General features: G+C 38.2%; 1 protein-coding gene across 3 annotated transcripts; it reads left to right on the forward strand.

Annotated features, from left to right (window-relative positions):
* Nucleotides 1–20,551: 20,551 nt before the first annotated feature.
* Nucleotides 20,552–34,202, forward strand: LOC141600371 (uncharacterized). Of its 3 annotated transcripts, none has more exons than XR_012524297.1 (7): nt 20,552–20,975; nt 21,454–21,601; nt 24,233–24,424; nt 25,338–25,466; nt 27,237–27,457; nt 32,324–32,454; nt 33,863–34,202. XR_012524297.1 is itself a non-coding variant. In XM_074420596.1 (7 exons), the coding sequence occupies exons 1-7, from the start codon at nt 20,741–20,743 to the stop codon at nt 33,944–33,946; spliced, it is 1,089 nt and encodes a 362-aa protein (XP_074276697.1). In that variant the 5' UTR covers nt 20,552–20,740; the 3' UTR covers nt 33,947–34,202. The 3 variants fall into 3 exon arrangements, 2 of the variants coding, with proteins under 2 accessions (XP_074276697.1, XP_074276698.1); XM_074420596.1 differs by having other exon boundaries at nt 27,237–27,406; XM_074420597.1 differs by lacking the exon at nt 32,324–32,454 and having other exon boundaries at nt 27,237–27,406.
* Nucleotides 34,203–72,089: the final 37,887 nt, after the last annotated feature.

The following is a 72,089-nucleotide window of genomic DNA, read 5'->3' on the forward strand; positions in this document are numbered from 1 at the left end:
GACCACTCTTCCCTGAACCCGACTTCTTGAACTTCGCCTTACCCTCTGTTAGGTTTGCCGGAGCTTTGCCCTTACCTTTCCCTTTGTTTGACACAACGAGGACATCTGTTTGAACTCCCACCGCACTTCATGTCCTTCTCGGTGCACGTACGAGGAGGAGTGCGATTCATGGGGAGTTTTCTTCAAATCATTCATATAGTAATTCGCTCTGAATTGCGAATAACCATCGTGGAGTGAATGAAGAATACGGTCGATAACAATATTCTCGCTGATGTTTCGATTAAAGGTCTCAGTTTCTCGACATTCTCAATCATGCTGAGAATGTGTGGGCTAACCGGTTGGCCCTTTCGGAGTCTCGCATCAAAGAAGCGAGTGGTATGCTCATAGGTCACGATTCTCGGTGCTTTCGAGAATTCCTTAGTGAGCGTGGTGAAAATCTTGTTTGCACCTTGGGCTATGAAGCGTTTCGGCAAATTGGGTTCCATTGCAAAAATGAGTACGTTTTAATCGCACCCGCTTCCATGACGAAATCGTTATAAGTAGCGATCTCGTTAGCTCGGCCCGTGGGAACGGGTGTGGCGGCATGGGCTCAAGTAGATATTTGAGCTTTTTCGTCAGCGGCGGCGGCATTCCGTAATCCGCCTCCCGATCCGCGAAGTTGGATCCATCATTCTTGATCGAGTAGACCGATTCATCTCGATTCATGAAGATCCTAAGCCAGGACTCACGGTCCAATGTGGCACTTGGCATTGGGTTATCACTTGAACCAGCCATTTGATGTTTAGCGATTTAAAACGTGATCTACATCGAAAAAGAAAGAAAAACAAAACGAAATAAGCAACTCATCGAGGTGATTTAAGTCTATTTTAAAATTCATTTTAAACATGTAGACTCTTGCACTTGCATAATTGATCTCCCTCAAGAATGATACAAGTGATCCCAAGACTCAATTTCAAAGATAAATTGATAAGCCAACTGTTTAGCTAATTCTTAGGAAGAACTCTTGGTCGATAGATTTCCGTAAATCCTATCTATAGTCCACTATGATCACAGGATCGTACGAGTGACCATAGTGTTGAGATAAAATAGGTCAATCGGTTCCAACTTACCCGACGTAGAAGGGGTCATAGTATGCCTACCGACGAAGAAGGGACTCATTGGAGTTTGACCTATAAAGACCGTTCTCAATTTTGTTTATACGAGGAAGATCCCATCAACTAAATTATAATTCATTTTTAAGTGAACGAATAACTAGCGTCTGTCGTGAATGAATTTATTTGGATGATGGCTTTAAATACGTGTGACATGAGAATGTCAATGAAAACTAACTCGTGACCTCTATATGTGTCAGTTTTCATGCAATAAATTAGGTGGTTTGGTTTTTAGGCGGAATATGATGCATATTATCGTTGCGAAAAATAAATAAATAAATGAATGCAAAAACGTAAATAAAAATGTCCTAGTGTGGCCTATCCTAGTAAAAGAACATAATACAACTTTGGAATCCACCGTTGGACCCGAAAAGCTTGTCTTGATGTTCCATCTTGATCCAAGTAGCGGGAGTGAGCATCCGGTCTCCGTCTTTGGTCTTCTCAAAAATTACAATTAAAATTACAAATATAAACCTATTTACATTCTAATTAAAACTGTAATTACAAGTGAAAAATCCAAAACGGAGATACAAGATCTCAAAATACAACCAAGACCGTGTTCCATCATTACGGTAACACGTTCTACTAAGGCCACACTAAGTTACAATCGCTTGTAAAATTAAATACGTAATTAAAAGGCATTCACGGCATTCAACAAAACGATAAATAAAAAAACATCAACTAAAACAAATTCATTCGTGACATAATTCTGTAATTATGTTAAATTTATCCAAACCACCTTTTAATGATTAAAATTCGTGTGATAAAACCGCTTCTATCATTTAATTTTAATCTCTTATAATCCGTCATTTTAAAGACACTTTAAAACAACTATATGGTACGTGAGTGAACCGATTCACTATTAAGCGAGTGTACTATATCCGGATAAAGTACATATTAAAGCCAAAGGAAAATTTAAATCAAAAGAAACAAATTTTCAAAGTCGTTAAAGATTTAAATCCCTCGATCCAGGGACATAAGTGCTCGATCGAGGGAGGGGGAGCTCGATCGACTCGAATCGCAAGTTGATCGAGAGGAATGCTAATCAGAGGTGCTCGATCGACTAAAGCGGTGGTCGATCGAGTACCTATATCAACAACACTACTCGATCGAGTACGAGGACAACTCGATCGAGCAAACAGGTTAAGAAAGGGGTCGATCGAGTACAACAGGGACTCGATCGAGAAAAGGTTTTTGACACGGGGTCGATCGAGTACAACAGGGACTCGATCGAGCAAAAACAAGCAGAAAAAACACTCGATCGATTGAAACTTTATTCGATCAAGTACAAAAATTTCTGAAAAATCCCAAACCCTCGTGAAAATCGATTTTCGAGATAAAATCAATTAAAATTTTGATCAAAACGCATCAAAACAAATTTGATAATTGATAAAACATGACATATTGTTATAATCTCTGTATAAAACAACAACATGCATAAAACCAAATCGAGAAAGATGATAAAACCGTGTAATACATGACACGGTTTCAACAAAACAAAACGAAAAAGATGAAATTGCCGTGTAATACATGACACGGTTTCAAACAAATTCTGCCGTGTATACAGGGCACGGGTTTTCAAGCACAAAAACATCGTTTCAAAAATCGTTTTATGAAAAACACATGAAAAATTCACGTGGCCTCGCTCTGATACCACTTGTGGGTTAATATCCGTATACTACCCCTTAAATTGCAGGACTATAACGCAAAATTTACATGCAATTTATAGTCATAAAACGATAAAACAAAAGAAACGATAAGTGTATAGAGATCAACCTCGGGTCCTTTTAATTGCGGCGTAAAGATCAGAAATCTAAGCAGATTCCCTCCTAATCGTTGCACCCAAGACTTGGTCCGAGATATGCCCTTGTGCTAGAACAGTGTTCTCCGATTGCCTTGCAATATAGGGAGAACTGTTGTGAGTTTTGTCGAGATGAGAGATCTCAGTTTCAGAGAGAAAAATTTATCTCTGAAACCCTAATTCTTTCACTAATGATCATTAGGTTTTTACAGAAGGAGGAGGCTCTCCTTTTTGTTCTCCTAATTCGGCCAAGCCGAGTCCATGGGGAGGAAATGGGCTTTTCCATTTCCTCTTCTCTTTGACTCGTAGTCCGAACCCAAATGGCTAAATGTATATGACGCGGTTTGATCATAAACTGTTATCGGTTATCGGAAATTAAGGCATCAGCTAATAATGCGGGTTAGCTGAATTATTAATACGTGTCCGACAAAACAGTATTTTATAATTTATTTTAATATACATTTAATTAAATATAAATCACGTATATTTAATTTTACGAATTAACTGGTTAATTCGCCTTAGCCCATGATATTTAATCCGTATTAAATATAATATCTCAACATCACATATTTGACTAATTACTTAGTCAAATAACTCGGACTAACTGGTTAGTCAATATTTGGCATCTACATGACAGTATTTTCATACCGTCACATCTCTCGAACGTATCCTATAGGTGTGACTTTTAGGGACCAGTTGATCACCGCCATCTGTATGACAATAACGTCAAACTTATCTAGCAAGCCAACCGTTATTGATAAACGTGGATCAACTGATAATAATACCAAAGTATGCCCTTTGATCCTTTTAGAGGTTTACAAGTCCTTGCACTAACTGTTAAGGACACCAACCCCAACAGATACAAGTGATCCCAAGACTCAATTTCTGTAAATTGATAAGCCAACTGTTTAGCCAATTCTTCCGGAAGAACTCTTGGTCGATAGATTTCCGTAAATCCTATCTATAGTCCACCATAGTCACAGGATCGTACGAGTGACCATAGTGTTGAGATAAAATAGGTCAATCGGTTCCAACTTACCCGACGTAGAAGGGGTCATAGTATGCCTACCGACGAAGAAGGGACTCATTGGAGTTTGACCTATAAAGACCGTTCTCAATTTTAGTTTATACGAGGAAGATCCCATCAACTAAATTATAATTCATTTTAAGTGAACGAATAACTAGCGTTTGTCGTGAATGAATTTATTTGGATGATGGCTTTAAAACGTGTGACATGAGAATGTCAATGAAAACTAACTCGTGACCTCTATATGTGTCAGTTTTCATGCAATTATTAGGTGGCTTGGTTTTTAGGCGGAATATGATGCATATTATCGTTACGAAAAATAAATAAAGGAATGCAATACGTAAATAAAAAAGTCCTAGTGTGGCCTATCCTAGTATAAGAACATAATACAACTTTGGAATCCACCGTTGGACCCGAAAAGCTTGTCTTGATGTTCCATCTTGATCCAAGTAGCGGGAGTGAGCATCCGGTCTCCATCTTTGGTCTTCTCAAAAATTACAATTTAAAATTACAAAAATAAACCTATTTACATTCTAATTAAAAACTGTAATTACAAGTGAAAAATCCAAAACGGAGATACGAGATCTCAAAATACAACCAAGACCGTGTTCCATCATTACAGTAACACGTTCTACTAAGGCCACACTAAGTTACAACTGATTGTAAAAATTAAATACGTAATAAAAAGGCATACACGGCATTCAAGATAAACGATAAATAAAAATGCATCAACTAAAAACTAATTCATTCGTGACATAATTCCGTAATTATGTTAAATTTATCCAAACCACCTTTTAATAATTAAAATGCATGTGATAAAACCGCTTCTATCATTTAATTTTAATCCATTACAATCCGTTACTTTAAATACGCTTTAAAATAACTTAATGGTACGTGTGTGAACTGTTTCACAATCATAGCGAGTGTACTATATCCGTATAAAGTACATATTAAAGCCAAAAGAAAATTTAAAGCAAAAAGAATAAATTTTCAAAGCTGTCAAAACGGAAATCCCTCGATCCAGGGACACAAGTGCTCGATTGAGGAACTAAAGGGCTCGATCGACTGAACTGCAAGTCGATCGAGGGGTATGCTAATCAGGGGGTACTCGATCGACTAAACTGGAGGTCGATCGAGGACTTATATCAGCAAATCTACTCGATCGAGTACGAGGACAACTCGATCGAGCAGTAGGGTTTAGAAAGGGGTCGATCGAGTACAACAGGGACTCGATCGATCAAAAATAAGACAGAAACAGCACTCGATCGAGTAGAAATACGCTCGATCGAATGCAAACATGGCTGAAACTTCAAAACCCTCGTGAAAACAGTTTGTCGAGACAAAATCAATTGCAATTTTGATAAAAAACGCATCAAAACAAATTTAACAATTGACAAAAACATGACATGTTGCTATAATCTCCGTATAAAATAACAACATGTAAAAACAATATGAAAATTGAAACAAAACAGCCGTGTAAATCATGAAAACGGTTTTGAGACAAAAAACAACAACAAGAGCAACCGTGTAAACAGGACACGGTTCCCAATGCAACAAAAAAAAACGCAGCAACAAAAAATTTCTGCCGTGTAAAAAAAAATTGAGCCGTGACATTTTTTTTTAACCAAAATTCATCGTTTCAACAATCGTTTGATGAAAAACACATATAAAAATTTACGTGGCCTCGCTCTGATACCACTTGTGGGTTAATATCCGTATACTACCCTTTAAATTTAGGACTATAACGTAAATTTAAACATGTGATTATTGTCATAAAACATAAATACAATAGAAACGATAAGGAACAAGAAATAACCTCGGGTCCTTTGATGCACGGCGTAAAAAGAGTAAATCAAACGAGATTCCCTCCTAATTGTTGCACCCAAGACTTGTCCGAGATATGCCCTTGTGCTAGATGGTGTTCTCCGATTGCCTTGCAATATTGGGAGAACTGATGTGAGTTTTTCGAGATGAGAGATCTCGGGTTTTGAGAGGAGAATGCTCTTCAAAACCCTAGTTACATTTCAAATGAATCGATTCGGTTAGACAAGAGGAGAAACTCTCCTTTTGTCTATGAGAGGCTCGGCCAAACCGAGTCCATGGGGAGGAAATGGGCTTATCCATTTCCTCTTCATTTTAACTCGTAGTCCGTGCCCAAATGACTAAATGTATATGATGCGGTCTGATTATAAACTGTTATCGGTTATCGGAAATTAAGGCATCAGCTAATAATACGGGTTAGCTGAATTATTAATACGTGTCCGACAAAACAGTATTGTATAATTATATTCAATATACATTTAATTAAATATAAATCGCTTATATTTAATTTTACGAATTAACTGGTTAATTCGCCTTAGCCCATGATATTTAATCCGTATTAAATATAATCTCTCAACATCACATATTTGACTAATTACTAGTCAAATAACTCGGACAAACTGGTTAGTCAATTTTGGCATCTACATGACAGTATTTTCATACCGTCACATCTCTCGAACGTATCCTATAGGTGTGACTTTTAGGGACCAGTTGATCACCGCCATCTGTATGACAATAACGTCAAACTTATCTAGCAAGCCAACCGTTATTGATAAACGTGGATCAACTGATTTTAATACCAAAGTATGCCCTTTGATCCTTTTAGAGGTTTATAAGTCCTTGCACTAACTGTTAAGGACACCAACCCCAACAGGAACCTCCATAGGTTCGCATGCAAAGGGTTCATTGGGTTGAAATCAGCATTAGGATGTGGCTGATGATAGTTTTGATGATGGTAAATATTTTGATGAACATCAGCCCCCACACCCTGCCCTTCATCTTCAAAACGACCAAATTGAGCCTCAAACTCCATTGGGACAGATGAAGAGTTATTATTTGTGAATTGATGATGATTAATTTTGTTAGAATGAGAAGATGGAAAAACGGATTTGAATTTTGATGGAGCAAACTTCCCCATCCTTAACTGCTTAAATAGGGACTCCCAAACCCTAATGCATGCAATCTAATTGAAAGACGATTCAGTTTCCTCAATCACATCAGGAACTGCAAAGAGTTGATTGGAATAACTTCTTAAAGTAGTTCAAGAAACCGCATGCACCAATAAATGTAATACTGCAGATAATGATTGCAAATAAAAAACTTATTTAAAAATTGATAATCTTATTGAAAAAGACAGGACATGTCTTCAACACCCAATAACTGCAAAGGAAGATTTAGGGTTTTCTTTATTTTAATTGGCCTAAAACGAAAAGACCAATTAATGACTCCGGAAAGGAATGATTAAAGACAGATTAGGGATATATTTTTTGATTAAAAAATCCCCTGATAGAGATAGCCTGTCAGAGAAATCTAGGGTTCTTCAAAGACCCAATCAGAAAAAACGAAGATGTAGAGATTGTTGTTAAACAATTGATAAATGAGTTTTAAACCTTGATATTGAGGTTTTAAATTTTGTTTTTGTGAAGAAAACTCAGCAAGCTCTCAAAAAAAAAGAGAGAAAAAAGCTCTCTCTAGAGAAGAGAGAGAAAGTGCATTTAAGCTCACCTAATAAGTCAATACTTTTGTTCATCTCTTAAGTTGGTATTATTTCCTAAATCTCTACTTAATATTTTGTTAATCCTTTGTTAATTACCATGCTTTGATCATCATGTTTTCCTTTGTTATAATGTATGACACCATTATTGATGACAAGGATAAAGTCGTGTCCCCTAAATCAAAGTAATCCTATAATATTACTAACAAATAGTTAGTGGTAAGTAGGGTATCGTATCCACAGGGAGGCGGTGATAATCTAGTTTGTTAATATCTAAGTTCGTCTTAAGGTAACAATTTCTTGAAAGTTTGATTGATTGATTTCTAAACTAATTGCAATAAGGTAAAAGACAAATTCAATAATATTAAAAGGTCTAGAGATCAAGTTTACTAGGTATGTTATCCGATGATAGAATTTAACTAATTAACAGAGCAACTATGTTGTTTAAGGTTATATGTCCGGTCAGTACTATATACTCTTTAGATCTAAACTTAACATGCGGTCGCTATAATTAAGCTAGTCTATTCAATTATCGTAGCCTATATTAGTCTTAATCCGGTCGACAATAATCCTAATTTGCAAGACTAATTGACTAATCCTGGCCAGTAGTTAATTAACTAGATTTAAAACAACAATTGAACAACAACAAAAAGCAGTTTAACAATTAACTAATTAATTAAACCCCCTTCTAACAACCTAGATCTCATTTCACCCTAGATTAATGATTTAGATACGCACATTGTTGTCAAAATCCTGATTCGATCCTACGATTTTACGATCCAAAAACGCTTGATCGATCCCGGATCTTACGTTTCTATTATGGTTGTAGAATCTTACGATCCTATTCGTCTGAAAATTTCTAAAGGTAGGATCATAATACGATCCTACGATCTTACGGTCCTACGATTCGGTTTTCGATAAAAGAATAAATATATATTTTATATAATAACATTGTAAAATCTGAATCTTATATAAGTTGTAGAAACATGTTCATAACAAATTAACAATGACATAAAAATTATTAGTCATCAATAATTTATGGATAAATATTAATAAATATGTATTTTGATCTTAAATTTTATGTTTTTTACCAAATACAAAACTATATTTAGTTAGTTTGTAGAATCTTACGACCCTACGATCCGATTCTACCGATTCGATTCTACATACTTCATCGATCTAAAGTAGAATCCCGATCCTAACAACATTGGATACACATACTAATAAGATCTACGATAATAAGATGAATGAGAAACATAATTAAAAGCATAAAAGATGAATAAGAAAGCAATTGTAAAACTAGAACTTAAATTTATAATTAATGAGGAAAGACTAATAGTTACTGTAAATTAAGAGGGTAGATCCAGAAAATAACAATAGCTAAACTAATCTAAGAGTTTTCTAAGAGTTTTGATGTGAAAGAGGCGTAAAATAAGCATAACCTAATAATAATCTACGAACTTCCTATATATAATAAAAATAAACCGACTTAAGTAAGTTTCGCGAAAATTCCTAAAAAGCAAAACACTCGATCGAGTATCATGGCACTCGATCGAGTGTCCTAGTGACCACGACTTGATCGAGTTTCGCATTACTCGATCGAGTATCCTCAGTTTCAGTAGCTTATTTTGTTCTTTTCTTCTCTCGTTCTTCATAATTCTCGTGTCGTTCTTCTTGCATTTCGTCTTGCCGACTCCGCGGTGCTCCATATTAATCATTTGCTCCACGATTGCATCCAATCTACATTAAAACACCAAAAGGTGGAAGTATCGACATTCTCATATAAACAACATATTATAGCACAAAACCGTCTCAAAGGTAACTAAGGGGAGGCATAAAATTGTACTTCCTCCTATTCATTCATTTTGTCACTCTTTCCTTATCGAAACTAGTCGGATTTTTGTCTCTCTTTCCTTTTTTGGTAACTTTTGTGTGGTCCAAATTTAATTACAAGTGGGGTAGGGTGGAATAAAGTGTTTTGTGTGGTCCAAAATCATTTTCTTAATTCTTGTGCAAAATAGAAGGGGGACAAAATGAATGAATAGGAAGAAGTATATAAATATGACTCTTCAATTGACATGTTAATCATGATGAGTAGTGAGTAGCCTTTTAGCTAAAGTTGATGGGAGATTAGGGGATAATTAGACATCCAAGCAGAATTGACTAGCACCCTATCAAGTTTAGACCAAACTCAAGCACCAGGTTCTTGCTTGTTGGTCCAAGTCATGTCAGACCCTGAACTTATCAAATCATCCAACTAACAGTCAGAGAGACAAGAATTAAAAGCCAACATTTCTTACAGCAGAGGGGGATTTGGGCTTAGCTTTTCCTCAGGACATCTAACAACATTAAAATCTCCTAATACCATTCAAGGTTCAGAAGAGGCAAAAGCTCTAAGAGTGTCCCATAGATCTTCTCTCTGGACTGCATCATTAATCCCATAGTCAAAACTGATGTTAAAATCCTTATTAGTCTCAAAGTGATGAATTCTACAACTAATAGCCTGGGCCTCAATTAAGTGATGACTAATGGATATAGTCTTAGGTGTAATACTACGGATTTATGAGTCTCTGGGTACTCTATCGAGTAGGCCTTACTCTGTCGAGTAAGGGTGAGTTGCAATTTATAATAGTTTCTGACCTGTTGGGTACTCGATCGAGTAACGCAGATACTCGATCGAGTAAGGGGGCACTCGATCGAGTACCTTAGCTACTCGATCGAGTAGCCGGTTTACGGGGGACGATTTCTCGGGTTTTGTTAATAATGCGATTAAGGTATATATTACTTCCGTCACTATTCTTTAAACACTTTTTAAAACCTAATTACTGAGAAAAGAGAAATCAAACTACGTTCTTCGCATCAATCGCATTGTTAGCAAATCTCGGAGCTTGGAAGGTCGGATTCTACCTTTTTTTATATCTTTGTGATCCTTGCGTCGAGGGTAAGATCTACGTACCATTTTTATAGTTTTTCCTTAAAGTTGGTTAAACCCTAATATGGGAATTTGGGGGTTTTGTTGTAGATTATGATTGGTAGTGATTATGTGTTTGTATGTTAGGAGGAGGATTTGTAGAAGAGGCTTTTGATACAGCTGTTGATACCGTCTGATAGTTGTGCTTTCCAGGTAGGGTTTCCCTACTCAGTATTAGTCCCATAATGATTGTTGATGTGTTGAGATTGATTGATTAATATCGTAATTGTATTGTGACGGTTGTTGATTGTGATTGGTTGTCTCTGGTTCTCGAGATGCGTTCTCGGCTGAGTGGAGTTACTTGCGGGAGTGGCTTCACGCCCTAGTTTCGCCCTTCGAGGAACCCGCCACGAAAGGGGATGTGCACATTAATGAACAGGGAAATCGCTCAATATGAGGAGCGGGGATTTGGTGGGTACGGTGCGGTCCCCCAGCGTGGTGGTCCCGGTGGACGATCGGTGATTGAGATTGATGGGATTTGGTGTGATTTGTGTGTGTGATGGTTAAGTCATGCATTTATCGTATTCTTTGATATATATATAAGTTGTGTGATTAGTCGACCCGGTTGTGGTTTTGTAAAACTGCGGTGATCCATTCGGGGATGGTGAGCGATAATTGAGCGAGTTTGAGTTGAGTTCTTTGGGATATTTGGGATGTGCCACCGTCGGTTGATAGAAGTCTTCCGCTGTAGCTTTATTAGTTTTATAAACGTTTCAGTTAACTCAGTAGACAGTTGGTTTTGAGAATATGTATTCGTATTTTGGTATTTGGTTTCAGTTGTAACCTTTCACTAAAGTTATACTATTTAAAGTTGTTTCGTTATTGTCTTATGATTATCATGCCTCGGGTAACCGAGATGGTAGTATCCTTATACCTGAGTGGTCCTGGTAAGGCACTTGGAGTATGGGGGTGTTACAAATGGTATCAGAGCGACGATCCTGAAACCTGTAACCAATGAACCTAATGAATATAGGGAGTCAAATTAAAATGAACCCGGGGTAAAAGTTGTAGGAGCTAATGCAAAGGCTTGGGAGACGTCCTAAAGTCGCGAACTCGCCCTACAATTTTGAACCGGTCACCATGGGATATTAGTCGGGATCGCTATGTGTTTATCTTGTGAACTGTGTACCTATATGGTGATGTGTGGCATGAATCAGTGGATGTATGTATGTGGAGAATGGGGAATGTGTAGAAAAGATGGTGATGATGTGATTTCGTATGCTATTGATTGAAAGCATGATAGTTGGTTTACAATGTTGTTTTGAATTGTAGAAAAAGTATATGAGATTGATGAATGATGGGGTAGAAAAAGGAAGTAGTTCATATGTGATAATATGTGATGAATGATGATGTTGCAGGATGGATGATTCATAATGTGGCATAATAATAACATGTGCATAGGAATGTTGTGTCGTATACGTATATTTTGTTTGCATAAAGTTGTATGATAAGTTTATGTACTTGTCCACTATTGTTCATGTGTATATGTGGTAAGAAGTGTGTAGCTGTAATGAATGAATTGGTTGGAAGAGACTAAGTAAGTAATTGCATAAAAATATGAAATTCATGTGTGGAACATGTTTATGTGGATAATGGATTTTATAATATTGCAATGTTAGTAACATGTGAATAGGGGATTTTATGTCGTATATTATGTTATTGTGTACGTAAAGTTATAAAATAAAAGCATGTGGGTAAATCGTGATTGACAAGTTAAATAATCTATGTGCATGATGAATGTTGTTGCTTGGCTTTTGAAAATAGTAACATATGATTATGAATACTGGTTTTATGAATTTTGGACTGGTTTTGTTTGCTTGGTTGTTGTTTAAGCTGTTTGGAAGTAAAAATCAAATAGTTATGTCGTCTGATTACAGCAAAGTTGTCTTTAATCTGTTATAACTTGAGATGCATAAATAATTTTGATGTGATTCCAATTGGAGGTGATAGCTTGCCCTTTTACGATTCTAACGATAGGTCACAAGCCCAAAACGACCAAGAAATGAGTGAGTTACGACTATTTTACGAAAACTGGACAGTGCTGAGATATGCGTAGGTACTCGATCGAGTAGCCTTGGTACTCGATCGAGTAGGGTGGAACTCAATCGAGTACATCAGTTACTCGATCGAGTGGCCCTGGTAATTTGTTTTACGTGCTTCTGATCTTCACCTACTCGATCGAGTAAGTCACTTACTCGATCGAGTGGCCTGTACTCGATCTAGTGACCCCTATTTTAGGTCATATGCTTATCTTTTGACATTCGTTGCATATTATGTTTAATTCAAAGCTGTTATATTACTTCTTTATGCACTGTTTTACGTTTGTGTTGATCCTGAAGCGTAAGTTACCCAATCTTATGATGTAAAGAGGGGCACCTATGATGAGTGGGAGTTCGATGGGGAGGACATGAGTTATACGTGGTTGTGATAGATAGTGGAAAAAGAAAAGAAAGATCGTTATGGCTTAATTGAGATATAGAACAGGTTTTGTGAGACGAGATGAGTGATATGATTGTGTGTTGGGTAATGTAAAAGTAAGTGAAAGTGGGCAAGGGATGATGTGAGTCTAAGGAACGTGAGAATAAAAAGATTCAAAGTAAGGATGTGGATAGTGGCAGCTTGAGGTGTGTAAAGAATTATGGAGGGAGATGGCTAGGAGTCGTGTGGGTTAAGGATATATGTAGTGAAAGTTCGTTTTAAAGGGGTTGAGAAGAGTAGCATACAGTGAACTTTATGGAGACATGTCGCGAGGTATATTTGTACACAGTGAGTGAGTTTGGGAGATTTGGTTTATTAAGAGATGAAACTACTGTGAGATTCCCTTGGGCAATAACAGTATGAAATGAATTCTGATTGCTAGAGAGGTACAAAGGAGAAGCAATTGTTTGAACAGTGAACGTTGATTTTATGGATAGATTAGTGGCAAGTGTGAGTGATAGCATAGCAAGAGAAGATCCATAGTAAGAAAGAGCGAGGTGATATCGATATAAAATAATGGGATTTGGGTTTTAGAGCGATGAGAAGGTAATTGGAGCACTAAAGAGTTAGGTAGAAGTAATAAGGAGTTGAGCTATTAAATGGTATTGTTGAGTATAAAGAGAAAAGAAGGATAAAAGTAAGCTGAGAAAAATGTTCACCGGAGTTATGTGACATAAAAGTAAGGAATCGTCAAGAGGTATGATACTGTCAAGAGTAAGTAAGTTAATGGTTATACAGAAGTGTCAGGACAACATGATTAATCATGAGTTTTGAGGAATTAAGGGAGCAAGAGGTTGATTTAGTATCTGCACTCTATGAGATTTTGGTGGAGAGTTAGATGACTATACAATTAAGGATGGAATTGGAAATAGTGTTGAGGTGATTTTTGTTGATGGATTTGATGCTCGTTATTTGGGATGTTAACCAAAGATAGGAAAGAAATCGTGATGTTTAGAGATGAGTATAAGAGGTTTGATGTCCGGACGGTGGTAGTGTGATGGTTTGAGACTAGTGGTTAAGGGTGATGGTATATTAGAAAGGTAGCAATTCTAAAGAGGTTGATTTTGTAGAGACCAGATTGATAAGTATGGTTATGAAAGAGTATAAGATGTGGTTATAAGAGGCGGTTGTTAGTAGTTGAGTATTAATGGTGTGGCTACTTTTGGCAGAGGGTGATGGATATGCGAATGGGAGAATATGTTATGAGATGTATACGAGTTAAGCTCGGATGAGAGGTAACTTTTGTCAGGTGGTAACTTACGTGATCAGGATTGACTGGTTGGATGTGATTACGGGTTTGTGATATATATAAATGTTTGTGTGAGGTTTTGACTTCACAAGACGTGGTATGGTGTGATTATCATAAAGTTGTTATTTGAATGTTCTGTAATGCATGTTGGGTACACTAATCTAATTGAATGATGATTAAAAAGGTAATAATTTGAGCGATCTGGCATGACTGGTTATACTTGTATGTATTCATGATACATGTTAATCTGTGATATGGTAAGGGGACGATATTCATGAAGTTATTACCTATTGAATTCATATAATATGTTGCATTGTGATGTAGTAAGTGGATTTGGGTAAGTTTTTCTTGTCAGAGAAGTTATTCTGAGTCAGTGTTTATGGGAATTGTATGTAGTTGTGATGTCTACCGATGTGGTCGTTGTGCCTCGGGTGGTGATCCGGGCACGGTACTTAGTGTTGTGATGCGGATATTTTCGCACTGCGGTGTGGCTGTTGGTGACGGTGTTGCGATGCCGTCACCGGTTGTGGTGGAATAGGCGGGATGATTATGATTCGAATTTCGAAAGTACATACCAGTCATACATAGTTTGTTGTTTTGTTTGATGTTGCTTCCTGTGAGTTCAGTTTGTATAGATAGACAGTTGTTTTGTTTATTGATGGTTCTTACCAGTTTAAGTTTGGGAATGAGAGTAAAGTGTGATATGAAAGAGAGTTGTGTCTGTTTTCGTCGTTGTCGTAGTATAATGATATTTTGTTGATGGAACACGGTTGTGAGAAGTTGTTACAGTAATTTTGAACTTGTTCTAGATAAAGCTTTAGTGGACATGGTAATGGAGAGTGATTCGTACAATATGTGTGGTAATGACCTGAAAGATGCGTGTGGTTCATAATCCTTTGTTGAGACGGTGAGTGTAGGGTGTTGGGGCAATTAGTGTCATGTTAAGTTATGTATGAGTTTTGCGTTAATCAAGGAAAGAACTTGAGGATCTAGTGTGAGTGTACGTAACGAGTGTGGATCGTGAGTTATGCTTTTGGGAGATAGGTGCTTTACATAGAGAGGTATGTTGTTTTGCAGTAATAATGGAGAGTAAGTATGGTGAGTTTGCTACGAGTTTTATGGTATAGGTTAGGTGATGTGCCGAATGAGTTGAGATATGAGAAATGTTTAAGTAAGAGAGCTTTGGATATATGCATGGCGAGTGTTTAGATTATAGGTGGCTATCTTTGACATGCGGTGGTGATGAGGATAATGAGACGATATAGCTAGGATTTAGTATTAGTGAGTTACGAGGACGTAACATTTATCTTAAGAGGAGTAGGATGCGATAAAAGAGAGTTTGATGGTTGCGCATATGGTGGTATATTCGCAGTAGAGTGTTGGTGTAGCATAAAGAAGGAAGTTGTATATTTTGTGGTTGATGTTGTTAAAAGGCCATGGTCGTGCTTGTAGTAGTGTGATGTTTAGGAGTGTGAGAATATTTCACTAGTGTTGACAGTTGGATGATAAGGTTATGAGTGTGAGTAAACTTCGAGGACGAAGTTCCTTTTAAGGGTGGTAGAATGTAACGTTCCGTTTGATGTCTATGAGTGTCTTGATATTGGTTTTGGTAGTGGATGATATATTATGGAGCTAGTAGCGTTAGTGGATGGTAGTTGGTAGTGTATGGAGTTAGTGTCGGGAGAGTTTATGATGTAGTTGCTACGACATCGTGAGCGAGGTGTGGAGGTAGGAATAGTTGGTGGAATTAGTGTTAAGAGTTCATGGTTTCATGTTTTATAAGTTGGGTTTTGTTTTGAGTTCTTAGTAGTTTTGTTGCGTCTTGACCGAGTTAGTATGTTTGTTTTTATGTATGGGTTGAACTTCGGGGACGAAGTTCTTTTTAAGGAGGGAAGACTGTAATACTACGGATTTATGAGTCTCTGGGTACTCTATCGAGTAGGCCTTACTCTGTCGAGTAAGGGTGAGTTGCAATTTATAATAGTTTCTGACCTGTTGGGTACTCGATCGAGTAACGCAGATACTCGATCGAGTAAGGGGGCACTCGATCGAGTACCTTAGCTACTCGATCGAGTAGCCGGTTTACGGGGGACGATTTCTCGGGTTTTGTTAATAATGCGATTAAGGTATATATTATTTCCGTCACTATTCTTTAAACACTTTTTAAAACCTAATTACTGAGAAAAGAGAAATCAAACTACGTTCTTCGCATCAATCGCATTGTTAGCAAATCTCGGAGCTTGGAAGGTCGGATTCTACCTTTCTTTATATCTTTATGATCCTTGTGTCGAGGGTAAGATCTACGTACCATTTTTATAGTTTTTCCTTAAAGTTGGTTAAACCCTAATATGGGGATTTGGGGGTTTTGTTGTAGATTATGATTGGTAGTGATTATGTGTTTGTATGTTAGGAGAAGGATTTGTAGAAGAGGCTTTTGATACAGCTGTTGATACCGTCTGATAGTTGTGCTTTCCAGATAGGGTTTCCCTACTCAGTATTAGTCCCATAATGATTGTTGATGTGTTGAGATTGATTGATTAATATCGTAATTGTATTGTGACGGTTGTTGATTGTGATTGGTTGTCTTTGGTTCTCGAGATGCGTTCTCGGCTGAGTGGAGTCACTTGCGGGAGTGGCTTCACGCCCTAGTTTCGCCCTTCGTGGAACCCGCCACGAAAGGGGATGTGCACATTAATGAACAGGGAAATCGCTCAATATGAGGAGCGGGGATTTGGTGGGTACGGCTGCGGTCCCCACTGGCAGGGCTGGTCCAGTGGACAGTCGGTGATTGAGATTGATGGGACTGGTGTGATTGTGTGTGTGTGACGGTTAAGCTGTCTGTTTATCGTATTGCTGATATATATATATATATATATATATATATAAGTTGTGTGATTAGTACTGACCCCGGTTGTTGTTTTGTAAAACCTGCGGTGATCCATTCGGGGATGGTGAGCAGTAATTGAGCAGGTTTGAGTTGAGTTACTGGGATAGCTGGGATGTGCCACCGTCAGTTGATAGAAGTCTTCCGCTGTAGCTTTATTAGTTTTATAAACGTTTCAGTTAACTCAGTAGACAGTTGGTTTTGAGAATATGTATTCGTATTTTGGTATTTGGTTTCAGTTGTAACCTTTCACTAAAGTTATACTATTTAAAGTTGTTTTGTTATTGTCTTATGATTATCATGCCTCGGGTAACCGAGATGGTAGTATCCTTATACCTGAGTGGTCCTGGTAAGGCACTTGGAGTATGGGGGTGTTACATTAGGATTAAACAAAAGCTAAATCCTCCAATTATAATGACTTTCATAATTACAGAAGTTTCCCAAATTGCCAAATTTGTTTTTTTAAATTTTTGAAGCCTTAGACTGCTTCACTCTTGTTTCCAAGATAGCAAACAAATCCAACTTATTGTCCCACATATAATCCCTCACTTCACTATGCTTAAGAGGATTATTAAAACCCCTTATATTCAAAGCTACCACTTTCATTGATGCTTATCAGGTGGAATAACAACTTCCTGAGATTCCACTAGATCCACTGTTGAACATTCAGAGTGCATTTCAGCTGAATTCACAGAAGAGTTAGGATTCAGCTCAAGGGATCTATGGCCTAGTTTTGAGCCTACATTCCCTTTAAAGTTTCCCTCCTCTTCTTGAATTACCATTGAGGTACCACCTAGTTCAACCCCCTGAACTCCCATTCCTTGAATCTCTTCCAACTCCTCCTGCTCTGCATACAGAAGAGAAAATTGATTCTGGGAAGTGGAAATAGAATCCAAAGAAAACGTCTTAGACTTCATAACAAAATTAGAGCATCCCGAGTGCATTACAGGATCACCCTTTGGTGAACCTCCACCTACAGATAAAGATTTCTTACTGTGCCTTATCTTAGGGGAAGAAACCACAAGGGAATCACTTGAGGTACCACCTAGCTCCTTAGCAGATTCTCCTGAGACCTGATTAGTGAACTGTGAGCCTATTTGATTCCCTGAATCAATACTCACTAAAGAACTCAAATTAACCTTAGTTACCTTATCCTTACCCTTTTTCCGGGCTAGTAATTCTTTTGCCTTGTCCAACTTACGAGACTGGATGGTATGTCCCAACTTACCACAACCCTGACAAAAATAAGGGTACCATTCATAAACTTCTTTCTGAGTCACCTGCCCTAGATAAGGTATATTAAGAACCACCTGATCAGGCATAGTCTTGGACACATCCATTTCTATCAAAACCCTAACAAAGGAATGTTTTGCCTTAGTAGTGGTAGCTGTATCCGCAAGCAAAGGACTAACAAGCTACTCGCAATTTTATTTAACACCTTATCAGAACACAAAAAGGGATCTAATCCAGGGAAAAGAACCCAGACTGGAACCTTAGCAACCTTCTCCATCTCACAAGAAAATAGGGGGGGCGGGGGGGTCCATTGCTTAAGAACCAAGGAGTTTGGCCCAATTTTCCACGGGCCCTGCTTAAGAACATTATTCATCTCCTCCTGATTTGGAAATCTAAAAGAAAACCACCTCTTTCTGAAGTATTGAACAATATGAGAAACAATTTTACCCCAGTATTTTGAAACAAATCTCTGAGCAACTGTTAAAGACGGTTTAGAACCCACTACATGACCCATCAAAATATTTTCCCAGAACTTCAATTCCTGAGCAAAATCTTGTTCCTCTAACTGAATAGTCTCAGAATGCATACTTTCCTCACAAAAAACAAATTCATACCCAGTTGCTTCTAATTATTTACAACATATGCCCAATTTTTAGGTTTAGGCGGCAAATTGTCAAAAACAGTTACAGCAATTTAAACAACCTACGTTGGTATTGGATTCTCCAAAACAGTGTTAATAACAGTATCTATTGGTTGAGTAACAATATTATCCACAATTATAGTATGAGTAGAATCAGTCGAATCTACAGGCGATTCAGAATTATCAACAAGAACAGAAGAAACACAATTTGGCACTATAACATCATCATTGCCTAATTGAGAACTGGTAATAACACTAGTATTGACATAATTCACTTTAGAAGAAGATTTCGAAGCTTTACCAGCTACGTTAATGGCGGAAATGATAAGATCATTCACCGTCCCCGTCGAGAATGGTTTGAAAAATTCTCATCCAATTGGCCATCATTCGTCACCAATTGAGTACCAAAAGTATCCTTAGAAACAAAGGAATCCAATTCTGTCCTTGACTGAGCTAGCCGGGCTCTCGTTCTCGCTATGGAAATCAAAGAACGAAGGAAAAAAAGGGTTTCAAAAACAGAGTTTTCATGAAAAGGAAAAAAAAAAACAATTTTAGAAAGAGAACAAAGTTTTTGATGAACCGACAATTATTAAGCTTAATATTGATCAAAATAAAAGTGATTTTATATTTAGATTGATATGTTTGACTTAATAATGAAGTAATTAAACTAAATAATGTTTAAAAACTAAATTTAATGGTAAAAAATTGAAGTAATGTGATAAAGTAACCGAACCCGATAATGACCCGAGCCAAACCCGACTCGACCTGATACATCATTTGACCCGAAATGACCCGATCCAAATCCGACCCGACCCGACCCATAATAACCCGAACCCGATCCAATCCAAAAGGGTTGGCTGACTCAATATGACCCGAACCAGATATGGCCCGACCCGACCCAAACACGACCCGACTGACCCGATTGCGACCTCTACCCATATCACATACCCCACTTGTCCACTTAAATTTACCAAAAGTAGAAAAAAGGAAATAGATAACAATTGACCGGGACGGAGAGAGTAATACAAACTATTTTTCAGCCAATTTACACACTATCCCGCCCATTTCATTGTTAAATGATAGTATTCAACCCGTATTCAGCTTGTGACGAATAATTTTCTACAATGAGAATTTGTGTTATTCCCAATTGCAATTTTACTAATCCCCTCCAGCAGTCAACCATTCCCAAAAGCAATAATAAATGGAGAAAATTGTTGATTACAGCCTTTTATAAACCTCATTTTGAAAATTACAGCCTTATATAATTTTTTTTGAAAATTACATCCAAAATATTACTTTTCTTCTAAAATTGCACCAACTTGAGTTTTCCGGTGAATTTTTATGATGTTTTTATGATGTTTGGGGTGATTAATTGGTTTGTGTTAAGGAGAGGTAAGAAATTTAAGAGCTCTCAAATAATAAAGCAGACATCATAAAAACATCATTAAAAATCACCAAAAACCTCAAGTTGGTGCAATTTTAGAAGAAAAGTAATATTTTGGATGTAATTTTCAAAAAAAATTATATAAGGCTGTAATTTTCAAAATGAGATTTATAAAAGGCTGTAATCAACAATTTTCTCTAATAAATGAGTATATCACGATCTGCAGTCAAACAGTTGGGAATTCCCACATGAAATCAAATCACGCATATAACTAATTAATTTCTTGTATAACAACGTTCTTATCAACAACACCGACTGTCGACGTCGACAACAACAACAACAACCAGAAGAATCAATTGCGAAATCTAAAATTGAATAATAAAACAAATGAGCAAGTACAATAATGGTGAAGTAAAGAATGATGTTAGTAATACTAATGTCAATGTCAATGTCAATGGGGTGATCTTGGGTGTTGATGGTGGTGCTACTTCTACTACTTGTGTATGTATCTCATTCTTTCCTTTCCCATCACCCGATAATCATCATCATCATCTTCTCCCTGACCCTTTGCCCGTCCTCGCCCGTGCTACCTCTGGTTGTTCTAATCATAATAGCGTTGGAGGTAAACTACTTTATGCTCTTACTTTTACTTTAATTTGGGTTTTCTTCACTATCTCCATTCTCACATTTTTCACATTATTACCCTATCAAGCTATCATATTATTAAGTAACAGCAATTCTCCCTTGTGACGGTCACAATTTGCGACGGGCAAATGTGACCACTTTTTGATTAAATGTAACCACTCAAAGTACTGTTTATAAAATGTCACCTATAAAAAACTGTCACATTTTCTCAAAAACTGGTCACATTTGGCCCGTCGCAAATGTGAACAGTGTTTGTGACGGAATAGTACCCGTCACAAGGGAGAATTTGCGATTAAGTAAATATCCAAACACTATATCCATTCTCGCATTTTAAACATTATTAGGCTGTTACCTTACAGTGGCGGAAAATTCGTAATGCGGGAATTCAGTATGCTTTGTAATTCAGTGTGTTCTTGTTTAGTCATGGTTTTAGGTTCATGCTTTTAATCTTTCAGAAGTCGCAGCGAGGGATACCTTAGAGCAGGTCATAGATGAAGCCCTGTCAAAGGCGTGTGCTACTCGAGAGGCTGTTCGAGCTGTTTGCTTGGCGATATCAGGTGTTAATCATCCTAATGACCAGGAGAGAATACTAAATTGGCTAAGGTTTGTTGTTTGTTGTTTGTTCTGATGTCGCAGTAAACTTGCACGTTACATTACCTCTTCTGTATTTGCATTGAGATGTCGATCTTTTTGGATCTGCTCTTTTTGGTCTACTTCTCCCTCCATTCACTTCAATAATTGAATTCGCTACATTTGCTTTTGGACAAAAGTTCTAGGAGATCGTAATTCGTAAATATCTGAGAATAAGGAAGCCCATGCTCATATGTCAGTGTTTTAGAGGGTTATTTATTTACACACTGGAAGTGTACTCAGCTAATTTGAATGTCGAAAAAGAATAATATAGTGAACCTGATAGATAAGAGGAGAGAGAATGTGAGGTTTTAAGAAGTGGGGGAGTGATTTTTTTGGGGACATGGCCTTACAGTAGAATTACTCATCCTTTTTAGCTCTTATGCTTTTACCACAGTTTTGAATAACATAAAGAAATGGGGTTTCTTTTTCAGACAACTACGAACAGAACATAAAAATAAGCTGTTTTCTGCTATGATAGAAAGAGCAGAGAAACACGTTGATTGAGTTAAGTTTTTGATAGGGGTTTCAGGCTGGCTCTATGGAACTTAACTTTTACAGCTGGATTAGTATTATTAGGGCAAGGATTTTCCGCAAAAGTTAAGTGTGCAAGTGGCAAACTTATAAAATAAATCAGTTGGTCTTGCTTCAGACGGACCATTTTGGTCTGAAGCAATAAGACGGTATTTTGTAACCATTTTACAGTCAAATGTGACCACTATTGAAAAACAAGTTACCACAAGTTGGAATACTAACAATACCATTGTGGTTACATTTAACAATAAAATGGTCACATATTGTCTGTCTGAAGCTTCAGACGAAAAGTGGCCGTCTGAACAAGAATTTGTGAAAATAAATAGTAGTAGAAGTTGGATTTTTGGGAAATAGAACAATGATAAACCTTGAATCTTCACCTATAGTGATAGCCGTTTTGCCCTCATATCTTCTCTCATAAAAAGGAGTTTTGACATGAAAACGTGCAAAACGGATCCTTGTAAGCCTGAATCCCCATCTCTTTAACAGATTTATTTCAATTTAAGGCCTTTTACCAGTGCCTTCCACAAACAGATTCATGTGGTTTACGCAAATATAATTATTTCTAAGCCAAAGACTCATTACTATTTGGTTTTTGATTATGATGGAATAAATCAAAATGGCTGACTAAGGTGGCTGCGCTTCTTTCTCTTGTGAAGTAGCGGTCCTTCGACGCAATTTTTACTTTGGGTCATTCGAAAATAACCTCTTTTTGTTGCTAACACAAAGGTAAGGCTGCGTACATCCGACCCCCCCTTACCTCACAATTTGCTGATGCACTGGGATAATGTTGTTTATGTTGCTGCGAGAGACGGTTATTCTTCCCCCTCCCTCTACCCCTGAACAATAAACATGCTTAAAGCTAAGCTTATTTCTTCCTTATTGAGGTGAAAAAGGGCTTCATACTGCCACTCTATTTTATTGTATAATTCATAGATGGGTACATATGATAAATTTTTTTTCCAAATTAATGTAATTCATTTGGAATTCGTGTTTGGCTCATTGCATTCAACTTTTGTAGGATTTGAGAAAGAGATGATATGCTAATCATTTGAACATGTGGAACGTATTAGTGATACCAAACGGTAAAAAATGAGGCTAGTGCTCGCCTTTTTACTCCGTTATCGGTAATATAGTGGATGTTTTGCCCCTTCTATAATCAGGTGTTTAACGTTTTTTAGGGGTGTCAAATATCAACTATAAAGAACTGTTTGCAATTTAAGAACAGATTAATGTTGGCATGATAATTTATTTGTTTGTGCACTGTAGTAAGGATCCATTGTAGCATTTACTACCCAGGGGTTATGTTTCCAAAATGAAACTAGTAGTTATTGGTCTTATAGAGTTTTGTTCCCACAAGTACTGATTTCTTCTGGATTATTGTTTTGACATTTTGTGATTAAATATAACACAGTGAAAATAAGTTGGCGGTTTATTTTGCCGTCTTGAATGCCCGTATGGTTGGGGTGGTTGTCTGGTTGTGGGTCACACGCTTTTCATAGGATGCAGGAGTCCGTAGGTCTTCCTTATGTTAAAAGAATAAAATGATTCTTGCGTTGCATTGTTGGGCACTTGGGCTGTCTGTTGAACTTCAGACTTCTTGATATACTTATCAAGAGATTTCTCGTTTCTAGAGGAATGAGAAGCAGACCGTAAGTTGTGTTTAAGTTCTAAGAGAAGCTTAAATGGAAAGGTTGATGAGCTTGACAGATATCACGCATTAGCCAAAACTTATACAGCAAGTCATAGGTCTTGTGAAGATTTCATTGTTTTAGTGGCTCCTTCTATTGTCCTCGTCTGAGTCCTTTATACACATTAGTCAATTTTGAGGAATTAGTGCGCAGGTAGAGCCAATTACTTCACATCTTGAACTATGACAAACTGTGTTTCAAAGAGAAGCTGGCAAACTGTGTTTCAAAGCGTTCTGTACAAAAAGATCAATGAAAAAGCATCTTGTGGATTTTAGCTCTTTTGTTTTGACTGACATGTGGCCTTTGGTAATCATTTTACTTTGTTGGATTTGTGCGGATTCATTTTTACCATGTCATATTTTTGCTGTACATTGTGCAGGAAATTGTTCAGCGGGGTCGTGCAACTATATGTATATAATGATGCTGTTGCTGCATTGGCAAGTGGCACCATGGGAAAGCTTCATGGCTGTGTTTTGATTTCTGGAACAGGAAGCATTTCTTATGGAATTAGAGAAGATGGAAAGGAAGCACGTGCCGGTGGTGGTGGACCAGTTCTTGGTGACTGGGGAAGGTTGGTTTCCTCTTTGGTGATGAACTTGTTCATCCTCATTATGGGTACAGTTCTGGAGGCTTGACGAAATATTTATTCCATGTACGTATGACCTCCTACCCGGCCATAGGAGGGCGACTTTGGGTAATGGGGTTTATTAACATTTTTCATGGGTCTCCTTTAATTCATATTCTACCTAAAGAAGTACGGGAGGAGAGGGTTACCTAATGTAGCCTTCACTACTGTAAAGAGCAGCCCGGTGCACGATGGCATCCCCGCTAGGCGAGGGTCCAGGGAAGGGTCCCACCACAAGGGCGTAATTGGGGCAAGCCTTCCCTTGCCATTTTGGCAAGAGGCCACTCCAAGGACTTGAACCCGTGACCTCATGGTCACAAAGCAACACCTAACCGGTGCGCCAAGGCTCCCCTTCGTAGCCTTCACTACTGTAACCAAAAAAAATGTAGCCTTCACTACTCTAACAGTCTAACCTAGCATTTTCTGGCAAAAATATTAAAGATATGGATTCTGCACTTCTGCCTGCCATACAAATTAATCGACGATCTAGAATAACAAAGATTTTCTCCCCTTATGTAATTATGTTTTCACTTCTACTGCTCAACCGTTCAATAAATATGTGCGTTTTGGGTATGGACTGAGAAACCAAACATTAGGGGCATGCATCTGTGAGATAGAAGGCAACTTGCTAAATTTCTTATCAATTCCTTATCCTCTGAATGCTAACGCTCTTTAGGCAGTGTATTTTCTTTAACTTTCGTAATACTATTGCTGCTGAATGCTGATGATACTCTCTTGTTATATATCTTTCTAAGATGTTTCAGTTTCCTTCTTTATAGATCTTGAAGCTACAAATATGGGCAAATACTTAGAAATGCTGTGATGACCATATATGACAATCATATGTTTTGATATGCAGTGGCTATGGAATTGCTGCTCAAGCTTTGACAGCTGTTCTCAAGGCACAGGATGGTCGTGGGCCGAAGACTACACTTACTCATAGTATCTTGCACACCATTGGCCTCTCTTCTCCTGATGAACTTATTGGGTATCTCTCTTCTAACCCAGATTTGACCGGTTGTTCTGACCACCTTTCTCAGCTCTTACAATTGTGAATAACAATAACATTATCCCAAATGCCTCAATGGCTCCCGCAAATTGCGGGGTAAGAGGGGGTCGGGTGTATACAGCCTTACCCTTGTGTTCGCAACACAAAGAAGCTGTTTCCATTTCCAATGAAGCCAAAGACTCATTACTCTTTGGTTCTAGACTATAATGGAATAAATTAAAATGGCCACTAAAGTGGCTGCACTCCTTTCTATTTGTCAGCTTTTACAATTGTGAATGCATGTTGTTTTATAATGGTATTCTAAGGTGCCTGAAAGAATGCCAGTGGGGGAGTAAAATGAAACTAATGAATCCTCATGGAATGTTATCCCATCATAATTGAATAAATGACTACAAAAATCCCTAAAAATAATAATTTGTTAACTAGTCATTGGAAAAATATATTTGAAATATATTTTATGTTCGCTCAGTAGAAGTGAGTACCTAACACTCTTAAGGTCTCTGGCAATTTTCAATGCGCCAATTGCCTTAGATAACTAGTCATCGAGTTAGTAAATCATTTTCACCCCAAATTTAATCAAAGATGCCTATTTCTGTTGTGCAACTGTAACTAGGATACCAGCAATAGCACCAGTTGCTTTGGCTCACCAAGAAGTTAGTAAGTCAATCCTACACCAAATTTAATCTCAAGAATGTCCACTTGTTAAAAGAGTGTGAAAATAATGGTCCAACCAGACTACCAGAGACATCTAATTAAGAGCTAACAAATTTTCATAATTGCTTTTCAGCTTTTGTACTGCCCAAGTCTCAAATTTTGATGCTTAGAAATTCTACTTTTGGACCAGCATACAACCACAGTTATTCACAAATTCAAATCAAGCTCAATAAATTCTGAGCAACATCACAACGGAGGAATAAATGCTTCCATGTCTCTAATTTTCGATCATATACACATATCTTGACAAAGCGTTACTGGGTCTGTACTAGTGAAGATTGTTATATGTTTTATCTATGTAGTACCATAGTATATAAGCCCCTTTGAATGGAACATTGGATTTCCAAATTCCTACAATTAAATCTTTAATTACTGTCTTTCCTTTGACCTCATTATCAGTTGATGCATACTACATGTCGAGCAATTTCTAGTAAAAGAAAGCCCAAGTGCTCGGTCAATATATGTCACAAGACCCTTAGGGTCATATATAGCACTACCGAAACTTTTATTATTCCCTAATATAGTAAGGGTGTTACTATTTGAGCTCACTGGTACGTGATTTGGAAGCCACTGTCTTTTGATTCCTAGATTAATTTCTTTTGATTAGTTTTACATTGACCACCTTTCTGAAGAATATTTATTGTTGGAGCTGTAGTGGGAGATATGAGGAGATGGTTTGCTATTAATAAGCTCATTGCCTTCATACACATGCAAATAGTAATGCGTCATATGAAGATATATGTGTTCTATATCTGTCGTTGATCTTCCCAGGATCATGAGATAATGTTCAGTGTGTACCCTTGAAGTAGTTTTCAGTATTCAACTTTGTGAATCTAAGGATTTTGCCTCTATGCCAAGGTTGTACCTTGTCTTTTCATAAAGAAAAGAAGGGATTCATAGATAACTGCAGTTTGCTCTGGATTTTAAAGATGATTGGTTGTCCATGGATATGTATATTGAATCTCAGTTAATGTTGGCGGAACTGTGGTCTTCATTTTACATTTGAGTTTCGTTTTCTTTCTTATTGGGCTTTAGGTGGACATATGCAGATCCATCATGGGCCCGCATTGCAGCACTCGTTCCAGCTGTGGTTTCTTGTGCTGAAGTTGGCGATGAGATTGCTAATAAGATTTTACTAGAAGCAGTTGAGGAATTGGCTGCCTGTGTCAAATCAGTTGTCCAGAGACTTCATTTGTGCGGCGAAGGTATGGCACAAGCAGTGTCTTGTTCAACGCAAAAAGATGTTACCTACTAAGGTCTTCGCCTATTGCTTATATCGTTTTCTTCGTTTTTAGACAAATGCTCTGTCAATGACTAATGGGTTCTTCAGAAACATGCTTATTTACATTTTGACCGGTAAAATTCCATATAATGGCAGATTTAAATAGGGCTAAGGTTGTTGAAATAGTGACAGACTTGGCAAATTATACATTTGCTCTTGTTCATTTTGATGCCTAATTATTTCCTTGTGACCCAGAAATGGCTGATGACATTTTCTTTCATCAGTATCTGTCCATGTGAAATTTGTTGCAGTTGAATTGTTGCATTAGACCACAAATCTTTTTGTTTTAGCAACCATATTAAGTAGTTGTAAACTTGTTATAGACATGCATTTATGTTTGTTGGGCAACATGCTACATGCATTGCCTTAGTTTGAAAAGGCGCGCCTTGGATGAGGCACCATCCGAAACGCCTCGGTGCACTTTACGTGCGCCTTTTGGACAAGGCTCACTAAGCAAGGTTCATTAGCACGTCTAAATCTTTAGATATGCCTTTTCTTTGCACCATTATTCCTAAACTTTACTCCTTTAGATATTAGTCAACTTGAAAACTCCTAAAAGGAGTATTGTTGCCCAAAATTTTATTTCGGAAATAAAATAAAGCTAAAAAAATAAGGCGCCTCGTGTCTAAAAGGCGCTTGCCTTCGCCTTGCACCTTGCGCCTCATCGCTTCAGCCCCTTATCGCCTCGGTGCGCCTTGCGCCTCTTCAAACTAAGATGCATTCTGTATTTCTGTTTGTCTTTTGGTGTTGCAGGGGGAAAAAACTGTTTTTCATAAAATGAGGTGTGAGAAAGGTTTAATTATTCGTCTCTTTTTATTTACTTGTCCATTTTTTTTAAAAAAAATTTCTTGTTAAGGTAGTCGTAAGGGCAGTTTCAACGCAGACAGCATTTCTGTCTCTGTTGGTGTTGCAGGGAAAAAAAATTGTTTTCAGAAAATGAGGTGTGAGAAATGTTAAATTATTAGTCTCTTTTTATTTGCTTTTGCAGTTGTGATTATTTTTTACAACTTTTTTTGGTGTTAAGGTAGTCGTGAGGGCATATTCAATGAGGACGGGTTGTGGGTGGTGACAGGTTATGCGGTTTCTAACCTTAGTACTCAGGAGTTACCAGTGTACCACCCCTCATTGACTTTGTGAAACCATAAAAGAGTCCTGGACTTAATATTTCTGACATGATTTGTATTTGATGAAGTTTCATTTTCATTGTTGTTGGTACAAGAGGTTGTTTCACGATGAAATGAAAATTGCATCGAGATTCGAGAATTGAATCAAGTGACTGCTACTTCACAACAAGAAGAAGTGCAACTAATTTTGCTTTATTCAGTATAATTCATTGATAAAGATTACATTGATGATGTGGTAGAGGTATCGAGAAAGGGTGATAGGATTATGAGTATTAAGCTTGTAGTCGGGGATGAGGTGGTGACGGTTATAAGTGCTTACGCACCCCAAGTAGGTTTGGATGCTTCTTTTCGACGAGCCTTCTGGGAAGATTTGGAAGAGGTGGTAGAACGTGTCCCTATTGGAGAGAAATTGATCATTGGTGGTGACCTCAATGGGCATGTGGGTACTAGTCGAGTTGGCTTTGAGAACATTCATGGGGGTTTTGGGTTCGGGGAGAGAAATGAAGCAGGAAGTGACATATTGGATTTTGCTTTGGCATATGACTTGGGTATAATGAACACTTGGTTCGAGAAAAGACATTCTCATTTGGTGACTTATAGAAGTGGAGGTAATGCTAGTCAAATTGACTTCCTTTTGGTAAGGAATGTGTGGAGGAAAGAGTACACCGATTGCAAGGTCATACCCGGGGAAAGTGCCGCAACACAACATAGACTAGTGGTTCTTGATTTTCGAGGTAAGAGAGACTTGAGGAAGAGAAAGATAATCGGTGAGGCACGGATCAAGTGGTGGAAGCTACAAGGGGGAAACCAACAAGCGTTTTTGGATAAGGTTGGAAGTAGCGATATTTGGTCGGATTGTGAGGAGAAAGATATTGATGCAACGTGGGATAAATTGGAGCATGTTGTAAAGGAGTTGGCGAGGGAGGTATTAGGGGAATCTAAAGGGAATAGACCATCAAGTAAGGACACATCTTGGTGGAACGATGTGGTGAGACAAGCGATAAAGACTAAACGTGAATGCTATAAGGTTTTGGGAAATGCGGGAGTGATGAGAACTTTGAAAAGTACAAGGAAGCTAGACGAGCCGCTAAAAAGGCCGTACGGGATGCGAGGGCAAAAGTTAACCAAGAAGTGTATGCCAGGTTGGACACGAGAGAAGGAGAGAAGGATATCTATAAACGTGCTCGCATAAGAGACCGAAGGACGAGAGATATTGGGAGAGTTAGGTGTGTGAAAGATATGGACGACAAGGTTCTGGTTCGGGATAACGAGATAAAGGCTAGATGGAGTTCTTACTTTGATAATTTATTCAATGGACATCGGGAACAAGGTTTTGGGGATGTAGAGGTAACACCAAACATGGTTAACCGGGAATTTGTGCGTAGAATACAAAAGAGTGAAGTTAGAAAGGCGTTAAGGAAGATGGGGTCAAAGAAAGCGAGAGGGATGGGATGGTATACCCATAGAAGTTTGGAGGTGCTTCGGGGGAGAGGGGATTGAATGGGTAACCATGCTCTTCAACAAGATTTGGAGGAGCAACAAGATGCCATCGGCTTGGAGGAAAAGCACTCTTGTCCCTTTGTACAAGAACAAAGGTGATGTCCAAGAGTGTTCCAATTATCGGGAAATTAAACTTATGAGTCATACAATGAAGTTATGGGAGCGGGTAATCGAGCAAAGGCTTAGGAGATATGTAGACATCTCGGAAAACCAATTTGGATTTATGCCCGGGAGATCGACTATGGATGCGATTTTTATCATGAGACAGTTGATGGAATACCATCGGGACAAGAAGAAGGATTTGCATATGGTTTTTATTGACTTGGAAAAGGCATATGATAGGGTACCAAGAGAAGTACTTTGGTGGGCTTTGGCGAGAAAGGGTGTGTCGCGAAAATATATTGACCTCATAAAGGACATGTATGGGGGGGCTAGTGCAAGTGTTCGCACTAATGTTGGGAGAACGGAAGAATTTCCTATTACCATCGGGGTGCATCAAGGTTCCGCACTTAGTCCTTTTCTCTTTGCTATAGTTATGGATGAGTTGACGGGGGATATTCGGGACGACATCCCTTGGTGTATGATGTTTCTTGACGATATTGTGTTGATTGATGAGACAAAAGAGGGGTGGAGAGAAAGTTGGAATTGTGGAGGCAGACTTTAGAGACTCGTGGGTTCAGCCGAGCGGGAGTAAGACCGAGTATTTGAGGTGTCAGTTCACTAAGGTGGCGGGGTTGAGATCGACAGAGGCGGGGAGTATTATTTTTGATGGGAATGTTGTTGAGGGTTCGGATTTCTTCGGATATCTAGGATCTATTATTCAAAAAGATGGGGAGTTAGACGGAGATGTGGCTCGCAGAATTAAAGCGGGATGGTTGAAATGGAAGAGTGCTTCGGGGTTTCTATGCGATAAAGATATGCCCCAAAGATTAAAGGGAAAATTTTATCGCACGGCAATTAGGCTCCTTCTACTTTACGACTCCGAGTGTTGGGCCGTGAAACATTGTCACATTCAAAAGATGAGTGTGGCGGAGATGCGCATGTTGAGGTGGATGTGCGGACATACAAGGAAAGATCGGTTAAGGAATGAGGTGATTAGGGAAAAGGTTAAAGTGGCGCCAATAGAGGACAAGATGATGGAAAACCGACTAAGATGGTTTGGCCATGTGAGAAGGAGACCTATGGACGCACCTTTTGTTAGGAGGCGGAGACTTGGAGAACGAGAAAAAAGGTCCCTAGAGGCGAGAGGAAGACCGAGACAGACATGGTTGAGAGTGATAGAGCATGATATGAGAGTTCTGGGGCTTGAGGAGAGTATGGTGACGGAGAGGGCACAATGGAGGAAAGGATACATGTGGTTTTTTAGTATTTGATGTTTTTTTGATGATTTAGTGCTTTTATTTATTTATTTAATTTAAAGAAATTAATTTATTTATTTTTCTCCCCTTTATTACACACTTTTTCAACAACCACTTTCTTATAGATTTTACCTGGTTCATTCCGGATCCTTAACTCTATTTCGGTTTTTAAAAATCGTTCTAATCTTTTCTCTCGATTTAAATTTTAAGTTTTTATAAAAGAAAGACGGAATCCGATTTTAAAACCCCTAAGTTCACCTTGACTTTCCATTACATTTTCGTTCTCCCTTTTGTTTTTTATCTTCCCTTTTTTATTCGCATTTTGAGGCGTGCGTGCACCCATGGACGGTTCGAAAGGATGATTCATGTCAGCCGACCCCAAATCATTTTGGGATTAAGGCTCTGATGTTGTTGTTGTTGTCAGTATAATTCATAACCAAAGAATAATGTGTGTTTTCTTTCATTGAAAATGGAAATTATACTGACAGTTCCAGTATGACAAGAAATGGAGTCAGAAAGTCCAACTGAATCCGACTTGTGTTATTTATATTGTTTTAATTAACCCACATGCCCAACTTATCTTGTTTTAAATTTTTAATAATTAGATTTTTAAAATTTGTGCCAAAACAATGTGGCAAATCACTATGAATTTGTCAAATTAGGAAATGTGGAAAATCATTGTGAGTAGAATGGAGTAGTAGGTGGTGTTTATACTGTTATTAATAGTGTGTGGAAAAGAAAATCAAATTAGTTTGCTTGCCTCTGCTCAATTTAAATATTGAAGATTTCTGAAGTCTGAACTGTGCATAAGAATTAAAAGATATCGGTCACAAAGGGGGTGCAATGTTCTTCATGCAGATAAAAGCGGGCCTTTCCCAGTTGTTTTGGTTGGTGGTGTTCTGGAAGCCAATAAGAAGTGGGATATATCAAAAGAAATAATTGGCTGCATCAAACGAGATTTCCCCGGTGCCTATCCTATTAGACCAAAGGTTCGATACTTGATTATTTGTACTCTATAAATTCCTTTTCTCTAACTTGCATAGTTCCTTGTCTTGTGCATTCGACTATATAATGCCCTCATCTTTCACTGGTGCTCCTCAACCTGGCAATGCACATGATCAATCCTTGGGCACAGACACATCCTGGAAACATGGACACTTTTGATCAAATTAATTTGGAACATAAGATATAGTAATATTAGTGTAGGCATGCAACACAACTCATTTTGTGGCACAATGGTAGCAGCTTCTCGCTTTGGCTGTGAGAGGTTCTATCTTCCAACCTTACCTACTTGCTTTTGGACATTAAATTTCAGCATGTGGAATAAGCACTCTGGCCAGAAGTCGAGCCTGTAATATATCCGTTTATGGAAGCAGTTCGATTCATGATTCGTGATTTGATTCGATTTAAAAAACTAGGGTCATCCAACTGTGCAAAAGTGCCCCCCTCCCCTCCTATTGTATCCGAAACAACCACTATTAGTGAAAACACAGATAGTTTGTGTAAGGTGTGACCCACACATTTGCTGATGAGCAAATATAAATTCTCCCCCTATGTCGTGTAAGGTGACCTGGAACCCCTCCTATTGTATCTTCTCTATGCTGGAAGGACTTGAATTTGGATTATAAAAGGGAAAATGGATCCCTTACATCAAGCCTAATTTCCTAACGAGAACATGGAAATTCTCCCCCTCCCTTTTCTCCCCCACTGAAATCCCCCTCTCCCCCTCCCACCTCCCTATTCCTCCAATCCCGCCATCCAAAGTCCAAACAAGGTGCAAGTTATTGGATATAAACTGATCTTACTGTGATCTTTATAATGAAGAAAGCACAAATTCTATCTACTATGTTGTCTGAGATATAATCTTAGTACTCAATAGTTCTACTTTTCTTGCAATCTAAACAAGCAATAACTGAGAAAATTTATGCCACCAGGCCTGTAAGGCGCTTGTTCTCAGCTTGACTGGATGGGGTTGTGTTACTTCGATGCTCAACTTTTGTTGTGTCATAATGACCCTCGTTTCGACACAGCATGACAATTGGACGCTTCATTTCAGGCTTGAAACATGAATTTTAGAACCTGTATGTATACTACGTACTTCCGACCTTCCAGCTAAACCTACTGTTCAGAGGCGCCATCATTTACATCTTACATGTATTTGTTATCGCGTCAAGCTAGATTTGTTTTTTCCCCATATAGACGGACGACTTGAAAACATATGAACATAGATTCATCCTGTGAATTTCTCAAGGATAAATAAATACGTCTCTTTTCTTTTATATAAGAGCACATCATTTAGATAGCGAGCGTTATTGACCTATGTGTTTTTATGTCATACGTTATGCAAGCCCTATCTCTTATTTATCTCTTAAAAACATTTTTTTACGGATTTAACAGGTTGAACCAGCAGTTGGGGCGGCTTTGTTGGCCTGTAATCTCTTAGCTCGTGACTCATCAAAAGCAAATGGTGTAAGTTCCTAACAGATGTCTTGCTCAAGAGGTAAATCTTGCTCAAGAAGTAGTAACTGTATAGCTCACGGTGGTCGGAAATGTATTTGAATGTGTTAAGGTGATTATATTGTCTATGATTTCTTTTATTTTCTACAGAATCCCACAATCACTTGTAAAGAAATTGGCGTTTTCTGTCATGTCGCAAAATGTAACCTTACGAAATGATAATTTTAATGATTTTATTCATTTTGAAACAACCGGTTGACCGTTTTATCGGTTAGTAAAATTCCGAACTATTATTGAACCTCTTTAGTCGTTTTTAGTTCCCCAAACAGGTTGACCAGTTGGCTTATCAATTATACTATATACTATACTAAGCCTTTTAAGGGAGAAAGTTGCTCAACTTTTTCCAAGTTGAAAAGTTGCAAAACCTTATCCAAATCACTTGGGTACTTCCGAATCTCTTATACAAGAAAATCCTTTAAAATAACATGGGTATTTCGGACAGCTTTTATAATTCTCCAGCAGGGAAGAAGTTTATGACCAATAGACTAAATAAATAATTGAGTGCCGGTGACAGAGGTCGGCGCATGGTAGCAGAGAGACAAATAAAAAATACGGAAATTTTTCACGGTAGCCCTTTGTAACACCCCCTCTTAGGGGGTGTTTGGTTCGCGCGTGGGTATGGGTTTGGAATCAGGAATCATACCCGGGTGGTATGGGTTTGGAACTTGATTCCCCATACCATGTGTTTGTTTCAATTTTGAGTGGAATGAGATCGAACTTCATGAAAGTTGAAAAAATCTAAAATACAACATTAAAAATATTTATTTTTGATACTAAAAAATCATGAAAATGAAGAGTTGATTAAATAAATGAAAAAAAAATCATTTAAAATGTACCATTTAAGTTTTTTTCATGTTTTTTGGTTTTTTTACTTGATACCCATGGTTATCAATCTCATACCCACCTCCCCCCTTGGGTATGAGAAACCCATACCTCATGGGTTTGAGGTATGGGTATGAAACCTCTATTTTTGCCAAACAAACACTTGGTATGGGTTTGGCTCATTCCAAACTCATACCTCATACCTTTATGAGTTGAACCAAACACCCCCTTAGTCTCTTACCCGGCCAAGGTAATCGGGAAATGTCACCATCTCGGGTTCCCGAGGCAGTGAATCGGAACTCCAATTAAACAACATTTTATATAAATAACATGTTTAGTGAATTACATAATGAATAAATGAATAGTACAAATCTCGTGCTACTACAACCTTTCGAATGAATTACATCGACTAACAAGTGACAACTCGAATGGACACCAATGCTCGTGGCTAGACCCAGAGTCCAAACCTGTACTCAAACTGCTTCCCCATGTGACCGGGAATATCATATGGTTCATCACAAGCCACCCTCTGATTAAATTTTTCCGTCTTATGTAATCATCTTTTATCATACAGTCTTAGTTTTACATAAAACCTAGTTTCTAATTACTTAGTTTACATTTGTTTTTCAACAATCGTTCAAGTAATCCAAATTTATTTTCAAGTTTATTTCCGGGTTTATTTTCAAATCTATTGTTCTTATTGTTTTAAAGTTCCTGCTCTCCTCTATATTGGTAACTTCCATTCTCTTATTTCTATTTTATCATCTCCATTATAACTTACATATTGTTATCATGGTTATGCTATTAGAATTAATCATTGGTAGTTTATTTATTGTCATGAGTGAGTAGTCTTATAATTTAGGGGGTACGAAAGCCATGTTAGATTAGTAATTTGTATTTGTTGGATTGGGTTTTATTATTATCAATTTGTTGTCTCTATCACATGTTTGTTTTGATTTGTCAATTTTTGGTTATTGATCACAATCATCGGTTAAATTGTTAATTCGTTTCGTAAGATCGAAAGTCGGGTATAGAGTAGACAAAGCATGTTTTAGTAGTCCAATCTAGTAAGTGCGAAAGCACGCTAACAATCGTTCTAAGGTTAGTAATCAAACCGAGAGGTAGTTGCTAATAAACCTAGATAACTATTGGTTATATGTTTTCGACATTGTTAATTGTTAGTTTACACGTGCAACCCCATCTCCCTAGATCTTTTATTATCGTTGTTTTACATCTCAATTTTGCTATCGTTTTAATCACCAAACCAAACAACCAATCGGAAATCGACCTTGATTGAATTCTAACCATAGCTTGTCATATTGCATTTACCGTCTCCCTGAGTTCGACCTCTATTCCCTAACTACATTTGTTTGTTAACTAAGCCTAGGGTATCTTTGTTAGGTACGCAATAAGCCTATCATTGATCAATTACCATAGCCGGTGCAACTGTTCCAGAATCGAACTTAAGCTCACACAAAAGGGTCACTCGATCGATTGCCCCTACACCCACTCGATAGAGTGTCCTAACAAACTGACGGGTATTACATCTCGAATTCAATAATAACTAAATGATACTCGAATCTGAATATATTTGAACTGATAAGGACTACATACACCTATTGACCTGAATTAAAATTATTTACCTTCTCAGAAAAACACTCATATATTAGGTATTTTTCATTGATTATTTATTTATTAATGATAATATGATTATCCCATTAAAACTAAAAAGTATAAGGTATATTTAGGGGTAGTTTGGTTGTCTTTTAAAATCATGAGAATTGTCTAATTAGAGTCTTGTTTGGTTGTCCAATTCATGGGAAGTAGAACTTCCTCTAGAACTCCAATTCCTACATAATGTAGGAAGTCACTTACCTAGCCCCCCCAGGTAAGTGGGAGTTCACACATGAATTGAAGTTCTCACATTCAACTAAACAACATTTATACATGATAAGGCTAAAGTCGTATCACCTTAATCAAAGTAAACCTAAATTACTACTAACTAATAGCTAGCGGTAAGAAGAGTTGAATCCACAGAGACGCGAGGTAATTATTCTAGTTTGTCAATATTTAAGTCTGTCTTTAAGTAACTAATTTTTGGGGATTTTGATTGTTTGTATGCTAACAACTAATTGCAAGTAAATAAAGATTGTAAACAATAATATTAAAGAGGTCTAAGGATTAGGTTCACTAGGTAGTTATTTGATAGGCACACTTATGCAAAGATAATTACCCTAGACATAAGTTAGGGGCTGTTTGGTTTGGGGTCATTAGGAAAGGGAAAGAGAGTGAAAATATTTAATTCCCTTTGTTGATGTTTGTTTGGTGTATTTTTTCTTACCCTTACCCTACCTTCAATGATAGAATCAACTATTATCCTTCTAAACTGATACCCCCACCCCCTATGGGTATCAATTTGCATTCCCTTGCTAACAATAATCAACACCACAATTGTCGGTTTGACCCGCCGCCAACCGCCACCTCCGGCACCAACCACCTCAACTGACGTTGACACCACCCCAGTTGTCGTCGGGGGCAGCCACGCACACTCCATCGGCGGCGACCCCCTTTCCTTGCCACTGTTTAACACCCCCAATTAACAACCTCCAATTCTAAACCACCACCATCACCCCTGAAACCTCCGCCCTCATCCCCATAAACACCAGATCTGGTATTTTTGTGGATGGGGGAAGAGGTTTCGGGGGTGGAGGTGGTGGTTCACGAGTGCTTGTGTGCTTTATATGTTGGGGATTTGTGGTTGTGCGGGGGAATTAGGGTGGCGTGCGAATATATTTCCCGGCGAGGTGGGACGCCGACGACACGGGTGGTGGTGGCGCCGGTGTAGCAGATGGTGGTTTGTGTTGTTGTTGTTGTTGGTTGTAGATGGTGGATGGGGTGGCTGTTGGTTTGAGGGACAATAAATGATATGATTCCCTTTCTTTATAATTTTACAACCAAACATGAAATTATCTTAGGGGCCATCCCATTTATTATCCCCCTTTTCCCTTTTTTTGATTCAATTCTCTTACCCTTTCCTGAACCAAACGCCCCCTTAATGTAGTAATAGGGGTCGAACACAAGGAGACAATTATTGCGTTATGAAATGCTATGGAAAGATTTCTATCAAGGTCGATTACGTTTGGTTTTGTTTGTTGGTTGGTTTGATGATTAGCAAATATAAAGGTGTAAACTATATGATAAAAAGGAGTCTAGGGGAGTCGGGTCACACATGCAAAGGTAAATATATGTTCATGTTAAACTCGGTGATAATAACATTGTCAATTGTTTAGGCTTAGAGACACTCACCTTACGATATTAGTGTCAACCATAGACCGGGTCCTAGAGAAACTCTCGTTTATGACTAGGTCGTCCTACTACACATGCTTAGTCTAATCCGATTCCGTGCCTCTCGACTTATAGAATGAATTAACAAACTTAATCTACGATTACGGCCAATAACCAAAATATTATTGGAGCGCAAATATGTGATAGAAACAATTAGATAAAATTATATCAACCTAATTTATCATTTTACATATTTGATTTTGCATGGTTTCCCTAGCCCCTAGACTAAGGGAAATTAGTTACTCATGATGAAATGTAAACTACCTAATATGATGTAAGAAATGCTAGACATGATTGTAGAAATGATGTAAACTAAATGGTGAAACATAATATGAAAACAATACTAATGTGATATAATAAAAGTACTAATGATAAACTATGTGATAATTAAAATAGAAATGTAAATTAGTAAACTAGAATTAGAATTACCGTAATAGAAATGGAGCTTATAAACTTGCAAGAAGGAACAAAAGAGAACCAAAAGCTTGAATAAATAACCAAATGTTTATCAATCAAATGCTTAACAATATTAAAACTAAAGATGAAAAGTAATGAGATAATTTTGCTTAAGGCTAATATAGTGTATGAAAAACGTAAGAAAATGTAATACCCCGTAGTTTAGTAAAATTTATATAACTAATTTACGTAATTCGAATAATTGATTATGACGGTTATAATTAATAATTGTGAATAAGACCGAATGACATAATAAAATAATAGAATGATAGAGTAATGGGTCGGAAAGGTAATTGGGTAATAATAATATACGATAATTTATATGGTAATAGTGAATGATTATTATGTTATAATAATAATAGTAATAATAATAATAATAATAATAATAATAATAATAATAATAATAATAATAATAATAATAATAATAATAATAATAATAATAATAATAATAATAATAATAATAATAATAATAATAGTGCTTGTATTTATAATAATAATAATATTTGTTATGAGACGGTAATTAAATAAATAAAATAATAAAGAAAGACGGGATTGGAGTTGGGTCATGTGATATAGGGCTTGGGTCGACTATATATGTTGCGTAAATTGGTTGATTAATTGTCGGGATCGGATAGTTACTACTAATAATAATAATAAATATATTTTATATTTCCTAATTGGTTCCTTATAACCTTAGTCTACCAATATAAATAGATGAAACCTCAAACAATAGTCCTTATTATTCATCAAATCTGAAAACAAATTTATAAAGAGGGAGGGAGAATTAAGAAAGGGGAATTTATCGTCTTTTATCGTCTCAAGGTAATATTCTCAGACCGTCTTATGTATATACTTTGCGATATTATAACTTGTTATCTAGACCACCATATGACGAGCCATGACCGTGACCATGACTGATACCGTCGTAGAGTACCAAAGATAAATTTATAATCAAAACTACTACTATAGATAGCGGCAGTCAGGGTCGAACCACAGAGAGGCGATGCAATTAATAGTTATCTAATTTTAGTCTAAAGTAACAAATGTGTGGGGGTTTGTTTTGAATAGTTCTACAACTAAAGGCAATCAAATTAAACTAAACTAAAGTAAATAAATGAGTGATAAAAGAAACTGGATGAAATCAAATATTAAAAGGATGCTAAGATGGTCGGTTCACTGTAGTCTCGACGGCAGTATACTAGGTAAGTCTGAGATAATCACGTGAGACGGGAAAATAAGAAGTCCTCTCGGTCCATTCTTAACAGGTAGCATCTTTCGATCTATCTACGGGTCCCTAATATCACTAGTACTGACTCTCGTCCTGAAAAGTGATTTAAAAGTCTAAATTAACTTATCTCTCGATCTTATTAATTTAGTCGTCTTAATTAAGTAGTCTATTTCCCTCCCCTATCTTTCGATCTTATCGGGTCGGTCAATTCCTAAGCATTCAACTAGTCGCGTGCACTCGATTCGTCAAAAATAGCAATTAAATTAAACAAGACGAAATTGATCTCACGTGAGCCGGTCGATCGACCAGGGTAGGTGGTTGATCGACCGTGGCGCGACTCAGGCCTACAAAATTTACGCCGCCTACACTACAGGTCCCCTACATCTTAGCACAAAGGATTTAGCTACTCATGATAAAATTCATAACAACAATAAAATTAACAAATAAAGCCATTGAATTCATAATTAAATTAACTAAACAAATAACTAACATGAAACGATAATTTGGCTTTGGAAGATCTAACCTAGCAATTCTAAACTATGAACGAATTAAAGCAGCGAAACTGAACAAAAGAACAGAAGAATACCGTAAAAAGAATTGAAGAGGAAAGATCAAAACCAAATGCGGAAAGTAAACTTTATTGACGAAAATTATTCTAAACTAATGGAATAATCAAAATTCAACCTTTGTGTGATGAACCCTAATTATTTCCCTAAAATTCGATGATATTTTGCAGTAGGGAGGAGTTACGTTATATAGATAGTCATACGTAACTTTATTCCTAAAACCTAATTACAATGGGCTTTCTAATTCTCGTCCTTTTCTTTTCACGCCAAAAACACGGTTTGGTCGATCGACCATAAGGACCAGTCGATCGACTGAACCCCGCTGAACAGTAGCTTCTGATCTATTTCAGGAATCGCGCTCTGATCGATCGACCAAGGGCACTGGTCTATCGACTGCTTCATCAGGTAGTTGGCTCCAAAAGCTTCGTGAATTCGTCTTTCGAGCCTCGATACGCGCACCAAGTTCGCTTCCCGAGTAAATACTTCGTGCCAAATAATATGCCAAGTATTCGGGGACGGATTTGGCTCATTTCCCGCTGGATTCTTCACATTTCTGCAATATTACACAAAAACACGAAAGTAAACGGAAATAGGAAAAATAGTAGCTTAAACTACATAATTGAGCTCTGAAATGCTTGTAAAATAGGGTGTAAAACAACATATTAAGGACACGCATCAAACTTCCCCAAACCAAACCCTTGCTTGTCCCCAAGCAAGAACTAGACCCGATCCTAAAACCTAATGGAACGAGTTCAATCTCAGAGCGAAATGCAAACTGAATAGCCTAAACCAATTTAATGCTAAAACTAACAATCAATTAGCAATATGAATCATGCAAACGAGTTATGAAGTCGTCAAAAACTGCTGAACCGTCAACTATAGAGACTTATCATTATGATTTTCACGGGTCGCTCATATCACACATAAGCACAGGTGAGTATATGTAAAGATAGAAAGAAGTAATTTTGAAATGACTCTCACCTAACTACGACCTACAAGAACATGCCTGCAATCTAATATGAAACTAATCTCTACAACCGTACATATGCATTCCAACCATAAAAGACCATGACACATGCCGAGGCACAATTTGGATATGTGAGGTATGGGCAGGAAGGGGCTAAGGTAAATTTGGATAAAAACAGAGTTAAAAGCCAAGTTAGTAACTAAGGGAACCAAAATATAACAACATCCAACTTCAAACTCAAGATTCAACAATAAAACAGTGCAGATTGTAAACACAAACTCACTAATCACCATAAAATTGTCAACTCCCCATAAGATACAAATATAACATGGGAGTATAAATCATCAACCCAATATCTTTCACTTTACCGCATATGAGTTTTTCCTTCTCGAATTTTTCCACGGGGGTCAGTCGATCGACCATTGTTTCCAGTCGATCGACTGCCCTTCTACAGTACAGCACGGATTTTTTTTTTTCTTTCCTTTCCCTTCAATCATTTCACCAAGTTCTCATAAAGAGCATTAGCTACCAAAAAACGAAATAACAATCCCAAGAACATAAACTACTAGCTTGACAAGGGCAGGCTAAATGTAGGATGTAGTAACGGGACAAAAACGCTATTTTTGGCACTGTGGAGCTCATGGGCAAAATGAACAAAGGGGCGACCTCTTCCACATGTGTCAACTAACCACGAACCCGGATGCATACAAGTATTAAGTAGATTAATTTCATATTTATGCATATTGATATGCCATGTCTTACAAGGAGTAACTACTCGCATCCTAGATGACTGGTCATGAATGACACCAGTTATAGGTTCTAAATCTCAGAAAATGATGTAGTTTGCAAAAACTCTAAGTCAAGTTTAAAGTTCAGCAAGAAATTTAACGAAAACTCGTAGATTATGCATATATGATTCTACTAATAACATGTCAATTGGCAAGGCTTAGGCATAAACAACTGAAAATGCAATGTCATCATTGAAATACTACCGTTCCGACTTGATCTACATGCTAAAATAAACGTGCAATTGTTTGGATTTTTGAAAATTTTCAATTTTTTTGAGTTTTTGTATATATATATAGGAAATGAAAAAACAAATGCAAACTGAAATGCAATAAACGTGAAACAGAAATGCAATAGAACATGTGAATGCAATGCGCGCAAAACCCTTCCCCAAACCAAATCACACAATGTCCCCATTGTGCAAAATCATGTAATGAAATAAAAGGGAAACGGGAATTTGCGTTATTATAACTAAACAAGACATGAAGTTAAACTCGGAAACTCACAAGACTTTAAGCGCAGCAGAAGGAAACCTCCCCAAACCAGCGTGAGCTAGGAGGTTTCAGTAACCAGCAGTGCTACCATAGGTACCTGAAAAGAAACAAAAGTACCGCGCATAATTCCGAGAAAACAATTTACGAGACGCAAAATTATGTGCAAAATAAGGAAACGGAAGAAAACAGAAATGAATCGGAAAATAAAGTGGAGAAAAGACTCCCTCAACTCCGCAAATCGACCAAACACAGCAGGGGAATAGTCGTGAGCAGGTACAACATCGGGGCACGGTCGATCGACCATACATACCAGTCGATCGACCAGGGTGACATGAACAGAAGCCCCCTGGTATTACGGCTCAGTTGATCGACCATAGCAGCCAGTCGATCGACCAGAAAACCTGCTGTAAGTTTCTGATTTCTTCGAATTAGCTCAATAAATTGAGCCAATATGGTATATGAACCTGCAATTACACATAATAACGCGCCCAAAATTGCGCAAAACCCAAAGTAACAGTCTAAAGTCTTTAAATCCTAAGCAAACTTATTATAGCGAAGTCTCGCGCAAACCAAAACAATAAAAAGTCTAACAAAAGCAATAAAATGTCTTTTAGAAAAGTCTTAATCAACTAATAGTTGATCAAGAATGGCCACGGAATGACCCACTTGCTCGGCTTCTGGCCACAAGAAATAGCCTCTACAGTGATCATCTTCTCAGCTGCACTCCTATCAACTCCAATATCCGCAGAACTCAACGGATCAGCATCTCAAACATCTTCCCAATCAATGACCTCGTCTGGCTCATCAAAATCCAAATCAGACTCCGTCACCTTGACTGGCTCCTCATCAGTTGCATAGCTCAGACATCCTAGGCCGCCTCTTTGAACGATTGGCTCCTTCACAACTGGAGCAACATGCGGCTCTTTCTTCCCAAACTAGCTCCTGCAATATCTAAAACAGAAGAATCTTCCTGCAATTTGCTCCCAAGCTGGGGCAAAGGTGTTATGGTAGTAATAGGCATAGGGGCAGGCATATCAGAAAGCAGAAAATAAGATTTTTTCTCAGAAATCGTATTACAGGTGACTGGCCACATAGGATCTTTCTTCTTAGCGGTCTGGGCAAAAATAATGGACTGTTTCCCTACTTTAAAGGTCAATGTCCCTGAGCCAACATCTATAATGTACCAAAAAGCGGTGTGCGAGAAATGGTCTACCCAAAATGATAGGAATGTGAGCATCCTCGGGTATATCTAGTACAACGAAGTCAACTGGGAAAAAGAACTTTCCTATTTGCACAAGAATATCCTTTAAGACTCCTATAGGCTGGACCGCAGAGCGATCAGCCATCTGTACTATCATGTTAGTGACTGCAAACCTAGTCAATTTCAATTTCTTAGCAAGACTCAAAGGCATAATGCTAATACTGGCTCCTAGGTCACACAAGGCCTTCTCGATTGAGAAGGTGCCAATATTACATGGGACTGAAAAACTACCTGGGTCTTCTAGCTTATGAGGTGCAATATGAGTCAAATAGGAACATGACTCCTCAGTTAGTGCGACAGATTGCACAGTATCAAGTGACTTCTTTTTAGACAAAAGCTGCTTCATAAATTTCGTGTAAGCAGGCACTTGATTAACTAATTCTAGGAAAGGAACTTGCACATTTAAACTACGAATAACATTTTCAAATTTGTTAAACGATACTTGTTCCTTTGCCGGCACCAATCTCTCTGGGTAAGGGGCTATAAGAAGCAACTTAGCCCTCTCCTCTAAGTCTCTCATACCGGCGTCAGTGGACTTAGGCTGAAAATCCACTACCTTGTCCTTGTTGTAGCTCGAACCTTCTTCAGACCGTCTCAGGAATGAAGCATTAACCGTCATGGGGTCATACTTTGGAACCGGGACTGACCCATCAGCATTCGGATCTTGCCTCAATAATTTCGGAGTCGTCGTACCCCAAAATAAGTGGTCCCTCAAGTTATCTGGCATTGGAGAACGAAAAGGTTCACGATCAGCAATATCTTCAGTCGATCGACCATGTAGGTCGATCGATCGATCGCTTCCTCGAGAATGTAAAGCGCAGCATTGTTGCTGGTGGTCGATCGACCAGGGGTATCAGTCGATCGACTGATATACCTGCTGATCGTCTTTTTCTTGCTACTGTTCACTCCAGCCTTTTTCTTACTTGGTTCCGCCCTATCTTTTTCAGCAACATCTTCGATCATAGCGGGCCCATCAAGGGTAGACCCACTCCTCAAAGTAATTGCATTAAGAGTCTCTTTTTGATCCGGCTGCGACGGTAAATGCCCCGGAGCTCGAGTTGCACTTTTGCTTGCCAGTTGGGCAATTTGACTCTCCAACATTTTTGTAGAAGTCTCTCTGGCTAGAGACTCCTTTTGCAGCAAATCCGACAAATTCTGAACCATGTTTTTCAACTCAGAAATATTGGAACTTTGAAATTGCTGCTGCTGCGGCACATAAGGAGGCTTTTGATATTGCTGCTGCTTATGAGGGGGCACATAATTCTACTGCTGCTGCGGTGGTGGACCCGGATTAAGGACATTCTGGTTAGTCCAACTCAAATTGGGATGGACATTAGAGGGATCGAGATAAGTACCAGTTTGCCTATAATGTTGAAAGGCAGCACATATTTCATTCGAACTGGTACAAAATTCCGAAATATGTCCCTCTCCTCCACATATTTTGTATGTAAAGGGACCGTCTAAAACTGCATTAACTTTATATATGCCTCCTTTTTGGGATCCCCCAAAATCTATCTTGTTGAATCTCGCAGTAAGGGCCTCTATTGCAGCTACAGAAGGAGATTCAGCTGATCTTATCTGATTTTCTCTAGAATTCCCATGCTCAGCTTTATGGGTAGCCAGGTCATCGATGATTTTCCACCCCTTTGTCTCACCGCTATTTTCTTGAAATCTCCCATTAGTTGCAGCATCTAAGATAGCTCTCTGATCATAATAAAGACCATTATAGAATTGGTTGCACAGAAACCATTTCTCAAACCCATGGTGCGGAATAGTTCGCACCAGTCTCTTGAAACGGACCCATGCCTCATGAAAATCTTCATCAGGACCCTGTTTAAAGCTCGTGATCTGAGCTCTAATCGCATTGGTCTTCGAGGCAGAGAAATATTTCTTGTAAAATGCTAGGGCCAGCGAATTCGAATCAGTAATCTCGTTAGCAGCTCGATCCAGATCTCGGTACCATTCCCTTGCAGCATCACGAAGCGAGAAAATGAACATCGTCTCCTTTACCTGATCCTGGGTCACACCTGCTGGTAGGGGTATGGAACAACAGTAGTCAATGAATGTCTCCATATGTTTAGCCGCATCTTCATTTGCAGCTCCCCCAAATTGGTTTCTCTCAACCAAGTTAATGCAAGACGGTTTTGGTTCGAATTTCCTTTCTGTCCCGGCTGGCAGCGTGAATCCCTTATAGAGATTCTCAGCTTTTGGCTCGGAGTGACTGGCTATACTTGCTTCTTCAGCCATATCTAGAGATGTGACGGTCTCAGCTGAAGAAGTAGAAATAGAGATGAAGGTGGATCCTCCTCAAATAGCTCGTTCTCGTAGTAACTGGACAGAGTACTCAGCTCTTCCTCTGTCGGCAATACTCTAGATGATCGTCTCAACTCACGCAAAGTCCTTTCGATCTCAGGATCTAACGGTCGTAATTCACCACCCTGTGACCTGCGCATAAGAATAAACTACAAGTAGAATATGAGAAAAGTTTAAGGAACAAATGTCCCTTAAACTAAGAAAAAGACTAAAATAAAAACAGATAAAATTAAACAATTGCCTCCCCGGCAACGGCACCAAAATTTGATACCGTCGTAGAGTACCAAAGATAAATTTATAATCCAAACTACTACTATAGATAGCGGCAGTCAGGGTCGAGCCACAGAGAGGCGATGCAATTAATAGTTATCTAATTTTAGTCTAAAGTAACAAATGTGTGGGGGTTTGTTTTGAGTAGTTCTACAACTAAAGGCAATCAAATTAAACTAAACTAAAGTAAATAAATGAGTGATAAAAGAAACTGGATGAAATCAAATATTAAAAGGATGCTAAGATGGTCGGTTCACTGTAGTCTCGACGGCAGTATACTAGGTAAGTCTGAGATAATCACGTGAGACGGGAAAATAAGAAGTCCTCTCGGTCCATTCTTAACAGGTAGCATCTTTCGATCTAGCTACGGGTCCCTAATATCACTAGTACTGACTCTCGTCCTGAAAAGTGATTTAAAAGTCTAAATTAACTTATCTCTCGATCTTATTAATTTAGTCGTCTTAATTAAGTAGTCTATTTCCCCCCCCTATCTTTCGATCTTATCGGGTCGGTCAATTCCTAAGTATTCAACTAGTCGCGTGCACTCGATTCGTCAAAAATAGCAATTAAATTAAACAAGACGAAATTGATCTCACGTGAGCCGGTTGATCGACCAGGGTAGGTGGTCGATCGACCGTGGCGCGACTCAGGCCTACAAAATTTACACCGCCTACACTACAGGTCCCCTACATCTTAGCACAAAGGATTTAGCTACTCATGATAAAATTCATAACAACAATAAAATTAACAAATAAAGCCATTGAATTCATAATTAAATTAACTAAACAAATAACTAACATGAAACGATAATTTGGCTTTGGGAGATCTAACCAAGCAATTCTAAACTATGAACGAATTAAAGCAGCGTAACTGAACAAAAGAACAGAAGAATACCGTAAAAAGAATTGAAGAGGAAAGATCAAAACAAAAGGCGGAAAGTAAACTTTATTGACGAAAATTATTCTAAACTAATGGAATAATCAAAATTCAACCTTTGTGTGATGAGCCCTTATTATTTCCCTAAAATTCGATGATATTTTGCAGTAGGGAGGAGTTACGTTATATAGATAGTCATACGTAACTTTATTCCTAAAACCTAATTACAATGGGCTTTCTAATTCTCGTCCTTTTCTTTTCACGCCAAAAACACGGTTTGGTCGATCGACCACAAGGTCCAGTCGATCGACTGAACCCCGCTGAACAGTAGCTTCTGATCTATTTCAGGAATCGCGCTCTGGTCGATCGACCAAGGGCACCGGTCTATCGACTGCTTCATCAGGTAGTTGGCTCCAAAAGCTTCGTGAATTCGTCTTTCGAGCCTCGATACGCGCACCAAGTTCGCTTACCGAGTAAATACTTCGTGTCAAATAATATGCCAAGTATTCGGGGACGGATTTGGCTCATTTCCCGCTGGATTCTTCACATTTCTGCAATATTACACAAAAACACGAAAGTAGACGGAAATAGGGAAAATAGTAGTTTAAACTACATAATTGAGCTCTGAAATGTGTGTAAAATAGGGTGTAAAACATCATATTAAGGACATGCATCAATGACCATGGACCACCAGAGATTGACCAGGTCCCACTGTTGACCACCAGGGACCTCGGAAAAGGGGAGTTTCAGGCGGGTTTTAGGTGGTTGTCTGGGTTTGCTGTTAGGGTATATCGAAAGGGGATTTATTGAGATTCGACCCATGAAACTTAACCAATTGAACCTGGGCTAGGATGGGTTAAGACCAGGGGTGAGCGTCGACCACCGTGGTGGTGTCGTGGTGGTCGGAGGTGGCGGTTTGGGGTGGTTGATGGTTGGAAAACGCTAAAATAGGGGATGTCGGGTTTGGGATGTTGCTGTAGGGTTTGTGTCGTGGTGTAGAGGGAGATAAGGGAAAGGCGGGGCTGGTGGTGGTAGTAGGTGGCCAGGTTGCTGGCGGCGGGAGGCCACAGGCTGTTGTAGTGGTGGTAGAAAGGGTGTTGGGTGTTTGTTGTATTGTTTGTGTCGGGTTTGAGGGGCTTGTCTAGGGCGTAATTTTGCAGGCTGTAGGGGCGGTTGGGATGGTGGTTGGAGGTCGTCTAGGGGCATGGTGGTGCAGGCTACTAGTGGTTGGTGACGTGGTGTCTCTAGGTGGCTGGTAGGGTGTATATGGTGGCTGTAAAATGGGTGTGTTTATGTGCTATATACGGGATTGTATACACGGGTGTTTGGGATTGTTCATGGGTACGTGGGTTGATTAATAGGTTGGGTTGACTTATTTGTTTATAGACGGGTTGACTCGGGTTTTGGTGGGTAATCGGTTTTTGAATTTAATAAATGGATTTTCGTATTATAATTAAAACGGGATTAATTATACGAGATTATAATTAACGTAATTAACTAATTAATTAATTAATAATTAATTAAATTATTTAAACAAAGTAAATAGTTAGTAATTGTAAATATTATAATATTTTGTTAGGTGACAATTTATGAAGAATTTATAATCGGGTTCGTGTGCTTTATTATTGGATCGCTTGCTTAATTGGATGTTGCTTGCTAGGTAGGCAAGTCGGGTTTTATTGCTAAGTGAATGAATATTTAATTGTGACGGTTGATGAGATTAATGTTAATATTGTGATTTATTATTGGAGACAGAGTATATGTGTAGTTGTTGACAGAGTTGTATGACGGGATTGTTATTGAGTCTTTGTTGTTGGGCTATATTTGGTATGGAGAGTTGATTATTCAGTTGAGCATAACACGGAGTGTGTTACTGCCAGTTGTACATAACAAGTGATTGTTACTGCCAGTTGCTTATAGCATGTGATTGCTACTGCCAGATAGTTGTGCATAGTAAGTAATTACTACTGCCAGTTGAGCATAGTACGGAGGGTACTACTACCAGGTAAGCATGATACGCAAGTACTACTGCCAGTTGAGCATAGCACGGTGTTAAGGGAGTTGTGCTACTGCCAGTGACGTAAGTGAGTTGCATGGATGATGTGTTGGGGACTCGAATGATGTCTATTTGGTTGGGTTATTATTGTTGTTTAGTTTATTCCTACTCAACCTCGCGGTTGACTGTGTATTCGTGAACGCTTGCTGTGAACCATAATGGGGAGCAGATTTTGCAGGTATTAAAGATTAGCTGACTTGGGAGCTATGGGATGCGTGAGGACTGACCAATCTACCTAGAAGTCTAGACCATATAGATTATTTATTCACTTTATTTATTTCCGCTGCGAGTTATAATTATTTTATATTAAGTTTTAATTGGTTATGTTGTAATAAACATGTAATCGTTAAATTTTTAATATAAAGTACTTTGGTGAGTTGGACTTTGTTATTCACTACCTCGGGAAACCGAGATGGTAACGGTCCTATTTATTTGGGAATGTCTAGCTAAAGCCTCCTGAATAAATGAGGGTGTTACAGGAAAAGATATCCCTAATGATGGATTAAGGCCCCTATTTATAAGAAAATAAGGGCATAACGTAAGAAACCAAGAGGGGGTCAACCCCGATCGGGGGCGTGGTTATCCGGGCTTGTCTTCTTAATTCCTTGATAAAATGCTCTAGGAATCTCTATGCAACTCCTTAATGCCTCTTTAATCTCCGGTTGAATGTGTTAATTGGCACCTTAAGACCTTCCAAAGAGCATCCTAAGTTGAGCATCCTAAGTAGCATTTGTGGACTTTGCATTTTGGGCTTGACTTTCACTGGGCTTTGTTTTGCATTTCTTCATTATAATCCATAACTTTTACCATGCAAATCCATGCAACATCTCTTGGTTGGTCCATCATGCTCTTCTATTTAGCCTTGCTTCTAGTGTTTGCATAATATGTAGAATTATGCTCCTAAAAGGTCAAATACCTACAAAAGATGACAAACCATGCAAATACAACAAGAATGCAATATTAGCTCTATAACACTAAGATTAGTGCAAATTAGCATGTAAAATAGAGCTAAAATATGAGATTAAAGTGTACATAAAATGGACTTATAAAACTCCCCCAAGCTAAACTCTTGGTTGTCCCTAAGCAAGAAACCATATCATATCCAATGCAATATCCCAAAACAAGCTATGCATAATGATTTAAAAACCCGAAACAACATGGGCAAAGGAATAAAGCAAGAACATGGATGAGATTTACATGACGGCATAGCACGAAAGACTTTGAATGAACCTTTAAGCTTTTGCATGATCTTTTGACTAATGAACTCTCACGGTGCACTCAAAATTTTTTGTATGTGAAAGGACATTTGTCTGAATAACACTCATCTATCCTCGACTCATGAGAATGTGCCCGCAATCTAATATGGTAATCAATCAAAACTAGTAAGCCAAAACAATCAAATGCAAGCATGATAAAGAAGCCAAATGGGTAGGAAGAAGGTAATATGTAGTGGGTAAGAAAGGAGAACAAATGAATTATGGATTGTGGAGCTAATGTCAAGCTAATAACAATCAAATGTAAAGATGCTCAATCCCAATTCCAATCCGAAATTACAATGCAAATCATAAGTAAACTCTCCAAAATATGTGAATAATGCATGAGAGTTTCTCACATCAACCTTTTCTTCTCTTTTCTTTTCAAATCATACTCTTTTTGTTTTCATTTTCTTTCATGCTTTTCCATTTCTTTTTTTTTTCTCATTCTTTTCTTTTTCATTTCAATTCTTCATTATTTTTTTCTTTTTATTTTTCATTTCTTTCTTGAGCATTAAGACCAAGCTCACATGATATTCCAAACTTTGAACCAAATCCCAAATGAGCACCTAAACAAAACCAGACAAAGCTACTAGCTCAACAAGGTAGGCAAATTATAATTTAGTTAGGGATAAATGTTTGTGAAGAGGTAAAAAAGGGCAATTATAATCATGTGAATGGCTCCAAAATGCTATAACAAATGAATGCATGCTTATAAAGAGATGAAATGAGAACTATACTTGTGCATTTTGATGAAACACACATCATAGGAGACCTACACTCACCTAAGAGAGACCACATATGGATGCGTCGGTCTAAAGAAGTTCTACCTTACCAATTTTGTAGCTTGCCAATAGTCAAGATCAAGCCTATTCGGTTCATTTTTCATCTCCCACCTACTATGTCAAGACATCCCCATGTAACAATTATCCCATCCTAAAAGAATAAATCATTAGCTATAAGCTATCATTAGGATAAGCAAGAGGGAAAGTAGGCTACAAGCAAGCAAAAAACACAAATTTCTCTCAAAATTTTCAAATTTCTATATGCAAACTACACTACATGCAAATGGAATCTCCCCCCAAGCTAAACACAACATTGTCCTCAATGTGCCAACATGTAAATTATCCAACTAAACCATAAAAATGGCTCAAAGCACATAAACAAGAAGGACAAGGGGTCATATTTAATGGGTTGCGAGAAAATAAACTAAAATGCAAAGCAAAGAAAACTTACTAGACTAGCTAGCCTCCCCCTAAGCTAGTATGTATACGGGGGACTCTTCCTTCACCATTCATCTAAGAAAAGGGCCAAAAGTTGAACCCCTTCCTTTCTTCTTCTTACCACTTCCACTTCCGGATGCTTCACCTTGTTGACCACTTCCACTAGAATCATCCTCTTGAAGAGGAGTGACATACTCACCAATGTTTTGGCCGCTTCCAAGACCATCACCATAGCTACTATAACCACCATACCCACCATAGCCACCATACCCTCCATATCCTCCATGTAATGCCTCAACTCCATAATCTGAACCACAAAAATCCGGACCAGGAGCATATGTAGTAAAAGTACCTGCATCATTGTTAGGAGGGGGAGAAGGAGGAGGAAATCCACCCGGGGGATAAGTATAAAATGAAGGGTGTGGCCCCTCGGGTTGGATCACTCCTTGCCTAGCAAAATGATCATAAATGGGATGCAATGCAAGTCTTTGGTCATCACAATTGTATTAACACTTAAGCTTAATTCTCGCATCATATCCATCATCTCTAGACTAGAGGGTGAATGAATACTAGAGGTGGAATGGCGTGCTTGAGAGAGTTGACCTCCCTCACGCCACTCAACGGTGGTACGTGTCTCACCCCGTAGAGGCAAGTGGTAAGTAGGTCTAGTAAAAGGGGCACTCCCATGATAGGGTTGGTGTGGACTAAGGCCTTAATTTATTTCCTTTCTTCCGGTAGACTAATGGAGTCTTGCCTACCAATTTTCCAAACCATGTTAGGGCAAGAGTCCCTAAAGCAATTGCAAGAAAGGAAATATTCATAATCTAGCCCAACCCTTTTTTTTCCTAGAGACAAGCAATGGTCTCAAGTCGGTGTTTTCTTGGTTGAAGCGACACAAGGGGTGAGCAATCTTTGTAACCAAACCTCCTAAGACAATACAACTATTCTTTGGGTTACATTTTTTGGTCAAGTGGACCGCAAAGTGGTAGGGAATATTAATCCCTCAATTATCATCACCATCAACATTAAGGAAGGCACACAAAATCTCAACTTCAACCTTCCTCACCGAGTGAGGCTCATTTCTCCCAAAAAAGGTCCAGCCCATAAACCTTTGCGAAACTTGAATGTCGGGGTAGTGTATGTATTGGTGAGGGAAATGATCCCAACTGTTAGAACACACTTGGTTGATGATGCCAAGTTTCATTGTCATTTAATTGTTTGCCTCTTAAGTTAAATTGTTTAGCAAATTGAAGCATCAAATGATTGTTCAAAGAAGCTCCAAAAATGATCAAGATGAAAGACAAGTCGAGAATGCCCATTACATAGAATGAATGTTGTAAACGAGGTAGTTAAACATATCCTCTTTATGCATAAGTGATTGCAAAACCGTGCAACAGTTCCTGTGACTGTTGCACCAGGGTTTCTGGTACTAACGTACGGAGAATTTTTGGAAAAATTCACAAGTGTTCTAAATCTTTCAAAAAGCTTTATTGTTTTCAAAAAGATACCATTTTCCAAACCTGAAAAATAATTGAGAACAAAAAGGATATTCTTGCAAGCTAAAACAAAGATGCCAATCCTATTAATGCAAGTGGATTTTCATGCTAAAAATGGGTCTTTTGCTTTTTCTATTTTGGGCAAAATTGTGAGTTCCCATAAATTTCATGGGAAACACTCTTTGCTTTGGAAAAATGCAGCTGCCTTGAGCCTTGCAACCTGATTGTTTCTCTTTATTTTTTAAATGATAAATAACTTACAAACCCATGGACATTAGAGTGTAGAAGTGTTAAAGATCCTTCTCTTACACACTTCTTCATTCTATAAATAGCCATCTCATTTATCATTTATTGCCAAGACTTTGAAAGAGCATTCATTGTAAACACTTTGCAAATCTTTTCAGCATTTAAGCTTTGTTCTTCAATCATTTGCAAAACCGTTTTCTGTTTTTCAAAAGTTTTCAATTGTTTTTCAAAGCTACAAATCTCCAAGTACCAGTTCGCTTCACTGTTGCATAAAAGAATATGTTCAATGATTCTCGTGTTTAGTTCTTCATTGTAATCTCCATGTTCTTAAGTGAACAACTGAGATTTTGAATTTGTGAACCTATGAGATAGAACTTAAAGTCTTGAAGCGGAATAGCTTTAAGCAAGAGAAAGTCTTGAAGCGGAGTAGCTTTAAGCAATTGTAACCGGAGTAGGTTGGCGAGTTATTTTCATTGTAATGGTTTAGTTAAGTTTGAGTAATTTCTAAACAAGCAATAAAATAACGGTTGGACATAGGCTCCGGAATAGGAGCTGGACCAATTTTTTAAACATCCTCTTGCTTGTTTATTTACTTTTACGTTCTCTTATCATTCCACTTCTATTCATCAATCTCACCGCCAGTGCTGTGCAACAGTCAATCATACTATTGCATAGACCTGCTGTACCGTTTGTGAACTTACAATCCATTAAGTTTCTCAAACTTGTACTTAATAGATCTTACTTGTGTTAGTCTTTAACCAAGTAAAAGAGAAAATTTTTAAAAGGTACAACTAATTCACTCCCTCCCCCTCTTTGGTGTTTATCATTCTTAACTCTTCAATTGGTATCAGAGCCTCGTGCTCTTAATATTGGTTAAAACCAAAGAGTTGATCTCATAGTTATGGACGATTCAAAACACACTAAGTATCCCATCTTTAATGGAGAAAACTATGCTTGGTGGAAACACCGCATGGAGCACTATGTCAAAAGTGCGGACTATGAATGTTAGTTGATCATTCAAAAGGCCTCAAAATTGAGGTGACTAATGCTGATAGCACTAGTTCCCTAAAAAGTGAGGATAAATATGTCGAGGCCGATTATAGGAAAGTCGAGAAAAACTCTAAAGCCATGTCCATCCTTCAATATGGCATCGTGAACAAGAGATTAACCGGATATCCGGATGTGACTCGGCAAAGGAAATTTGGGACACTCTAAATCTTGCTTATGAGGGAACGTCACAACTCAAAAAGTACCATGTTGATCTTCTCATGCAACGATATGAGATGTTCAACATGGGAAGAGATGAGTCAATTAATAGTTTGTCTTCACGCTTCTCTAGTATTGTCAATGACCTCAAGAGTTTAGGTAGAAACTTCGAATCCGAGGATTTAGTCCGTAAAATCCTTCGTAGCCTATCTGAAAATGGCAACCGAAGGTTACGGCTATTGAGGAAGCTAAAGACCTTTCCTTGCTATCCCTTGATGAACTTATAAGCTCACTCATGGCTCATGAGTTAACTCTCATGAAGCGCTCTGGTGAAAGCTCTAAAGGAAAAGGACTCGCTCTCAATGCTCTCTCAAGTGATGAGGAGGATGAAGATGACGAGTTTGCAATGTTCACTAAAAACATTGTTGGCATGATTAATGGTCGAAATTCACAAAGGTCCAATAACTATACTAGAAACGGCGCTTTCCCAAAAGGAAGTCTAGTTCCACTGTTTGTTGCTTCAAATGTGGTGACAAAGGTCACCAAATCAAATAATGCCCAAAGTGGAACGACATTAAATCTAAAGAAAAGCGTGAGTTTGCTAAAAGAGAGTACAAAAGCAAAGTAATGACAGCCATTTGGGGAATGTCTGATTCCGAGGAGGACGACGTCCTTGAGGAAGAATTGGATGCCAAAATGTGCATCTCCTCTCAATCAAGCAATGATGTTCCAAAGTCAACAAAGAAAGAAAATGTCAAATGTCTTATGGGTCACTCCGTGGACTCAGATTCAGACATTGAGGTAAATTAGCTCAAGAAAAAGGTTCGATCTTTCTCTAAAGACAAAGTTTGTCTTCTCCTTGACCAATTCATTGATAAGTGTCGTGTCCAAAACGATAAGTTAGAGGCTATGAAAACTGAAATTGAAGACATAGCCGAAGAAAATGTTGGCTTGAAAGAATGTCTAAATGAGGTTGATCAACCTAGTTCATCATCGAGTCTTGAGAAGGAGATTAAAAAGTTCCGAAAATGATGTAAGGATTTGTCGTCATTTCCCAATCAAAAACAATTTATAATTACCCAATAAAAGTAGTATTTATTCGGGTGTTGAACACAAAGATGGCGGGGGTGTATACTTAGTCCATTTAAGTCTTAATTTAGTCAAATAAAAATAAGAGGTTGATTAATATAAAACTAAGATGCAAACTACGATAAATGACTAAACTATATGAAATTGCTTTTTTAATTAATAAGGGGAGGCTAAGGTCTTTGGGTTCACAAAGGGCAATAAGGGGGAGAAACAAGGTCTAACAAGAGAAGGGTAATAATAGTGGTCAAGGGTTTAAGACTAATTTCTTAGTCACTTTAAGCTCCTCAATAAGTTGTCACTTGATCGAGATGAACTAGCTACAAATAAAGCATAAAGACTACCCAGTAGCATGAGCACCAAGACGGATCGAATGCATCAAAGAGATATTCTAACTTTCATTAAAACTCATCGATAAGCACTTCTAAAACTATCTAATAGCACAATGCACCAAGGTAAGCCAAACATGTTAATAAAATGTCCAATTCTCATTGAGGCATTTCCGCAAACACTTCAAATGCATTAAGAGTAGAAACCACATAATCACCCAATTCAAAAGGTTAACAACCCAAATTCATCCCCTTAATTACCCAAATTACCCCTAGACCCTAGATTAGACTACTCACACATGTTCATAGGTGAGAATTCAACAATAAATTGCAACAAAACACAAGTAAACATTGTAAACATGATAAAAATTACTGCTTTAGATGAATAATGATTAAACAACATAAGAAATGTAAACAATTGAAGTAAATGTAAACAAAAGATGAGAATTGTACCAACAAAGAGGAAATGAACAAGCTTGGACAATAATGGAAGAATGAATTTCTTCTTGTCTCCCAAATACAACCCAAATGACTAATTGTATACTAATGAGAAATGAAGAACTTGGATAAACTAAGGAAGAATTAAACTAAAATTAAAGAAAGATTACAACTTTTTATTGAATGAAAATGAGAGAGTAAATATTAGGGTTCTACAATATTAAGAGAGAGAGAGAGAGAGAGAGAGAGAGAGAGAGAGAGTAATAATCTAACTAATTTTGTAGTCTAATCTCTATTCTAAAATAGGGTAGTGTAAGTGAAGTATATTGTCTATTCTCATGTGGTCTTTTTATACCACTTCTACTAATATAGTAATTACTACTACTAATAATAATATTAAAACAATAATCTAATAATAATAATAATAATAAACCTAATTAATCTATTCAACTAATACTCATTAATCGACAAAACAAACAATGAAAAAGGGGAAGGGGAAACACGACACATTGACAAAACGCAGCAGGGGAGTGGCTGCCGGTCAACTGGCCGACGGCGAGGTCACCGGTAGCGAGACCATCAATAAAGGGGAGCAATTTTGGTGTTGCGTGTTGGCTGCCGGTGAGCCGGCAGAAGGGCCATCGGTAGAGAGCATATTGATATTGTTACGAGATTTGAAGAGGTGCGTTATGCCGGTCTGTCGGCTGCCGGTGCCTATGCCGGTAGCGAGACCTTCACAAAAAAGGAGGAGAAATGGGTGTGTTCTGCCGGTTGAGGGAGTCGGCTGCCGGGGTACCGGCAGAAGACACAAAACTTCAAATAAACTCGGTTTCGATTTCGACTTTGAATAATTCAGTGATGGTGCCAATGGTGGAGATGGTGTTTGGAAGTAGAGGAGCAGGTTGTTGCGGGTTCATGGTGATGGAGGATGTGGTGGTTGATGGTGGAAATTGGAGGTGCGGCTGGTTGTGGTGCCATGGCTGCTCCTGATGCAGGTTGAAGACGATGAAGGTGATGAAGGGAGTGTGCGCAGGTGATATTGGGGCAAATTGGAGGTTGAATTGTTGATGATTGGAGTGGTGATGAAGGTGAAACGAAGACGATGTCGGGTTATTGCTGTTGTGACTGATGGTGGTTGTCGGGTTGTATTTATGGAGATGGTGAATGGTGGTACATGGTGATGACGAAGTGTAAATGGCGAGTGAAGGTTGGTGATGTGAGTTGAGGATGAAAGGTGACGATGAAAGGTGAAAATGGTGATGTCGGGTTTAATTGTTGCTGCTGGTAGTTTGGAGGTGCGAAAATGGAGGTGGAGTATATGGTTAATGGTGATGATGAAGCAGAGCGACGATGTATGGTGAATTGTTGATGAAGACGGGGCAAATGATGGTGATGAGGTTGACTCTGAAGTCGGGTTTTCAGGCTCGAATCTGGGCAACAATGGTGATGAAGGTATGAATGACGATGGTGATGATGGGTGATGAAGATGAAGGGGCAGGGGAGTGACGGGTTGAAGCAGAGTTGCAGGTTGACAATGGTGATACGGACTGATGATGAGTGGAGGCGTGAATGTTGAGGATGATGGTGGGTGTATGACAGAATGTGAATGGAGAAAAAAAACAGGGATGAATGAGGACGATGAAACAGATGAACATGGTAAGTTGATTGAATGAAATGGATGAAGCTGGTTAATGGTGATGGGTTTGACTTTGGTAAAGTCAAATGTTGAGTTGGTTTTGGATGCTTGGCTTGTGCATTTTTTATTATAATAAAATCCGTCTCAACCCGCTTTGCTTTTCAATTCCCGTCTCACTATCCCGCCTTGCTTTCCCGTTTCACCTACACATTAAATTAATATAATAATAAATTAATATACTAATAATAAAGTAATACCAATAATACTAATATTATATAAAACGACTAATTATTAAATATAACTAATACGACTAATTATTATAAATTAGTAAATTAATGAGCTAATTAAACAATCAAGCACGCAAAATCGAGTCGGAATAAGGTATAAATGCGGGTAAAAAAGTAACCAAAATACGACTCATCAGAAAACAAAATGTGTTTCTTGCTAAAAAGGTTGATGAAATACATGCAACAGATCATTGCACTGTTGCATCTGTGTCTAACAAAGGAGACGAGTCCCTCGTTAAAACTATGTCCTCACTAACAAAAGAACGTGACCAACTTTTGATTGATCTAGCAACATGTGAAAGTGAAAAAGGGGATCTTGTCAAAATTGCTGAAATGTTGAATGACGAGTCAAGTCATGTTAAAAGTGCCTTAGATCGAATGCAACAATCAGACGATGACCTTCTTGTTTAGATTTAAACTCTGAAAAAGGCTGAACAAACCCATGCAACAGATGATGCAACTGTTGCATCTGAGTCTATGGAGGAAATTGAGACTCTTACAAAACATGTGTCTTCACTAACTAAGGAACGTGACTCTCTGCTAGCTGACCTCACCTTGTGTAAAAGAGATAACAAGCAACTTGAGCAAATTGGCTTATTGCTTAGTAATGAAATAAGACATGCTAAACACGCTTTCGACAAATTAGGTCAACTAAATCTTAATCATCTTGCTAAAATTGAAACATTAACCAAAGAGCTATATGAGGCTAAGATGTTTTATTTGAAATGGGAAGGAAGTTAGAGTGTCTTGGATTTTCTTCTAAAACAGTCTCAAGAATACGAAAACCGTGCAAAAAATGCTGGACTTGGTTTCAAATGCAACAGTACCACGCACTGTTGCACTCGAAACCAGGACCCAAGCGAAACTGATTTTCGAAGAAGAAAGTATGCTGGCTTTCCTGAATACATCATTTGCAACTACTGTGGTAAAACTGGTCATGAATTCAATGGTTGTGAAAAGAGAGTCATTGACTTAGAAAGAAGCACTAAAGCGGCTAAACAAGTTTGGATTAAAAAGAAAGAAGTTAAGAAAGTCGTTGTCAAGAAGGAACCCAAACTTGTTTGGGTTCCTAAACTAAACGTTTGATTTCTTATAGGCATTAGCGAAAGGCAGCAGCAATTGGTACGGTACTTAGACAGTGGATGCTCTTGTCACATGACGGGAGATGAAAGCTAATTCCTTTCGTTAGAAGCCTACAATGGTGGCATGGTGACTTTTGGTGACAACAAACGAGGTGAAATCATTGGTATTGGAAAAGTTGGTAAGTCAAAGTCACTATGTGTCGACAAAGTGTTGCTTGTCAAAGGGTTAAAACATAATCTTCTAAGCATATCACAATTGTGTGATAGAGGTAACATCGTTGAATTTCTTGCTAGTTAATGTAGAATAATTGATGGAAAGACTAGAGAACTTATTCTTGAAGGAAAACGTGTTAAGGATGTCTATATGACTAACTTATATTCATTGTCGGGTCAAACATTATCATGCATGAGTGTTCAAAAGAATGACCCTTGGCTTTGGCATAAACGACTTGGTCATGTAAATGCTAAAACACTTAATACCCTCAAGAGGCTTGATCTAGTAGATGGCATTCCTAACATTAAACTTGAGTTTAAATCACTTTGTGACGATTGTGTTAAAGGTAAATAAGTAAAATGATCCTTTAAATCCAAAAAGGTCGTTAGCACTTCCTTGCCTCTAGAACTCATTCACATAGACTTATGTGGACCCATGCGTATTGTTAGTAGAGGTGGAAGTCGCTACATTTGTGTCATTGTAGATGACTTTACAAGATATGTTTGACTTCTTTTCTTAAGTTCTAAAGATCAAACTTTTGACGAATTCTTAATTTGGGTTAAAAAGGTCCAAAACAAATTTGGCTATAAACTTGTCTCCTTGAGATCCGACCATGGAACCGAATTTGAGAATTTGTCATTTGAGTCTTATTGCAATGAAGATGGTATTAGCCATAACATTTCGGCCGCAAGAACCCCTCAACAAAATGGGGTTGTGGAACGAATGAACCGAACTCCTGAAAATATGGCTAGGACCATGCTCATTAGCTCTAAAGTACCAAGGAACTTTTGGGCCGAGGCCGTTAACACATCTTGTTATATCTATAATCGTGTCATGATTAGAAAAATCATTGAGAAAAATCCTTATGAATTAATACGAGGAAGAAAACCTAACATCTCACACCTAAAATGCTTTGGTAGTAAATGCTTTGTGCACAATAATGGAAAAGACAACCTAGGCAAATTTGATGCTCGTAGTGATGAAGGTGTTTTCGTTGGTTATTCCGATCATAGTAAAGCTTACAAAGTATATAACAAGAGAACCATGAAAATGGAGGAAAGCGTTCATGTAATATTAGACTAATCTAGTCTCTTTGTTTCAAATACACAGGTTAATGATGAAGTGGATGATGAGGAAGATGACAACTTCGAAATTGGAATGATACGTTATGACATGGATCAAGTAGTGGAAGAGGCTGAGCAACAGTTGGAGCCACTTTTGCTTGATGTGGCTGGCCAAAATTCAGAGGGAACTAACCCTCCCTCATCTCAAGATGAAGGTAGCTCATCCAGGGGGAATGAGGACTGCAGTTAACCAATCACTAACTAAATTAAAACCAATCCACAAACACCCTCACAAAATATTCCTCATGCAACAGTCACATCAACTGTTGCAACAGAACCAAATGAAACAAACGAGGCCTCCAACACTCTCGTTCCAAAGAAATGGAAACATCAAAGTTCCCATCCTCTATCAAACCTAACCAGTGACTTATCCTCTGGAATCAAAACCAGATCTTCGCTCCAAAAATTTTGTGCTTTTGATGCATTCATATCACAAATCGAACCCATTAATATCACCATGGCACTAACGGATGAATATTGGGTGACAGCTATACAAGAAGAGTTGGAGCAGTTTAAAAGGAATAAGGTATGGCATCTGGTCACTAGACCATCTCAACGTATTGTAATTGGTACGAGATGGGTCTTTCGTAATAAGCTCGAAGAGGTTGGAGAAATCGTAAGGAATAAAGCTAGACTAGTGGTTCAAGGGTTTAATCAACAAGAAGGAATTGATTATGATGAAACCTTTGCACCGGTAGCTAGGCTTGAGGCCATAAGAATGCTCATAGCTTTTGCGTCTCACCTCGGCATAAAACTTTTTCAAATGGATGATAAAACCGCTTTCCTAAATGGCTATCTTGAAGAAGAAGTTTTTGTCGAACAACCTTCGGGCTTTATAAACAATGATTTTCCTAACCACGTTTTCAAACTTGATAAAGCATTTTATGGTTTAAAACAGGCTCCCAGAGCTTGGTATGATAGGCTTTCAAAATTTCGGTTAGAAAATGGCTTTCTACGGGTTCGGTTAATAAGACATTGTTTATCAAGTCACAGTCGGAGGAACTGTTGCTTGTGCAAGTGTATGTCGATGACATAATTTATGGTGCAACTGCAGCAGGAGCCACTGACCAGGGCACCTCACCTCAACAGACAGTCCAAGGCAACACCACACCCATCTCAGAAACCAGTCAAGCTGAGCTAAGTTTAGTGGCCAATAGGTATGAGTACAAGCCCAACCACCAGCTGCCACCCTGGCCAGCTGGTTGGTCAATGAATTAGGCTCAGAAAAGTCCTAGGGGTCCAAGGGAAAATCACAATGCAAGTCCTAGAAATCCAAGCTGGACAGAACTGCAGCAAATGACAAACATCAAAAGCAACCTTTCCATTTCTGGCTAAACCATGAGGAAAAAGCACTCAAAGGACTTTTGGCTTGTCTTCCCATATACCAGATACAACCTAGAGCCAATTTTAATGCCAAGGACTCAATCATTTTGTCCTCAAGTGCCTACACTCATGAACGAGCCAGTAATGCAAAGAAAGGACCACAACCATCACTTTGTCACCTGCATTTCTCTTTTGTTTTCATTCAGTTTACAATTAAGATCTTTTAAACCGTTGTAATATTTGTACTTGGACTTTTACCAGCATGTGAGAAGGGATCCCGACTCTTGGATGTAGTTTCCTTTCAAGTTTGTAACCTAAAAAGGCCTATATAAGGACCTCAACTCGATCGTTGTAACACAGCTGATTTATGAATGAAACCCGAGATTTCTCTCAAATTTAAACCTCTTAATCTTGTGCTTAGTCTGTAGATTAGAGTCGGGCTTGATAATAACCTGTGCTTAGACTGTGGTTATTGATTAAGTACCTGTTAGTAGAGTATAAACTTTCTGTCTTTGAGATCGTGGTTAGTTTAGCTTTTCTTTGTTTGTTTTAGTTGAGTCTTTCTGTGTTAATCTGTGGAATCTCTTAACTCTAACACCCCAAATTGTTAGCTTAATTCCCTGTGAGAATTCTGTGGGTTTTACAGTTGATAATTATATCCAAAGTTCCCTCATTTCAGTCAAATACCAGAACTACCTCATTCTTTGTCCATTTGTGTCTATCATCATTCACATTGGTTGAGTATTTATACCACTTTGAGTCTTCTACAAATCCTAGAAATTTACTCAGAGTTAGTTCTTATATTAAAGGAATTTACTGCCAAGTTTCATGATTTTAGGAGGTTATTTTATAATTTTACTAATTAGCTCAAGTTTATTGCATTCCTGAGAAAACTGTTTTATTTTTCTTTGGTTTGTTGTTGATTTTGTCTAAACCCTTGGACATTACACTGCAAATTGGTATATCAGAGCAAGGTTTTAACACGATTCCATCTTGTGTTAGTCTTGGGAAGGAAAGTGAGTTCATCTTTACCCTAACTACAACAAAACTACAAAAAATAACCCATGAGTGAAGAGAGATTTCTTGGTATTGAGACTAGGGTGGATCGGATAGCAGGAAGAATCAATGAACTGGTAAATATTGTCAACACTCTTGCAGAAGGAGTTCCTAACAGGCCACCCTACAGAGGCAGAGGCAGGGGTAGAGGCTTTGTTGGAGCAGGAAGAGGACAACCATACCACCAGGAACATGGAGAAGACATGTCAGATACTGATGAATCTATGGCAGAGGGCATCTACATGGAAAGAGACAAAGATATAAAGGTAGAAATTCCTGATTTCCATGGTAGTTTAAACCATGAAGATTTGTTAGACTGGATTAGAACTGTTGAGAGAGTCTTTGAATTTAAGGGATATCTTGTGAGGAAAGCTTTCAAAGTTTCTATCCTTAAATTCAAAGGTTATGCCTCACTTTGGTATGAAACCCGAAAAGCCGAGAGAGAATGAGAGAAGGCAAGGAACCCATTAAATCTTGGCTAAAACTTAAAAAGAAATTGAAGGATAAGTTTATAGCTAAAGATTACACACAGGATATGTTTATCAAGTTAACCCAGCTGAAACAAGACCAACAATCTGTTGAGTCTTATCTTAGGAGCTTTGAACAACTCACCCTGTAATGTGAGATCACTGAAAAGCCTGAGCAGAAAATTGCTAGGTTTATTGAGGGTTTAGATCCTAAGATTGCTATGAGAGTTAGAATGCAACAAGTTTGGTCCTTTGATGAGGCAGTCAACCTGGCATTGAGGATTGAAAAGATGGGAAAAGCCAAGGTCACTGCTTCCAAACCCCTTACCAGATCCACTTTCAAACCTTTTTCTGGGGTTAGAATTGGAGAAGTCCCAAAAACTACAACCCAACCAACACCAGACAAGGGGAAGAGTCATGTGAACCCTAGAACCAACACACTGTGGACTGGTGGGAGAGTTAAATGCTTCCAGTGCCAAGGGTATGGCCATTTTAGGAAGGACTGTCCTTCTAAGAGAACCTTGACAGCAATGGAAGTAGAACAGTGGGAGAGGGAAGGTTTGGTTCAGTATGAGGAAGATGAGACCATGATAATGGAGGAAGTGGAGGCGAAGGAGAACCAGAACAAGATGCGTTGTGGCCCCCGATACAGGTCACAACTTAGTCTTGTGGAGGGTCATGCATTCCCAACACTCACCTCGGGAAGCGATCAAAGATCCCACGATATTCGAACCGGATGCACAGTCCAGGGGAGGGTTTGTAACCTAATTATAGATGGGGGAAGTTGTACAAATGTGGCATCAAATGCCATGGTTAGTAAACTCAACCCGACAACTCAAGAACACCCAAACCCTTACAAGTTGAGATGGTTGAACAAGGGAGCAGAAGTAAGGGTGGACAAACAATGCTTGGTTCCATTCTCTATTGGGAAGGTGTATAAAGATGAAGTCTTGTGTGATATTGTTCCAATGGATGCCTGCCACCTACTCTTAGGAAGGCCATGGGAGTATGACAGGAATACCACTCACCATGGGAAGGATAACATCTATAGTTTCAAACATGAAGGCAAGAAGGTCACCCTGACCCCATTACCACCCAACCAGAGAAACTATGGAGGTCCAAGTATGCCAGAGGAGGGCAATGGTGTGCTATTTCTTTTCGAAGCAGCCATGATCAAAGAAATGAAGCAAGAACAACTGTCTGGGTGTTACTATCCAAAGAAGTAAGCGAGAGAAGGGAGCCCCGAGATGCCTGCTGAAGTTAGGCCATTAATTCAGAGGTATAAGGAAGTATTTCCAAGAGAGTTGCCTAGTGGGTTGCCACCATTGAGGGGCATTGAGCACCACATTGACCTTATTCCAGGCTCAGTGCTTCCTAACAGGCCAGCTTATAGAAGTGATCCATTTGCTACCAAAGAATTGCAAAGCCAAATTGAGGAACTTATGAGCAAAGGATTTGTCAGGGAATCTCTCAGTCCTTGTGCAGTCCCTGCTCTACTTGTTCCAAAGAAAGATGGAACATGGAGGATGTGTGCGACAAAGCAGGCCATTAATAACATCACTGTCAAGTACAGGTTCCCAATACCAAGGTTGGATGACATGTTAGATGAGCTCAGTGGTGCCATGGTATTTTCTAAAATTGATCTCGGGCAAGGGTACCATCAAGTCAGGATAAGGGAAGGAGATGAGTGGAAGACCGCCTTCAAAACTAAACATGGACTGTATGAGTGGCTTGTGATGCCATTTGGTCTTTCTAATGCACCAAGCACCTTTATGAGACTGATGACTGAGGTGCTAAGGCCATGTTTAGGCAAATTTGCAGTGGTCTACTTTGATGATATCTTGGTTTATAGCAAAGAAGTGAAAGAGAACACCGAAACATCTTGAAGCTGTGTTCAGGATCCTCAAGGAACAAAAGTTATTTGGTAAACTGGAAAAATGCACTTTTATGGTTGAAGAAGTGGCATTCCTAGGGTACATTGTCTCTGGGAGAGGGATTACGATTGATCGGGACAAAGTTGCAGCCATTCAATCCTGGCCAACTCCTAAAACAATCACTGAGGTGAGAGGGTTCCATGGATTGGCCTCATTTTATAGGAGATTTATCAAGAACTTGATTCAGTTGTTGCTCCAATTACTCGAGTGTATGAAGAAAGGAGAGTTCCACCGGACTCGAGAATGCTCAACAATCCTTTGAGAGGATTAAGAAATTGATGTGTGAGACTCCTATTCGAAATTGCGGACTTTGATCAACTCTTTGAAGTAGAGTGTGATGCCAGTGGAGTAGGCATTGGTGCGAGTCTGATCCAAGCTCGAAACCCGTAGCTTACTTCAGTGAGAAGTTGAATGGAGCTAAATTAAAGTATTCTACCTATGACAAGGAATTTTATGCAATTATCGGGCGTCATGCATTGGAGCCACTATTTGAAGCCAAAGCCATTTGTGTTACACTCTGATCATGAAGCTTTGAAGTATATAAATGGTCAACACAAATTGAGTCACAGACATGCTAAGTGGGTGGAGTACTTGCAGTCATTCACTTTTTCCAGCAAGTATAAGGAAGGAAAACAAAATGTAGTGGCAGATGCACTATCAAGGAGGCACTCCTTCATCACTATGGGAACCAGGGTCCTTGGTTTTGAGTTCATGAAAGAGATGTACGGGAAGACCCGACTTCTCGAGGAGTGGATCACACAGGTTGAGGGGCATAGGGTTCCAGGGAACAAATACTTACTGCAAAATGGGTTTCTATTCCAAGGGAACAAGCTCTGTGTTCCAAGGGGCTCCTACAGGGACCTCCTAATCAGGGAAGTCCATTCAGGAGGCTTGGGAGGGCATTTTGGTGTTCAAAAAACACTGGACATACTACAGGAACAGTTCTATTGGCCAAAAATGATGGGGGATGTCCAAAATGTTCTCAGGAGATGTTCAGCATGTCAAATGGCTAAGAGTTCCTTCCAAACTGGTCCATATATCCCATTACCAGTGCCAAGCAAGCCATGGGAAGATGTGAGCATGGATTTTATTGTTGCATTGCCAAGGACACAGAGAGGAAAGGATTCAATCATGGTTGTTGTTGTGAGTTGATAAAATGGCCCATTTTATAGCTTGCAAGAAGACAGAAGATCTTTGCCAGTGTTCTTTGAGCTAGCTATACCCGAAAGAAATTGTGAGGCTTCATGGAGTTCCAAAGACAATTGTTTCAGATAGAGATACAAAGTTCATGAGTTACTTTTGGAAAACTCTATGGAAGTCGCTCAAAACCAAACTGTTGTTCAGTACATCTCACCATCCCCAAACAGATGGCCAAACTGAGGTCACCAACAAAACCTTGGGTAGGATTCTGAGATGTCTTGTAAACAAGAGTCTAAAAGATTGGGACATCAAATTAGCAGCAGCAGAATTTGCCTTCAACAGATCACCATCAACTGCTACTGGTCATAGTCCTTTTGAGGTTGTCTATGGGATTAATCCCCTAATGCCTGTAGACTTATCATCTGTGCCAAGAAATGAGGTGAATCATGATGCTAAAGCCAGGGCAGAGCAACTCCTGAAACTCCATGAAACTGTGAAAAGGGAGATTGAGAAGACCAATGAGAAATACATGAAACAGTCCAAGGTGCCTCAGAAAAGAAAGGAGTTTGTTCCAGGGGATTTAGTCTGGGTTCATTTAAGAAAAGAGAGGTTTCCATCAAGAAGGAAGAACAAGTTGATGCCAAGAGCTGATGGCCCCTTTGAAATTGTTGAGAGGATTGGTCCAAATGCCTACAAAGTAGATCTACCAGGAGAGTATGAGGTGCATGGCACTTTTAATGTGGGTGACCTAAGTCCATATTATGATGATGCTGAGGGGGAGGAGTCACCAGGCTTGAGGACAAGCCCTGTTCAACCAGGGGAGGTTGCAGCAGGAGCCACTGACCAGGGCACCTCACCTCAACAGACAGTCCAAGGCAACACCACACCCATCTCAGAAACCAGTCAAGCTGAGCTAAGTTTAGTGGCCAATAGGTATGAGTACAAGCCCAACCACCAGCTGCCACTCTAGCCAGCTGGTTGGTCAATGAATTAGGCTCAGAAAAGTCCTAGGGGTCCAAGGGAAAATCACAATGCAAGTCCTAGAAATCCAAGCTGGACAGAACTGCAGCAAATGACAAACATCAAAAGCAACCTTTCTATTTCTGGCTACACCATGAGGAAAAAGCACTCAAAGGACTTTTGGCTTGTCTTCCCATATACCAGATACAACCTAGAGCCAATTTTAATGCCAAGGACTCAATCATTTCGTCCTCAAGTGCCTACACTCAACGAGAAAAGCGTAATGCAAAGCAAAGGACCACAACTGTCACTTTGTCACCGCATTTCTCTTTTGTTTTCATTCGATTTACAATTAAGATCTTTTAAACCGTTGTAATATTGTACTTGGACTTTTACCAGCATGTGAGAAGGGATCCTGACCCTTGGATGTAGTTTCCTTTCAAGTTTGTAACCTAAAAAGGCCTATATAAGGACCTCAACTCAGACTGTTGTAACAGAGCTGATTTATGAATGAAACCTGAGATTTCTCTCAAATTTGAACCTCTTAATCTTGTGCTTAGTCTGTAGATTAGAGTCAGGCTTGATAATAACCTGTGCTTAGACTGTGGTTATTGATTAAGTACCTGTTAGTAGAGTATAAACTTTCCTGTGCTGAGACTGTGGTTAGTTTAGCTTTGTTGTTTGTTTTAGTTGAGTCTTTCCTGTGTTAATCTGTGGAATCTCTTAACTCTAACACCCCAAATTGTTAGCTTAATTCCCTGTGAGAATTCTGTGGGTTTTACAGTTGATAATTATATCCAAAGTTCCCTCCTTTCAGTCAAATACCAGAACTACCTCATTCACTGTCCATTTGTGTCTATCAGTCTGTTCAGTTGAGTATTTATACCACTTTGAGTCTTCTACAAATCCTAGAAATTTACTCAGAGTTAGTTCTTATATTAAAGGAATTTACTGCCAAGTTTCATGATTTTAGGAGGTTATTTTATAATTTTACTAATTAGCTCAAGCTTATTGCATTCCTGAGAAAACTGTTTTATTTTTGTTGGTTTGTTGTTGATTTTGTCTAAACCCTTGGACATTACACTGCAGCAACAAATAATGTCCTTTATAAGTACTTTTCGGATCTAATGACTTCCGAGTTTGAAATCAGTATGATGGGAGAGCTTGGATTCTTCCTTGGTCTTCAAATCAAGCAAAGTGAGAAAGGAACCATGATTCACCAACAAAAGTACCTAAAGGAAATGATAAGTAAGTTTGGGTTTACTAGCTCGAACCCTATGGCTACACCTATGATCACCAAGCTTAGTCTTGACAAATACGAAAATGGTAAGAGTGTTAGTGAAAAGGTTTATCGAGGTATGATCAGTTCATTGCTTTATTTAACCGCTAGTCGAGCCGACATACAATTTAGTGTGTGTGTGTGTGTGTGTGTGTGTGTGTGTGTGTGTGTGTGTGTGTGTGTGTGTGTGTGTGTGTGTGTGTGTGTGTGTGTGTGTGTGTGTGTGTGTGTGCTCGCTTTCAATCAAATCCTAAGGAATCACATTTAACCGCTAGTCGAGCCGACATACACTTTGGTACCCAACTCATTATGACATTGATCTTGTAGGATTTTCGGATGCAGATTATGCGGGGAGCTCGTTGGATAGGAAAAACACCTCGGGTATTGCTACTTTCTTAGGACCGTGCCTCATCTCATGGACATCCAAGAAGCAAAATACCGTTGCTCTATTCACGGTCGAAAGTGAGTATGTAAGTGCCGCTCTTTGTTGTGCTCAAATTCTTTGGGTACGACAACAATTGCGTGATTACGGTCTTATTTTCGAAACCACTCCCATATTTTGTGATAATACTAGCGCCATTAACATCTCGAAAAATCCAATACAACACTCTAGGATGAAACACATTGATATAAGCCATCATTTCTTACGTGATCAAGTCGAAAAAAGAAATATATGTCTAACCTTTTGTAGAACGGAAAATCAAATTGCGGACATTTTTACAAAACCGTTAGAAAGAGAACAATTCGTAAAACTTTGGTTGGAAATTGGTTTGTTAGGCGACATGTAACACGAGTTAAAAGTATTTTCCCACATGATTGACTAGAGAAAAAGGATGTACATGTTCTCAAGTTTAAAAATTGTCAAAATTTATCATATGTCAAATGGACCGAAAAAATTGTATTGAAACTCTACATTTTGTACTTGAATTATTGCATTGGGCCTTACACCTACTTTATGTCCCATCAAACAAATCTCACTTTAGCCGTCACCTATACCATCATTTCCTACTTTTACACTCAACCTCACCTATTACCACTCCCTCATTAACCCAACCGTCCACACATTAATCCCCCATGCAATAACCCCACTTTCCCATTTACACACAAACTTCTATTCAAAATTCAAAACAATTCAACCTCTTTCATCTCCCCAAAACCGTCAACCCCAACAACTCTCAAATGGCTCCCAAAAAATCAATCAATAGAGAAATTCAAAATCTTAAAAACTCCTTCAACTCAAAATACATTGCCCAGCAAAAAAATGGTCGCCAAATCCGCTGCAAACATAAAAAATGTTGGAGAATGTGTCCTCGACAATAGTGCGATCACATTATTAAAACTCATGATAAGAATACGTAAAGGGATGATTCATTTTTATACGTCAACTGATCAACATTAGTCGGTAATGATTGGCTCACTAGAGTTTGACATTACTGTCGTTAGACGGTGGTGATCAGTTGATCCATTAAGGTCACACCTAAAGGACGATTCCCTTAATAGATAAATTAATTAATTGTATGCTGATACGGATTAATTAATTACTTAAAAATTGAACAATTTACATATGTGAGTGAGAATATGAATCTTATTGTAATTCGATTAAATGAGATTCGTTTTAGTAAATAAAATGTTATATATTACTAAAACTTTGTTTATGAAACAATTAAATTAAGAATGAACGGTTGATTATAATTGCAATATGTTGTAGATTATATTAACATGGACTATTTTATATACTTGTAATCATGAATTACTAGTTAATTGTTATATATATATATATATATATATATATATATATATATATATATATATTTGTATTAATATATGTAGTGATATTTAATTGTTAAATATGCATTAATATTATTAACAACATGTTACATGTTACACATTATATAACAAAGTGACAATTGATAAAAATAAAATGGAGTCCATATTATCTAATGGACTGGTTTTTAGAGGAAATTAGAAGGTGAATTGTTTAATTGTATTTTTTTATTGTTGAGAACACAATGATTACAATTATAGGATATCCTACACCCTAATGCATTTTGGTAAGAACAATTCTAAAAGAGAATGGGCATGCATTGGTCCTCTTGGACACCTCCAACCCACCGGTTTTCTCCCCTCTAAAATAATAAGAATTGTTCTTATTTTTTCTCTAATTCATTCTTACATTTTTCATATCACACTTCTCTCACCATCTCTCTAAAATAAGTTTTAGAAAATTAATTGTTCTAATCTAATATTATTTAGTTTACTAAAGGTAGTAATAAGAAATATTATTAGATTATATATATTTTAAGGTCTCTAATTACATATATCTAGTTAATATATTAATTAGATTTAAGGGGTTGTCTTGGTGCAATTGAAAGGAGGTTCTCACATTATTGAGACTAAGGGGATCATCCATTTACTTTAAGCTCAAGATCAAGTATAGAAAGATGTTCTTACTTGAGCCCTTAAAACCGAAATCTTCAATGTAAGGAACATTCTTCTTAATCTTTGATTTATTTATGTTATGCATGCATAAGATCAACATCTAATTTAATGATTTATTTAGATATAAAATTAAAGGAGTTTAATTAGAGGGTTATTGAATCCTTTCAAGTGGTATCAGAGCTTAGGTTGTTGCATGCATAATCGGCTTAGTTTTTTCGACTAAATTAAAACTAGAAATTTGTGATTTATATGATTAAGCCACGAAATTATTTTGCATGTTAAGTATTCTGGTCCTAAAATGTATTTAGGTCATTTTGATGATTTATGGTATTTTTTTTGCTCATTTTAATGATTTTTAGTAATTTTATTAAATTTTATTGTATAAAATGGTGTTTAAAGTGCTAAAAATAGTTAAACTTTGTTTATGACCTTGAAATTTTTATATGACC

The sequence above is a fragment of the Silene latifolia genome, chromosome 9 (assembly GCF_048544455.1).
Source record: "Silene latifolia isolate original U9 population chromosome 9, ASM4854445v1, whole genome shotgun sequence".
In the NCBI taxonomy this organism is placed as follows: domain Eukaryota; kingdom Viridiplantae; phylum Streptophyta; class Magnoliopsida; order Caryophyllales; family Caryophyllaceae; genus Silene; species Silene latifolia.

Coding starts and splice junctions, on each gene's coding strand:
- LOC141600371 (XM_074420596.1), top strand. CDS start 20,741: ATGAGCAAGTACAATAATGGTGAAGTAAAGAATGATGTTAGTAATACT. Junction 20,976..21,453: donor TAATCATAATAGCGTTGGAG/GTAAACTACTTT, acceptor TTAATCTTTCAG/AAGTCGCAGCGAGGGATACC. Junction 21,602..24,232: donor AGAATACTAAATTGGCTAAG/GTTTGTTGTTTG, acceptor TACATTGTGCAG/GAAATTGTTCAGCGGGGTCG.